General features: G+C 39.2%; 2 protein-coding genes and 1 non-coding gene across 3 annotated transcripts; all 3 read left to right on the top strand.

Moving 5' to 3' along the window:
* Positions 1 to 18,958: 18,958 nt before the first annotated feature.
* Positions 18,959 to 32,580, top strand: MS4A5 (membrane spanning 4-domains A5). Its single transcript, XM_062197856.1, has 5 exons — positions 18,959 to 19,111; positions 22,496 to 22,624; positions 24,086 to 24,142; positions 25,716 to 25,868; positions 32,470 to 32,580. The coding sequence occupies exons 1-5, from the start codon at positions 18,959 to 18,961 to the stop codon at positions 32,578 to 32,580; spliced, it is 603 nt and encodes a 200-aa protein (XP_062053840.1).
* Positions 32,581 to 41,190: 8,610 nt separating this feature from the next.
* LOC133764967 (small nucleolar RNA SNORA2/SNORA34 family) lies at positions 41,191 to 41,327 on the top strand. Its single transcript, XR_009866533.1, has one exon. It is a non-coding gene; the product is annotated as a small nucleolar RNA SNORA2/SNORA34 family (small nucleolar RNA).
* Positions 41,328 to 44,548: 3,221 nt separating this feature from the next.
* MS4A1 (membrane spanning 4-domains A1) lies at positions 44,549 to 49,890 on the top strand. Its single transcript, XM_062197855.1, has 6 exons — positions 44,549 to 44,707; positions 45,114 to 45,236; positions 46,335 to 46,391; positions 47,725 to 47,961; positions 48,851 to 48,952; positions 49,672 to 49,890. The coding sequence occupies exons 1-6, from the start codon at positions 44,549 to 44,551 to the stop codon at positions 49,888 to 49,890; spliced, it is 897 nt and encodes a 298-aa protein (XP_062053839.1).
* The last annotated feature ends 22,199 nt before the right edge of the window (positions 49,891 to 72,089 follow it).

The following is a 72,089-nucleotide window of genomic DNA, read 5'->3' as shown; positions in this document are numbered from 1 at the left end:
AATGTTGTACTTCGAGGGGGGCCAAGCTACCACAAACAAGGAAAGAAAAAACAAGGTGCAAGAAACCAATTTGAGTCATAATTTTTAGTATGCAAATATAAAAATACATATATTGCAAATATTAAGGACTCTTCTCCCTTTTCTCTATCCTGGACACTCCCCTAACCATTGCTATTAAAGCTCTGGCAATCTGCTAATCAGAGAGGCAGTATCTTTTCAGAAATTATACCTTACAACTGTCTCCTTGTCACAAATAAGTAAAGCTTTCCTCTTAGAAAGCCTCCTGCTTGAGGCTCATTATTTGGTGACTTCCCATGTGAATGGAATCCTGTGTCTAATAGCAGTAGTCCCATTTGGAACACTAAATATCTCTAGTGCAGCCATGCAGCAGGCAAATATTTTCAGTGAATGCTCTAAGTGAAAAAAAGAAGTTGTGAAGCACCTGTCTCAGTATGGAAGGTCAAAATTTAACTTACTTTACTCTTTCCAATCCCCAAGCACCACACACATGCATGTTTCTCATCCCCCAATATAGTGACATCTCAATATAGTGACACAATTTTGGTCAGAGAGACACATTTTTTTTATGTCTTCACAACTGTAAACATCACCAGAGTCAAACCACTTCATAGCTTATTATTATTCCTTACCTATGGAATTGTGTCTTATTTTGTTTATTTTCTGTATGGTACTTTACGATCCCAAACTCTGCACCAGTTTTTTCAAAATCTTCTCTTAGCATAGTTTCATTGCACAGATATTACAATGTTTTAAATTAATTTTTATTAATATAAAAACAGATTTTAAGTACTTCATAGTCACAATTCAAAGAATATACTAATACTTCTCTCCCTCTCTCCCTTCTCTTCCTCCTTTCTTAACTTTTGCATATTTGAATTTATTTTATAATTATAGGCTTAATGCTCTACTAAATAAAGAGATCAAGAAATTAAAAGTGGAAAGACCACTGTTCAACAGGAATACAGAAAAGGGCTATAAGCATTAATCATATCCCAAGATGTCAATTTATATATATATATATATATATATATATTCTATATATTACCAACCACAAATCAGAGAAAGCATGTGATATTTGTGTTTTTGGCTCTGGTTTATTTAACTAAGCATAATAGCCTCCAGTTGCATACATTTTGTTGCAAAAAACAGATGTATTTTATCATGTATATATACCAGATTTTTATCTAATTGTCAGTTGATGGACATCTGGGTTGATTCCATATCTTAGCTATTGTGAATTGAGCTGCAATAAACATTGGGAGTACAAATTACTCTTTCATATGATGATTTCACTTCACTTGGGTAAATTCCCAGGAGTGGGATGGCTGGGTCATCTGATAAGTCTATTTTCAGCTTTCTGAGGTATCTTCATACCTCTTTCCACAATGGCTACACTACTTTACATTACCACCAACAGTGTATTAGAGTACTTTTCCTCAGAGCTTCACCAGCATTCATTGTTTATTGATTTCTGTATAAGAGCCATTTTAACTGGGAAGAGGTGAAACATCATTGGGTTTTTATTTGCATTTCCCTGATGGCTAGTGATCCTGAGCAATTTTTCATGTGTCTAATGGCCATTTCAATTTCACTTTTTGAAAATTTCCTGTTCAAGTTCTTTGTTCATTTCTTAACTGGATTGTTTCTTGTTGTTCTGTTCCTTGAGATCTGTATAAATTCTGAATATTAATATTTTATCAGTTGCATAGTTTGCAAATATTTTCTCCCATTCTGTTGGTTGCCTCTTCACTTTGTTGAGTGCTACTTTTCTGTGTAGAAACTTCTTAGATTGATATAATCCCATTTGTCTGGTTTTGCTTTGATTGCTTGTGCTTCTGGGGTTTTTTTCTAATAAAACTTTGCCTATGCCAATGTCTTGCAGAGTTTCTCTGATGTTTTTCTCTAGTAATTTGATGGTATGAAGTTGTAGATTTATATCCTGGAGCCTGTGATAGGTTGAGAGGATGGGAGAGCCTCACAGTCCTAAGTAGCTGCCCAGCCCCTGACGATGCTCCTCAAGTCAGTGGGGAATATGGACTTTACCCTCTGGTAAAATCTTCTGGTCACACACATGTGCAAGAGCAGCCACAGCCTCAAGTATCATCAAGATGGTGCCTTCTCCCTGCTAGTCACTGCATGCCTTTGTGGAGGAATGGGGGAAAGAAATGTGCTTTTCCTCTACTGGATTAGGTGGGTATCCTGCTCCCCACTAGGGCTCCAGGCCAGACTCAAAGTCAGCGTGGTCTGCAAAGCTCTCCCTCAATATCGCCAGTGGCATGGACTGCTGCAGTCTGTTCTCGTCGTGCTCTCAGAAGATAGTAGTATCTCCTCCAGCCCTCAACTGTGGGAGTCATGGTTGGTGACCCCACTCACTGCTGTACATCTTTCCATGCTGCTCCACAGTGTCCCTCTTCTTTCTGTAGAATTTCCACTGCAAATTTCTCTACAACGCTCCCCTGAGAATGCATTGCTCAGCTTTTCTTCTACAGTCGTCTCTGGTCAATATCAGCATATCTTTTTCCTATTCAGCCATTTTGAATCCCCCTCTTTGATGTTTAAATTCACCCTGTGAGACAATTTGATTCTCTTAACTGGTGTACAAGCAGCCTGGATATCAAAATTAACAGAATAATGCTTTAAAATAATTACTGGAAATATATATAAGGAATTATAGATAAATATACTAAAAATGGAATAAAAATTAGACAGTATAAAAGACAACCAGAAATACATTTTAGATCTAATAAAAACTTGCAATTTTAAAAAGTTTGCATTAATTGGGTTTAATGACAAAATAAATAGTGAAGAATAACTGGACTCTAAATATTGAGACTATCAAAAGTTATTATAAATAAAAGAAAAATGTTTAAAAAAATTGAACCTAGCCATCTGTCACTTGTGAGATAATTTTGGAGTCTAAGCATATGTGTAATTAGAGTCCCAGAAGGAGAAAGATAATGTAGCAGAGAAAATCTCAAAATTGCCAGCGCCGCGGCTCACTACGCTAATCCTCTGCCTTGCGGCGCCGGCACACCAGGTTCTAGTCCCGGTCGGGATGCCGGATTCTGTCCCGGTTGCCCCTCTTCCAGGCCAGCTCTCTGCTGTGGCCAGGGAGTGCAGTGGAGGATGGCCCAAGTCCTTGGGCCCTGCACCCCATGGGAGACCAGGATGAGCACCTGGCTCCTGGCTTCGGATCAGCGCGGTGCGCCAGCTACAGTGCACCAGCCGCGGTGGCCATTGGAGGGTGAACCAACGGCAAAAGGAAGACCTTTCTCTCTCTCTCTCTCACTGTCCACTCTGCCTGTCAAAAAAAAATAAAGAAAAAAGAAAATCTCGAAATAATTATTGACAGAAATACCTCTGAAATTTTATGGAAAGCAAAAACATACAACCCCAGGAACTTCAGGGTTGCAATAAATAAATAAATAAATAAATAAATAAAAGGAAACCTTGTGTAAGTGCATTAAACTACTGAGAACAAAAGATAGAAAAAATCCTGAAAGAAACAAGAGGGGAAACGAAGCAAAACAAAACCCTGTTGATCTCTCATCTAAAACCGTGCACAACAGACAATGAAGTGTATCTCCAAGCATCTGTTAGAAAGGAAAATGTTAAGATTAGAATTTTTTTTTTGACAGGCAGAGTGGACAGTAGAGGGAGACAGAGAGAAAGGTCTTCCTTTTTGCCGTTGGTTCACCCTCCAATGGCTGCTGCGGTAGGCGCGCTGCGGCCGGCGCACCACACTGTTCCGATGGCAGGAGCCAGGTGCTTCTCCTGGTCTCCCATGGGGTGCAGGGCCCAAGGACTTGGGCCATCCTCCACTGCACTCCCTGGCCATAGTAGAGAGCTGGCCTGGAAGAGGGGCAACCGGGACAGGATCGGTGCCCCGACTGGGACTAGAACCCGGTGTGCCAGCGCCACAAGGCGGAGGATTAGCCTAGTGAGCCGCGGCACCGGCCAAGATTAGAATTTTAATTTATGGCAGACATGACAGGTTCTAGGATGCACCCCATGATACTCAAATCCTAGTGCTCACCTCTTTGTGATATCCCTCCCCTTAGATTCATGTGCTTCTAATGGGATATGACAAAGGTGATGAAATATAACTCTTGATTATATAATGTGACATAAGACTCCATCTTGCTGGCAGACTCATTTGCTCTTAGTTGGCTTTGAAGAAGTTAGGTGCCGTGAGTCCTACAGCCACAAGGAACTGAATACTAGCAACCACCACAGGAATCACTATTTGAATCTCAGAGAACACAGCTGGCTTAATGCTTTGATTGCAGCCTTGCAAGATACTAAGTCAAGGACCCATTGAAATTATACCTAAACAATATGGAATAATAAAATGTGTACGTTGTTTTATGCCACAAAATTTGTACTAAATGGGCATGCAACAATAGAAAACAAATATAGGTTGTAGTACCAAAAATGGAATGACTAGTGCATCTATCCAGGAATCTTTTTTTTTTTTTTTTGACAGACAGAGTGGACAGTGAGAGAGAGAGACAGAGAGAAAGGTCTTCCTTTTCCGTTGGTTCACCCTCCAATGGCCACTGCGGCTGGCGCACCACACTGATCTGAAGCCAGGAGCCAGGTACTTCTCCTGGTCCCCACATGGGTGCAAGGCCCATGGACTTGGGCCATCATCCACTGCACTCCCAGGCCACAGCAGAGAGCTGGACTGGAAGAGAAGCAACCGGGACAGAATCCTGCACCCATACCGGGACTAGAACCCTATGTGCGGGCGCCGCAGGCAGAGGATTAGCCTATTGAGCTGCGGTGCCGGCCAATAATCCTTTTTGATCCTTTAAGATTGATGGTATGATAAATGTTTTGGAAAAATTCAATGCCACTATAGGTGCACTCAAGAAACATTATGCAAAGTCCTTTACATAAAAATTATACCAGTTGAAAACTCTGACTTATAGGTCAGGTTGCCATGAATAGTACTATGTAAGAAAATACACAAGATTATTTTTATATTCCTGATTTCTTTGAAACACATTTGATTTTTAAAGCAACAATGAATAAACTGAATTGCTGTTTTAAACAGATCACTCTGGCTATAATGTGGAGGATTGACTGATGGAAGGAATATAAAGGCACATGTAGAGTCAATTAGGAAACTCCTAAAATAGTAAAAGAATAGGTGTTGAGGCCGGCGCCGCGGCTCACTAGGCTAATCCTCCGCCTTGCGGCACCAGCACACCGGGTTCTAGTCCCGGTCGGGGCACCGATCCTGTCCCGGTTGCCCCTCTTCCAGGCCAGCTCTCTGCTGTGGCCAGGGAGTGCAGTGGAGGATGGCCCAAGTCCTTGGGCCCTGCACCCCATGGGAGACCAGGAGAAGCACCTGGCTCCTGCCATCGGATCAGCGCGGTGCGCTGGCCGCAGCGCGCTACCGCGGCAGCCATTGGAGGGTGAACCAACGGCAAAGGAAGACCTTTCTCTCTGTCTCTCTCTCACTGTCCACTCTGCCTGTCAAAAAAAAAAAAAAAGAAAGAAAGAAAGAATAGGTGTTGAATGTCTGATCTGGGGAAGTATAGAAGATTGGAGGCTGAAAAATTTAATTTAGGAGTAAAACCCTCAGGGTAGGACAGGAAAGAGGTGTACTTAGACTGTCATGTTATGTTAAGGATGCTGAAGATAAACTGTTCCAGCTTGAGAGATTAGGTGGTTGTGACAATATCATTAACAGAATGAAGAGGCACAGGATGGAGCAAGAAGAGTAAGGGGAGTAGTCAGTTTTTCTAGTCTAGGTGTTAGCCAGGGTTTTCCAGAGAAACAGAACCAATAGGAGAAATATAGATAAATGATAGATAATTGATATATGATATAGAAATAAATAGATAAGTAGACAGACTTATAGGAATTGGTTCATATTGTATAAGGCTAGGCGGTCTTAAGATCTATAAGCTGGAGATCCAGGAGAGTGGATAGTATAGTATTAAGTCTGAGTCCGAAAACCTGAAAACCAGGAGAGCCAGTGGCTTAAGTTCCAGTTCATGTTTGCATCCGAAGGCATGGAAAGACCAAACTCGATGCCTGAAGACTATTACACTAAGGAAGCAAATTCTTTCTTGCTCAACCTTTCATTCTATTTAGGCTTTCAAAGGATTAAATGAAGTTTCCCACATTTAGGACAAATTAGCTCCATCTAGAATCATTTTTAACCAAATATCTGAGCATCTTGTAGCCTAGTAAAGTTCATGTATAAACTTAACCCAAAAAAAATCCACCTCTTGTCAAGCTGGCACCCATATGCATATCCTTAAACCACACTTAACCCCCAACGAAAGACTAACAGGTCATAATTCTGTCAAACATCATAAACTATACTGCGTACAAGAAAAAATGCACTAACTCCTTTTCAGGAAGACAGGGTAAAGTCTATGAATGATGTTGACTCTTCTTGGTGTCTCATAACTTAGTTTCTATGATATAAAATAAATAACACTTAACACTCTGATGTAATGTTAACACATCATATGTTACATTACAAGAGATTAAGAAAGAGAATAAAGATTATATATAGGCCGGCGCCGTGGCTCAACAGGCTAATCCTCCGCCTTGCGGCGCCGGCACACCGGGTTCTAGTCCCGGTCGGGGCGCCGATCCTGTCCCGGTTGCCCCTCTTCCAGGCCAGCTCTCTGCTGTGGCCAGGGAGTGCAGTGGAGGATGGCCCAAGTGTTTGGGCTCTGCACCCCATGGGAGACCAGGAGAAGCACCTGGCTCCTGCCATCGGAACAGCGCGGTGCGCCGGCCGCAGCGCGCTACCGCGGCGGCCATTGGAGGGTGAACCAACGGCAAAAGGAAGACCTTTCTCTCTGTCTCTCTCTCACTGTCCACTCTGCCTGTCAAAAAAAAAAAAAAAAAAAAAAAAAAAAAGATTATATATAATATATAGTTTCTGTAACTTATCTTGTGCTCTAACCAGTATCTCCGTAAGTGATCATATAGTTGTAACTGGCATTTATAACCGCTGTATTTCACTACCTTTGCCTTTAGTAATCACCTTAGCTGGCCATGGTTCTTTACCTAGTAGATTAGCCCAAGCTGTTATTACTGAAAAGCCTGGACAATTAGTAGTCCTTTCTTCATTGGGTTATTGTAGTTTTCTTAATATGGTAATATTGAGACATCTCCTGTATTGGGGATGGTGTTGTGGTGTAGTGGGTGAAGCTGCCACCTGCAGTGCTGGCATCCCATAGGGGTGCCAGTTCAAGTCCCAAATGCTCAACTTCCAATCCATGAATACTCTTATTTCCACTGTTTGGTAGCATTTCAGTTTTTCATTTGTAGTTATGAACAAATCAGCATAGTAACCCCATTCTTTTCCTATTAATTCAGAGGCATGAGGAGTCTAAAGTATCAGTTGGCATTTCTTTTTTATTTTATTTAAGTTATACAAGCTTCATGTGTTACATATATATAGATTTAGGAACATAGTTATGCTCTTCCCAACCTGCTGCCAACCCACATTCCCACCCAAGCTCCAGTATTTCTTACTCCTCCTTCTCACAATCCTACTCTTAATTTTTACAAAGATCTATTTTCAGTTTACTTAATGATAATATAGTTAACCCTGCACTAAGCAAAAGAGTAAAACAAATAGTATGAGGAAAGAAAACATTGTTCCTCAACAGAAAAGAGCTTTAACAATCATCAAATCTGAAAATGTCCATTCGCCCCTAAAAATAACATTTTAGGTACTCTGTTACCTCAGACCAGGGAAAACATATGATATTTGTTTTTTTGGGGCTGGCTTATTTCACTAAGTGTAATGGTATACAGCTGCATCCATCTTATTGCAAAATATGAGATTTCATTTTTTTTACAGCTGTGTATGCAAAGGTTGTTGATTTTTGCGTGTTGATTTTGTACCCTGCTACTTTTACCAAACTTTTCTATGAGCTCTAATAGTCTCTTACTGGAGTCTTTTGGATCCCCTATATATAGAATCATGCCATCTGCAAATAGGGATAGTTTGACTTCCTGCTTCCCAATTTGTATCCCTCTGATTTCTTTTTCTTGCCTAATGGCTCTGGCTAAAGCTTTCAGGAATTTATTAACTAGCAATGGTGAGAATAGCCATCCATGCCTGGTTTGAATCTTAGGGGAAATGCTTCTAGCTTTTCCTCATTCAACAGGATGCTGGCTGTGGGTTTGTCATAAATTGCTTTGATTGTGTTGAGGAATGTTTCTTCTATACTCAATTTACTGAAGGTTTTCATCATGAAAGTATATTGCATTTTATCAATTGCTTTTTCTGCATCTATTGAGATAGCCATATGATTTTTGTTCTTCAGTTTCTTAATGTGATGTATCACATTTATTGATTTGTGAATTCTGAACCATCCCTATATACCAGGGAGAAATCTCACTTGGTCCAGATGAATGATCTTTCTGATGTTATGTTGGATTCGATTAGCTAATATTTTTTGAGGATTTCTGCATCTATGTTCATCAGGAATGTTTTTCTATAGTTCTCTTTCTCTGTTGTATCTTTTTCTGATTTAGGAATTCAGGCGATACAGGCTTCATCAAGGGAGTTCAGGAGGATTCCCAACCTTTCAATTGTTTGAATAGCTTGAGAAGAACTGAAATTAGCTGTTCTTTAAATGTCTGGAGGAATTCAGCAGTAAAGCTGTCCAGCCCTAGGCTTTTCTTTCTTGGGAGGGTCTTTATTATATTACTGATTCAGTTTCCATCTTGGTTATTGGTCTGTTTAGGTTTTCTATGTCTTCATGACTCAATTTTGGTAGATCGTATGTGTCTAGGAATCTATCCATTTCTTCTAGGTTTCCCAATTTGTTGCCATACAGCTCTTTGTAGTAAAATTCTTGATTTTTTTTTATTTCTGTGGTATCTGCTGCTACATTTCCTTTTTCATCTCTGAGTTTATTAATTTGGATCTTCTCCCTCGTTTTTTGGGTTATTTTGGCCAATGTTGATCAATTTTATCATAAAAAAAAAACAGCTCTTCTTTTCACTGATCTTGTTTTTTGTTTCGATTTTGTTTATTTATTCTCTAATTTTAATTAGTTCTTTCCTCCTACCAATTTAGGATTTGGTTTGTTGTTTTTCTGGGTCTTGGAGATGCATTGATAACTCATTTATTTGGTACCTTTCCTCAACTGACTTTTATAACTTCCGGCTGAATGGTGTCACTGTGTCTTCTGAAGGAAGAATTCTTTTCAGTACTAAGGCATATAGTCCTGTAGAGCACAGGCCATGGGAACTTAAAGAAAAAAAAATTCTGGTGGGTTATTATGAGTAATGGTGAATAGTGCCACTGTCATTTCCACTCTTGATTCCTGGACCCATGAGTCCTGGATACTCGAAAAAGAGCAACACATAGCAGATGTGTCAAACAAAGTAAACAAAGCATACAAAGTCATCTGGAGAACTTTGCCACACCCCTGCAAAGTACTACCACCTCGATGGCACTATCTTCAAAAGGCCATTCCAACACTGAATCAACTGCTTCAAGAGGTGGGGGACGTGTCTGAATCCCAGAAACACTGACTCATTTGTTGACTTGTTTTGCTGTGAAATGCATTCATTGACCAGAAACGAGGATGTATGAACACCATAATGGCCGTTCAGGATTCTGTAACTCTATAGATGATAGTTTTGGCAGAAGCACTGCATGTAGGGAATGGAAACTCATATCCAGAGTGTCTATTTCAGGAAAATAGTGCCCCTTTCCATGATAGAAGCAACCCAATGTAATTAACCTGCCACCAGGGTTGCTCACCTTGGGGAATGGTGCCATACTGGGTGAAACTTTGCTGCTGGCAAATTGGGCACTAAGTGGTGGCCATAGACAGACTGATCTCATTAAATAGAAGTCCAAGTGGCTGAGTCCACATATAACCCACATGCCTGCTGTGATGTCAAATGTGTTGATGAGTCCATGGGAAAATGACAAAGGTGGTTGGGGTAAGAAGTTGGCTGGTATTAACAGTACAGATAATCATATCCACCTGGTTAAAGGTCACCTTTTTGTGAAGATTCCTAGGGGACACAAATATATTTGTGTTTTTTGTTCATTCAGAGAGATTCATAGACATATAATCTCCTCAAGTTCCTTATAACCAATTTTAAAATCATGTTCCTTTCAAATCCCTGACCATCCAGCCAAATCTTTGACCACAGATCATAAACAAGTATATAATTGCATACATGGCCACTTCTCTTTGCAAGCTAAGTAGAAAAACAGGAATACTGCATGAAGTCCTGCTTACTGTTACATGAAGTACTGCTTACTGTTGAGAGTTTCCCTTCACCATTGTCCATCAGGATTTCTCAGAAACAGGCTACAGTTCTGGAACTGTTCACTATATGTAGTTCCTGAATATCATGTAGAACTGGCTGTAAATCAGGCTCAAGACCTTAATTCATCTGTCAATTGGCCACAGAGAACTCCCTGAAAGGCCATAGGTGAATGCTGGGAAAGAGAAGGTGGCATTAGAGTGGGGAGCATAGGCGTTTGGATCACATCTCTGTATAACTTACTTGTATCCCCTGATCACCTATTTACCATTTGCCTTTGATGATGCTGTGCTGCTGTGTACACTCAAGTTTACAGCTTTCTGGGAAAAACAGCAGTTTATGAAGGGAAGCTCAGCTCATATGGTAACCTGGTGAAGCATGGTTAAGTCAAGTCTGCAGTCCTTACTAAGATCCAGTAGTAAAGTAAGACATACTATCAAAGAAGAGAGTGGTTATATGAATAAGAATGGCAGAGACTTACCTAAAAATTCTGCACATCTGTAGGAGTCTACCAGAGGCTCCAAAGAGTAGTACAGTATCTCTATATTCCCAACACTTCAAGTATCATCAGATCTCCTGGACCATATGGCTCAAGCAAAATGCATCTTTCTTAGCTACCTGGACCTACTGCAGAGCCTTCTGTTCTTCTGAGACCACTAAAACTAGCTTTTTAAGTCATCAGTAAATGGGCCAGAGTAACACACCAAATCAGGAATATGCTGCCTCTGGGATCCAAACGAGCCCATCAGATGCGGGGCCTCTTTCTTTGGTTCTAAGAGGAGTCAGATGCAACAAATTATGTTTCACCTTAGAAGGAATGCCTCAGCATGTCCCATCCCACTGGACCCTGAGACTGTCAGATTTATTTCACACCCTGTATAATGCAGTTGCCTTACCCATGAGCACAGAGTAGTTATTATTCTTGCTCACTATATTCAGACAACATAATGTCAACAATGTAATTATGACATTTTGTTGACAGGAAAGGTGATCAAGTTCCCTGTGAACTAAAAGTTGACATAGGGCAAGAGTTCACATACCCCTAAAGTGGAATGTATGTCTGTCCTTCCAAGCTGAAAGCAAATTGGTTTTGGTGTTTGTTTGTTTGTTTGTTTTAGCAACACGTATGGAGAAAAAGGTATTTGCCAGATAAATAGCTGCACACAAGGTGTTCATTTTGTTCAATTAATGAAACTATATCTCATACAGCAAATGCTGCTGGAGTCACCACTTTTCTAAGCTTAGGAAAATCCATTGTCATTCACCAATATCCATCTGCCTTCTGCAGAGGTCACTTAGGCAGGTTGAATCGGGTTATGCTGAGAATCCAATCTTTGCCTCTTTCAGGTCACAGATGGTGTCACTAACCTCTGCAATTCCTTAAAAAATGTGGCATTGCTGCTGTTACTATGTTCCTAAGCAAAGACAGTTGTAGTGGATTCCACTTGGACTTTTCTATAACAGCATTATACCACAGTCAGGGAAATAATATCCCCCAATTCTACCAAACGCTGAGTATAGCTATTCCGATTATGTATTCTAGAACAGGGGTCAGTCTGAGAAGGACCTGCGTTAAAATTCCAAGTATAATCTTATGTCTGAAAGCTCCTGACAGGAAAGCCACAGTGAACTTTTGGACCTCCTGGCATTAGTGTCAGCTCTTGGCTTTTGTCCAGTAGTCTCCAAAAGATCTGATTGTTTCCTTTTCCCTCATGCATAGGAATCCTGATAAAAGGCTGAAGATTTCTTTGAGGAAGGCTGGGAGAAGGATTATCATAATAATTTTTGACAATATACCATCGTCCTTCTTCAAGGAGACCTGATCTCTTCTACACTCAAGGGGTCCGGGGACTGATCTGGGAATTCACTGTTAGGTCGTGATATTTTTTTTTCCTGTATGTAATATTTCTTTTATTTTTTAAACTTTTATTTAATGAATATAAACTTCCAAAGTACAGCTTATGGGTTACAATGGCTTTCCCCCTCCCATAACTTCCCTCCCACCCGCAACCCTCCCCTTTCCCACTCCCTCTCCCCTTCCATTCACATCAAGATTCATTTTCAATTCTCTTTATATACAGAAGATCAGTTTAGTATATATTAGGTAAATGTTTCAACAGTTTGCCCCATATAGCAACACAAAGTGAAAAAACTACCATTGGAGTACTAGTTATAGCATTAAATAACAGAGATCCTACATAATATTTTTTTAAAATTAATTAATTTTCTATGCCATTTCCAATTTAACACCAGGTTGTTTTTTTTTTTCATTTCCAATTATCTTTATATACAGAAGATCAATTCAGTATATAATTAGTAAAGACCTCATCAGTTTGTACCCACACAGAAACACAAAGTATAAAAATACTGTTTCAGTACTAGTTATGGCATCACTTCACATTAGACAACACATTAGGGACAGATCCCACATGGGATATAAATACACAGTGACTCCTGTTGCTGACTTAACAATTTGACACTCCTGTTCATGGCGTCAGTAATCTCCCTAGGCTCTAGTCATGAGTTGTCAGGGCTATGGAAGCCTTTAGAGTTCGCTGACTTTGATCTTATTCCGATAGGTTCATAGTCAAAGTGGAAGTTCTCTCCTCCCTTCGGAGAAAGGTACCTCCTTCTTTGATGGCCCCGTTCTTTCCACTGGGATCTCACTCACAGAGATCTTTCATTTAGGTCTTTTTTTTTCCATAGTATATTGGCTTTCCATGCCTACAATTCTCTCATGGGCTCTTCAGCCAGATCCGAATGCCTTAAGGGCTATTTTGTTTTTATGATTCAATTTAGACTTCAGTTCACTTGACCTAGAACCTTTCTGCTTATAAAAATCAATTATTAACTTAGTAGGATTTTTATCTATTCCATTTCTTTTAATTAATTAATTTATTTGAAAGGCTGATTTATAGAGAGCTAGAGGTAGAGAGAGCGAGAGAGGTCTTCCACCTGCTGGTTTACTCCCTAGATAGCTGCAATGGCTAGAGCTGTGCCTTTCTGAAGCCAGGAGCCAGGAGCTTCTTCCAGGTCTCTCACGCTAGTGCAGGGGCCCAAGGACTTGGGCCATCTTCTACTGCATTCCCAGATCATAGCAGAGAGCTGGATTGGAAGTGGAGCAGCTAGGGCTCAAACCATTACCCATATAGGATGCTGGTACTGCTGGTGGCGGCTTTACCTGCTACACCGCAGTGCCCGTCCCATCTTCCATTTCTAAAAACACCATGATCAACTAGCTAGCACCATAAGGACTGCATGTCAGTCGATTGACTGCTACCTTGACTCTGCTATCCATTATGGTAACCATGCCCATTTTGCATTTAATGGCTGAGTCCTACTGTTTGGCTTTGCCATGCTGGAAATCCAATTACTCCTATTTAGGCTTCCCAATTCAGTGACTATAATTCCTGTTGTCAGGTCTGGCCCACACAGAAAAACAACCACAAAGCTCAGGAATGCCAGTGCTCTCATCACAAATTTGTCACCATAATGGTGAAAAGTGGGTCTTTAGGATCCTTCAGTGTGGTCAAACAGGTCTTGAAAAATCCATGCCGACAATACATTCTCCTAAACCTGTGACTCTTGCTACATAAAATCCAGGTGGTTCCAGCACCTCCAGTGCACTCACATGATATATCTTTTAGTCCATATTTTAGCTAACTAACTAAAATGTCAGGGAGGGTCTCCTTACTTGCAATGCTCAAATATTAAACGCAGAATTTCTTCTTTGTAAAGCCCATACTAATGAATTCAGTATGATTCAATATTGTATTTTTCCCACCATTATTTCCCGACCCTGAATATGCATGTCCACTCATGGTCTCTCTCTGGATTTCTGTCTATATAAATCAGAACACTCAGGAGTTCTCTTGCATTATAGTGTACTTCTTCAATGGATACATTTTGTACCTTAACTTTGGGGATCTTGAGTCATTTTACAGGTCTAGAAGCAAAGAGGAGTGGCTGGAAGGTCAATGCAGGATTAATACCCACTGATGAAGGTGGACAGGCTGCTCCTACTGGAGGGTACAGAGGCCCATTTCATGGGAAAAGAAGACTCATCAGAATTTAGGGACTCATTGCTGTCAGCTTTATCAAAGTCTCATCAAGTGTCCCTATTTCAACTTTTAGTATCCCATTTTCTCCAATCTACCCCCATGTTAACAGAGAATACCCTGCAAAGCAGAGTTCACCTTCCCTTGTAATTCAGCTAGTTTCTAGACAATATTCTGTATTTGATTTTAAGCAATGTTGGCCCCGTGGCTACAGAAGATGAGTCTCCTTCAGGACACACACAGAAGTTTCCAGATTATTTATGCTATGCTTAAGCTGGGAATTCAAATCCCTAAGGTCATCATTTTCTCTCACTAGCTTGTTTTTCAATAATGGGAGCAACCTATCATATTATATTTGTTATGCTCAAAATGGCTAAAAGAAGATTTTAAATGTTCTCATCCTGAAGAAATAGTACGTGAGGTGATGGATATGCTAACTAATTTACCTCGATTATTGCACATATATACTCCATAAATATATTCAATTAGTATTTGCCAACTAAAAATAAAACTAAGAAAAGAAAAATGTTTGAAAAATACTGTTTATACCATGGCTCATCCTTACTAAAGGGGGCTTGAATAGGAGTATTCAGTGGAGATATTTTGCATATTTCTGTTTCCAGATCATGCCATTGAGAATCAGGGTTCTCTTTATCACTGGAAATAGTAATTATTATCTTTAAATTGAATCACAGTGGACAATCATTTTAGACACCCCAGAGTAGTTATAAAACTAGAAGATCTTAAAATTCTGTTTCTCTAGAACCACTCATTACCAATATCTGGAGAAATAGATTATTATCTGGAGACATGGATTATTATATTAATGAGAGGAGATAGATGATAAATGATATATAGACAGATCAATAGATAAGAATGTTAGATGTGAGAGATAGAGATAACTGATTATAAGATATTTTCTTATGTTTCTGTAGGCTGAGAAATTTTAATATCTGCAAGCCAGAGATTCAGGAATCCAAAGGCTTGAGAATAAGGAAAGTAAATGCTATACGTTCCAGTTTAAATATGAGTCTGAAAGTAGGAGAAGATAAATATCCCAGCTTAAAGACCACAGGCTGAGGAAGCCAGTTGTTTCTTGCTCAACTTTTTTTTCTCTTCAGGCAATCAACCGATTGAGGCCCATCCACACAAGGAAGACCAATTTGGCTTACTCACACTGCTGATTCAAATATTAATCTCATCCAGACACACACTCACAGACACAGTCAGAATAATGTTTAATCAAATACTTGAACACACAGTGGCTCAATCAAATTGGCACATAAAGTTAATCACCACATCTAGTTTATTCTTATTTTCTTGAGTCATAGTCCTGGAAAGGCCTTAGTTGAAATCACCTGTGTAGATCAAGGGAGTTGCTAAGACAGAAATATAGCCAGCAAGCCCTCACTGAGATATCACTAATAAGGAACAAAAATTTCATTTTCAAAACATAGTGCAGGGATACTAAGAAAGGAGCACTGTATCTATGAAACCCCTACTTGTACTTATAATGCCTAGGAAGACAGGAAGGTCTATTACATTTCTAAAAAAGCTAATCTCACTGTTGGTAAATAAGAAGCCCAAGGATGGTGTAGATCTCCTTTTCATCCTATAGATTTTCCATCAATTCATGAGGTCCTCTTTGGACATTTTGGAATCCTCACCTCACATGGCTCCCTCAACTAACACATACGCATATCTATCTTTCTTTCCCTGCAGCTACTCTGCTATTTTTCCACTGCTTTGGCTCCGATGGGATCCACATATAAAGTTGTTTGTCAGAGACTTTAAGTTTTTATGCATCACCAAAGAAAGCTAAATTTAGACAGTTAAGGCAAAGCTCTGAAGCATCAACTGAATCTATGGGAGCTAAAGCTAAACCAAGAGTCAAAATTTTGACTCAGACGTATTACTAGCTGGTATACACTGGAGAAGTTTCTTAAAATCCCCATGCCTCAGTTTCCTCATTTATAAAAGATGGACAGGAATAGTACCCAGAACAGAGTTTTTGTGAAGACTGAATAATTTTACAGGTATAGTATTTAAAAGAATATCTGGAAAAAGTAGTCCCTCTTTTTTCTTCTATTTTGAAATGTCTATAAAAGTAATTCTTTCACAAGTAGTTATTTCTTCTCATGGCACACAGTTGATATGCTTTATGCTAACAAAATCTCTCTTGCCCTCCCTTTTTATCCTGAATTTTACAAATTATCTCTTTGCTATGCACTTAACTATCCCCTCAAATTTCAGCTGTTGAAACCTTAACTTCCAATGTGATGACATGTGGAGATAAGGTCTTTAAAAGTATTAGGTTTGGATCAAGATATAAATGGGGTCTTCAAATTGGATTTAGTCTCCTTCTAAGAAGAGACACCAGAGAGCCGGTTTTCTGAATCTCAATCTCTCTCTCTCTCTCTCTCTCTCTCTCTCTTTCTGTGTGTGTGTGTGTGTACATAGCAAGAGAATAACCATTTTCAAGCAAGGAACACAAGATATAGACTGACACCTTGATCTTAGATTTTTCATCTCCAGAACTGTGAGAAATAAATTTCTATTGTTTAAACCCCTTAGTCTATAGTACTTTCTTACAAAACCCTGAGCAGACAAATACATACTCTTTTTTTTCTTAGAGGGTGGGAGTGAACGAGTGCACAAAAAGCCTACCTGATTACATGCAGCGAGGCATGCCCCTTTTCTCAAGCTAAATCCCTGGCTAATCACAAAGGGAATATCTCATATCTCTGTATGAATCAAATAGTAAGAATTAGAGAGTTTATGTCAGAAGACAGATCCAGTGGGAAATCCTCAGATCTGCCCTTGTAAGCACCATAGAAGTATTTGCCATTATTTTTTAAGTATGCTGTACATGTATTATTGTATTTGGGCATCATTGTATTTAGGGTAGTGCGGAATGACAACTAGAAGAACAATTCAGAAAGGAAGAGTCATCGTACATAGAAGCCCAAACATTCGCAGAAAACTAAGAATTCCAGAGAAGCAGGAAATCAAAGGCAGAGGCCACTAAGCAAAACAGAAGCCTCAGTAAACAGATTTGAAGATTCCTAAGCAAGTGACATCTGGTCACACCAATTGGCTGCTACTATTGCACTCTCTAGAGTCTGAATATGGGTATTTTAGAAGGGAGGGACTTGCAACAGAGAGCAATGAAAAACTGGAAAACATAGAAAAATGAACTTCACCTGCAGTAAGAAAAGAATGAAACCCACAAATCCTTTCTTGGAACTATTCTTGCAAGGACGTGAGAAAGAGGCCTAATCCCATTGACTGGGAATCACAGCGCTTTGTACGAACACTTGGATCATCGTAACTTCTTAGGAATAGCTAGCAACAAGGAGCCTGAACTAAATGTTTGAATCTGGAGCACTGAGGACTACAAGATATATAATACAATAAACCACCTTAAAAGTAGAGCAATTCCCATAATATAGGCTTAAGTAGATTGGAAATTAAGGAATCTAAGAATAGGGAATAAAGTAATGAACAAGTACATGCCATCCATGTAAGAATGGGTTAGCAAGTGGATAGTTCTAGTTACCTTGAAGTAAATAAACAGGGTAAAATGACTTGTGGACTGACTCAGGGTGATACTTCCAAGCCATAGAAATACATTTAATGGCAAAGATCCAAGCAAAATGAACTTTAGAAACAATGCAATGTAAAGCAACACAAAGCATCTGGACACCATGATTAGAATGACAATAAGAGAAATATACTCATTGCTACTGTTTTATTATTTCTACAATTTAGTTAGCATGTGCTATACGCTAGGTACCTTATAATCCACTCAAAATAATTGTGCATAATAACTACTATTCTCATATAAGAAATGCAATGTTCTAATGAATATGTAAGTCATATAAATATGTAAGTTAATAGATAATTTCACATAGATCTTATAACTAGAAAATTAAACGGTTTGGAATTGATTCTAGGTTGTTATGCTCCAAAAGATTCATTTTTCACTGTATCAACATAACTAGCTTGCATGAATTAAAGCATAATAACAAATTAATGTGATCTTTTTTGAATATGTCAGATAGCTATGAGATGCCATTCTAGTCACTGAGTAAAAGAGAGAAAAAAGAAAAGAGAGCAAAGCTGGCCAATGAGTAATGAGTATGAAAAGGGATACTGTAAAGTACATTGAAATAGAGATTGCTTGTCTCAGGGAGCACTAACCCAACACCAAATGGTGTGCATGAAGGATGACTGCCAGTTAGATTCCAGAGTCGTGGAAACTGAATGAAACTAGAGCAATTTCAGAGAAAGAAAAAAAAACTGTAAGGGAAAATTTCTAACTGAAAAGTAAATAGAGACCAAGATTACAGTATGTTCCAGACCAGTAGTCAGGTCCTTAGATCCCCAGCTCTGGTCCTTTTACTTATTAACCTTCTAGGGATCTTGATCACTCCTAGGATTCTATGACTCTGTGACTCTATGGTTCTGTAATTCTAAGACAAAGCACAGAAAAATGCCAGTGTTCCAGACAGCCTCTGGACAGTAAAAGAACATGATCTAGACTGAAGAACCGGACAAGTCATTTTCCTCCAGTTAAAAATATCAACTATACCATCATGAACTCAAGAGATGCCCACAGTCCTGTGTTTTTGATATTTCCTCCAGAGATCAATGTTCCAGATTATCAATCAACAGTCATTACAGCTACAACCTATGAGTCTCAAAGCCCCTTGGAGAAATTACTTGTTGGAAGAATGAAAATCTCAGGGGTAAGAATTATTCCGAGTAAATTCTATTAAGGGTGGGAAAAGGATAGGAAAAGATATCTGATGACACATGTTTTAAGGTAGGAGCAATTCTGACTTATCCTCACTCAACTCAGGAAATATGGATTATATTTCTATACTAATTAAGAATAAGCTAAGGTTTCTGGGCTCTTTAAAGTCAGTCTCCTAAGTATCTGTGATATTTTTCTTTCAAAGAAAGGAAACTGAAAATCAAGCAGAAGGCAACAGTCCAGATTCTATATCCTGGGTTATTATATACTACAACTTTATAGTTGTTCAATCGAAAACCAGAATTCACAATTTGATGACATGACAACTATGTATATTTTTATATATGGGGCTTTTGCAGAATGTCCTCTTAATACCATAAGCCTTCTGCTCTCTATCCATCCATCTATTTACTCCATAAACAGCAATTTACTTTTATTTACCAAATTGTAACCAAGATAATAAGGGGAGGTTGTAATGTGGCCCTTATCTTTTAAAACATCTTCCCTTTCAATCCTCAGCCTCCAAGAATTGAAAACTCAAAGAAATTAGTCTTTTTCAGAAATAAAAGTAGAGAAAACATAGCTCACTGACATAGAGAGGGCTATATACCCATCTGCTTGAGCATCTATTCTTATTTAAGAGAATCTTAACCTCTGCTAAAGAGCTCAAGTTATTTTAACAAATAGTTATTGAACTTTGTGCAAAGAACTGTGTTAGACACCATAGGGCATGCAAAAATAAACACAATCTAGTTTCTTTCATTGAGGAGGAGAAATATATAACTTTGAAGTAATAATAAAATGAAAACATTAAAAACTACATTTCAGTGGAGCATCTAGTAAGAGCCATAAATGGTGGTAGTGATGGGAGGATCCAGAAAGAGAGAGAGAGAGAGAGAGAGAGAGAGAGAGAGAGAAACTATCAGCCAAGAGATGAGACAATTTCACCAAATATTTGGCATTGAATCTGGGCTCTGAAGAAGCGCTGTGATTTCAGCCAGTGAAAACAAAAGGAGAGGAGGGGAGCAGAATATTCTCAATGGAGAAAGCATCATTCATAAATGTATGGAATAGTAGAGGTTGGAAATGACAAAAGAAAGCTAGGATAAATCAATCTGGGATGAACAGATGTGAGAGGATCGAAAATATAGGAAATAAGAAACAATTAGAATGGGAAAAACAAACCATGGTAGATCATACAATGGAGTATTATTCAGTGCCTAAAGAAATGTAGCATCCAGTCACTAAGAGATATAGAGGAGTCTTAAACACACGCTGCTGCATGAAAAAAGGTCAGCTTTAAAATGCGACATACTACATGATTCCAGCTATATGGCGTTCTGAAAAAGATAAAAGTATGGAGACAATAAAAAGATCAGTGACTACCAAGAACCTGGAAGAGGCCGGTAGTAACGAACAGGCAGAGCGCAGAGGACTTTAGGGCCAGGAAAAGTATGACACTGACACTATTGTAGTAGATCCATGTCAAAACTCAGACAATGTGCAGTACAATGAACTAAGCCTAATGTAAACTGTATGCTTTGGTTGACTATGTGTCATCAACTGTAACAAAAATACTCCACTGCCATGAGATGTTGCTCATAGCAGGAATGGCTGAGTGGAGTAAGCAGCAGGGTAACTTTCTGTGCTTTATCCTCTATTTTGCTGTGAATCTACAACTGCTCCAAAATATAGCATTCATTAATTTGAACAAAATGGTAAGTATGGCAAATTCTATGTTGTGTATCTTACCATGTCAAAAAGAAACACACACACACACACACACAATGAGGCCAGCATTATACTGTAGTGGGTAAAGTGGCCACCTGCAATGCCGGCATCCCATATGGGCACCAGTTTAAGTCCCAGCTGCTCTACTCCCAATCCAGCTCCCTACTAATTGTCTGGAAAAAGCACTGGAAGATGGTCCAGGTGTTTGGGCTCTGCCACTCACATGGAGATCCGGATGAAGCTCCAGGCTCCTAGCGTCAGCCTGGTCCAGCTCTTTCCATTGTGTAGCCATTTGGGGAGTGAACCAGTGGATGAAAGATCTTTCTCACTCTGTCACTCTGATCTTCAAATAAATCTTTTCTTCTTTTTAAAGATGTATTTATTTATTTTAAAGGTGCAGTTCACGAGAGAGGGGGCAGGAGAGAAAGAGATACTCTGCTTGTTCACTACCAGTCCTCCAAGCCTGTTGAAGCATCATCACATTCCTGGGCCCAGAGCACTCCCACATCTTTAACTTATTTGCCTTTCTCCCTGCCACTCAAATCTTGTGGTGAAAAAAATTCATTCAGGAAAGAGTTTTAAAGAATACACATTTCAGCCAGCACCGCGGCTCAATAGGCTAATCCTCCACCTGCAGTGCTGGCACACCGGGTTCTAGTCCCGGTCGGGGCGCCGGATTCTGTCCCGTTGACCCTCTTCCAGGCCAGCTCTCTGCTGTGGCCCGGGAGTGCAGTGGAGGATGGCCCAAGTGTTTGGACCCTGCACCCACATGGGAGACCAGGAGAAGCTCCTGGCTCCTGGCTTCGGATCAGCGCGGTGTGCCGGCCGCGGCGCGCCAGCCGCAGCGGCCATTGGAGGGTGAACCAACAGTAAAGGAAGACCTTTCTCTCTGTCTCTCTCTCTCTCTCTCACTGTCCACTCTGCATGTCAAAAAAAAATTAAAATTAAAAAAAAAGAATACACATTTCCAGCTTCTAACTCTCTCAAAATTGTGGTTCAGCAGCTTAGGTTTGAGGCCTTGGAACTTGGTGTATATTTCCTACAGCTTGTTTGATTAATAATTATATGGATTGGTAATTAATTATCTCACTTTATAACATTTGTAAGAATGGGATATAGAAGTTTCCTTCTTGGCAATTGGGTTTCTGGTTTTCCTGTTCATATTTCTGGTTGTTTTCTTAGTTTCTAAATATTTATTTTATATGTGTGTCTGTGTATTTTAAAAGATATACTTGAGTGGCTGCTGTTGTGGCACGGTGGGTCAAGGTAGAGACTACATGCCCACATCCCACATGGGTGCTGGTTTGAGTCCCAGCTGCTTGATTTCTGATCTGCTAATGTCCTGGGAAGGCATTGGAAGATGGCCCAGCTACTTTCTGATTGTCTACTTCTGCTTGAGTCAGGCCCATATGGTGATTTAGAATTCAGCGTTTCTCAGATGTTCATAATAATTTAGGTCATTTCACAAACCTCTAAATATCAGATGCAGGGATTAATAAAAGGCCCAGGAGCATTGCCAATGGAATTCTACTGTCCTTCCCTAACTTACAAAAAAAAGGTAACTGCATTTTTACCAAAAGATATTCTACATGGAAGAGAACCCACCACTTTGCTTTTCCCTCACCGTGACTTCTTTTATTCACAGACTCTCCAGATCCTGCTTGGAATTATGAACTTTTCTTTTGGAATGATTTTCCTTTTCACTTTGGTACAACCATACCCAAGGTTCCCCTTTATATTTATTTCAGGATATCCATTCTGGGGCTCTGTTTTGGTGAGTATAATCAACCAAGGATGTTAGGGAATTCTTAGTTACAAAATAAACCAGATTTGGCTATATGAGAAGCTTTGAAAAGAGGGAGGGGGAGCCCAAACATTACCTTCATTGAAATCATTTCCCCATTAATTCAACAGAGTTAGTAATATACCATCACTGGGTCTTGAAGTTTCTTTGGGAATATTCTTTTATGTCTTGAAGGTGTTCATTTCTCTGTTCACCCATTCAGAATTACTTATTACCCATTATCAGCCAGATATAAAAAGAAAGGTAATGAGGATCCAAAGGTTAGTACATAATCCCTTCCTTCAAAGGGCTCTCAGTCTAGCAAGAAAGAAAACTTGCAAAGGCAATGTGATAAATGATTGTTATGCATGCTCAGAAAGCAAGCAAAGATGAAAATGCAATTTATTCTTTAAAGAAGTTGGGACGTCACTTCTCAGATATGCCTTTTTTTGCACAGAGGCATTTAATTTAGCACATTTAGTAACATTCCATAATCATTAATTTAGCACCCAAATCAGTGCCAGAGAATGGACAGGCTAAGGGCATGGACAGAATGGACAGAAAAGGTCAGTCCTTTGTCCTTCCCCTTTAAGTGGGAAGTCAGATATTTTCCACAGTGTATGATGAGTAATCATAGACAGAGGGGCTGCCTCTACAGGAAAAACACCTAAATAGGGAGGAGACTGCCCAGAAATATTTCCAGCTTGACTGAGTTTTAAAGGATGAGTGATGAGTCAAGTGAGGACTCACACAAAAGAAGGGAATAAGGGGTGCCTGGGTGTAAAGGCTGGGGATGCGTTGCAGCCCACCAAGGGAGAAGCAGGAGCAAGAGGATGGACATATGGCAAAGTGTTTTCTTATTCTGTGAACGATACTGATTCAGCACAAAGAGTAAGGGTTGAATTGATGACCTACCAAAATATTACCAAATTTAAATGTGGGTTATTATCATCATATTTGAAGTTTCCATTAGATAAAATGCTCTGCATTTGACTTACCTCCATGGAAAGTCTTGGGACTCTTTTTCAGAATTACTAGTATATTAGTTGCATTACCACTTTACGTCCCTGTCCAATCAAACTCATTAGATGCAATAAGACAGAATCGACCTTATTGGCTATAAACTGATTTGACGAATGTCTGATATTATCAAGGCTGAGTCAACAATGGCTACAAAAGGAAGATGGATGACAGAACTAAAACCCATTGAAGTTTTAAAACTTCTCATGTTCACACGAATTATTTTAGCTAAATAATTGACTTCTAATCCAATGTTTAGTTTACCATTCACTGTGAACAGTCATACAAGGCAGCTTACCCTTCTCACTGCCTTGAGGACTGTGATCTCACAGAGGAGAGCATAGAAAGGCAATGTGCAGAGGTCTATTCTGTAAAAACTCCTTAACTTTAGCTAAAGATGTTCATCACTAAGATATTTATTCTTTTTAACAGTTCATTAATTCTGGAGCTTTTCTAATTACATTGAAGAGAAAAATGACAAAAACCCTGGTGAGTTATATATATTTCTATCTCATTAAAAATGTAGGATCTCTGTCCTTAATGTGTTGTACTATGTGAATTAACGGTACAACTAGTACTCAAACAGTACTGTATACTTTGTGTATCTGTGTTGGGTGTAAACTGTTGAAATCTTTACTTAGTATATATTAAGTTGATCTTCTGTATATAAAGATAATTGAAAATTAATCTTGATGAAGAATGGGATGAGAGAGGGAGTAGAAGATGGGATGGTGAGGGTGGGAGGGAGGTTATGGGGGGAAAAGCCGCTATAATTCAAAAGTTGTACTTTAGAAATTTATATTTATTAAATAAATGTTGGAAAAAAGTATAACTTTAAAATAACTTATTCTAGCCTTGAAAGTTAATTTGGAAAGTCATTAGGCCACTAATAATTCCATAAGCTGCTAATGATACTAATCAATGGCTTCCTGCCTTCCTAGAAGCATAAATTAGTGCCAAAAGAGCATTTTCTAGGTTATCCAGTTGATTTCTTATGTATGAAGACACTGAGGTATAAAGTAATTCAATGATTTATCCAGTTGGGCCAGTCAGTTAATGACAGAATAGGCATCAATATTCCAAGTATCACATTAATTCATTCTTTCTGAAAGTATTTGTAATACCTATTGCATTATGGACATTTCGACAGGCACTAGTTTGTTTGCCTCATATGAAAGACACACTATAGACAACCTAATTAGATCCTATGCCAAATTTGGAAATAAAGAATACACTAGGAAATAAAGAATACACTGCTATGTTAACTAGGTTTAGCCTAGTGGTTGAGATATCCATATCCCACATCAGAGTACCTGGGTTTGTTACCTGGTTTTGGCTCCTGACTCCAGCTTCCTACCAGTGTAGACCCTGGGAGGCAGCAGTGATAGCAGAAGTAATTGTATAGGTAGTCACATCAGAGACCTGAATTGCATTTCTGGCTCCTGACTTCCCCAGCTGTTACAGGCATTTGTAGAGTGAACCAGCAAATGGGAGCAAGCATTCTCTCTCTCTCTGAATTAAATAAACCAATAATTTTTAAAAGGGCTAAACTATTAATGAGTGTAAAATTATAACTTGTAGATAAATTATAAGCAAATATTTTATTAACTCAAAGAATCAAAGTAAATTAATAAGTTAATAAATTATTTTTGGCAAAAAAAATCTCCTGAAAGTTTGTAGTCACAGGAAGAAATAACAATGGCAAAGAAACTCAACTGTTAAACACAACAGTTCTTAAAACCATAGATAAGCCATGACTTTCACTAGAGCATCAAAATGCAATGCAACACATCCTATACCTCTTTTGTTCTGTGTGTTCTCCTGTCCCCAACTGGGTGGGGAGGTAACTTAGGCAGAGAATGGGATGGAAAAAGTTGTTACAAGTTCACTGGATCCCCTTATTCTGTAGAAAAGGTCCTGAAGTCCAAAGAAACGAGAGATTTGCACACATTCACGCAGCTGGTCTGTGGCACTCTAAGGCCCGTAAGCCTGCCCTCTGGGCTCCCCAGTCCATCACTTTGTCTATGGTGAGTCACTGTGTTATGTTCTTATTCTATTTCAGATGAAAGCAACTCAAATAATGAATTCTCTTAGTGTTCTGGGAGCATTGGCTGGAATCATTCTCCTCATATTTGGTTTCCTTCTAGACCAAAACTACATTTGTGGTTATTCTCAAGAAAGTGAAGAGTGTGATGCTATTACTGTGATATTCACTGTAAGTATTTTTGATTGAGGAGTAAATGGTTTATTCATAAAGATTTATAAGTACCATCAAGATAATGTTGTGGGCATACATTTAGTTTTTTTTTTTAATTTCACCAACACATGAAACCCGTAACACTTGATAAATGTTATACCAAGCATTTTAAAATAAAAAAGCACATTGTAATACCAACCTTGAGGAATTCACATAAGTATAAGACACAAAATATGTACACAAATGATTATAAGTATAAGGTGATGTACTAAAAGTTAAATATAACAGTGTGGTGGTTCATAATCCTAGAGGTACATTAGAATCTCAAATGGAATGTTCCTATGGGTTTTTATTTGGTCTTGTTATTTAGGCTGGTCTTATGAAAAAGTATAGTGGGCTTAAAACAAACATTTATGTTTGCTTATTAAAATTAAGATAAAGGAATGTAAAAAATACATAGCCACATAGAACAAGAAATAGAAGACATATCAAAAGTTCCTGAGAAAACTAAAAAGTACCTAATGGAAGTAATATATTAAGTAATATAGTTCATATGGCAGAATCTAAGAAACACTAGTATTTTAATGTGCTAGGACCACAGAAAGTAAAGGTGGAAACGAGAAACCCTGAACCCATGTGGTAGACCCGGAGGAAGCTCCTGGCTCCTGGCTTTGGATCAACTCAGCTCCAGCCATTGTGGCCATTTCAGGAATGAACCAGCAGATAAAAGACCTTCTCTCTATTTCTCTATCTCTCTCTGTAACACTGTCTTTCAAATAAATAAAAATAAAATTTAGAATAGATCTCTTTAAAAATAATACTAGAAATACTAGATTATTTTTTAGATGAAAGCCCATTATCTCAAATTTATAAATGAAATGCTGAAGAGTGAGAAAGCGGCTTATGCTTTAAAGCCATTTTGGCAATGTTTGCCATTTGGGATCCTATCCACGTGAAATGAAAGAGAAAGAAGTCAAAGCTCAGAGTCTACTCAAGACAGGAAGACTTAGAAGATACCTTCTACAAATGACCTAGATCATTGATACTACTACATTCCTCATGTAAGGACAGAAAGACACACAAATACCTGCCCAATAACAACAAAAAAAGCATTTCTGAATAAAGTAAAAGTATTTGAGAAATTTTAGCCACAAACCAAGTCCGCTGACAAATTCATCCTATCTTGCCCTCAACAGACAGAAGTAACAAAGTCTTGTGTTCCACAGCATAGTGGGGATGACTAAAGTTCGTAATAATTTATTATATGATATGGAAACAACTGGAAGAGAGGAGCTGAGTCCAAACACAAAAGGTTCTAAACATGAAAGTAAGGAAATGGAAAAGCAAGTTGCCTGGTTTGATCATTTTATGGTATATATTTGTGTTGAAATACTATGTTGAGGGGCTGCCGCTGGGTAAAGCTGCTGTCTGCAGCGCCGGCATCCCATATGGGTGATGATTCGAGTCCTAGCAACTCCACTTCCAATACAGCTCTCTTCTATGGCCTGGAAAAACAGTGGAAGATGACCCAAATCCTTGGGCTCCTGCACCCATGTGGGAGACTCAGAAGAAACTCCTGGCTCCTGGCTTCAAATGCATCCAGCTCTGCCCATTGTGGCTATTTGGGGAATGAACCAGTGTATGGAACACTGATTCTCTCTCTGTCTCTCTCTCTTTCTCTTTCTCTGCCTCTGCCTGTCTGTAACTCTGACTTTCAAATAAATAAACTTAAAAAAAAAGAAATATTGTGTTGCACTCCCTAAAATGTACAAGTATTATATGTTAGTCAAAAGCGTTATAAAATAATAAAGGAGAGGGTGAGGTAAATAATGAAGAACAAATAAAAATTACCACAAAAGAAGTAAGGTTTTTAACATGAGGTATTTTCAGCTCTACAAAAGAGCTGTTTTCTCATAATTTTTTTTCCATCACCATATTTATTCAGTTATATCTATCTTTTTATTTAAATATATCTCAATAAAGTTTACCTTAAAGAAAAAAGAATTAAATCATATTTCATGGAGATAGGAAATACAGAAAAAAGGGCAGAGGTATTAGTGAAAAGGTCTAATATAAATTAGAACAAGACAGTCAAAGTTGGAGAAAATAGAGTAGCTTTTCAAGTCATTGTTTCTGTCTCATTCCTCAATTCTTGGCCATCTTACCTAAAACCAAAAGGATTAAACTTTAAAAAAATGATACCAAAAAAGGTACAAAAAGGCAAAAGGAAAAGTTACTACACTGAGAGATAACTTCTCCAAAGCAGCAACAGTAAGAAGACAACTGGATATTTCCATGTGCTGGAAAAAGTTACTGCCAACAAATGATCTAGCGTTGTCCATTAAAATGTCCCACAAGGAAGAAGGAGAAATGAAGAATTTCAGAGATAAAAAACTGAGTTTGCATCCTGAAGGCCCCTTTCAGCATAAAAGGCATAAGAAAGGGTAAACTCTGAATGGAAAGACAATTACAACACAAAATGGAAGAAGAAACTAAGAACAAAGACTATGATAAAAATGTAAGCAGATACAAATGAATATCACTTGAATATACATATGGATTTTAAAGATAAACATGCAAAATAGCAGAAAACATTCATATATAAGGGCAGATGGAGGAAAACTGTTATTTTTGTTTTTATATTTGCTATGTTTCATAAACTTTAGATATTGGTAATTTAAGTATGTTTTAATGCTTATAGCACTTTCAAAAACAAGAATCTATATATAGTAGATATATTTAGTCTACTATATCCCAAAACAACAGAATATACATTTCTGTAGTGCATACTAAGAAAAAATAAGCAGGCATTGAAAATAAAACACTTCCAGATTAAAACCAAAGAATGAAGTCCTACAGTATATGTGCTATGCAATAAAACCATACACAACCATGAAATAATTTCAAACCCCTTACATGGTCATATGTTAAGCTATATACTTCCAAGTTTCATTTGTGAAGGGATAATATACTCTAGAATTAGAGAAAAAGGAAATAAACCAGCCTTTTAAAATTGAAATTCATCCCTGAATTATGTTGATCAACATAAACTTGCCCTAACTTAACTATTAGATGGAAGAAAAATAATTTCTAGAGAAAAAGAGCATCATTTAGAATGTCTACCATTTTCACACATAAGGTTTGATTAAAAATAATACCAGCCATGCCAGAAACAGTACGAAGTGTAAAGTACAAATAAAAATTATAGAAATGGAATACATATGTCAGAGTTATCAGACATAAACTTAAAAACAGCCATGGCTATTATGTTCAAGAAAGGGGGGCTGGCAGCGGCTCACTAGGCTAATCCTTCTCCTGTGGCACCGGCACACCAGGTTCTAGTCCCAGTTGGGACGCCGGATTCTGTCCTGGTTGCTCCTCTTCCAGTCCAGCTCTCTGCTGTGGCCCGGGAAGGCAGTGGAGGATGGCCCAAGTGCTTGGGCCCTGCACCCGCATGGGAGACCAGGAGGAAGCACCTGGCTCCTGTCTTCGGATCGGTGTAGCTCAGGCCATAGCGGTCATTTGGGGGATAAACCAATGGAAGGAAGACCTTTCTCTCTGTCTTTTCTCTCTCACTGTCTAACTCTGCCTGTCAAAAAAAAAAGGGGGGGGGGACAAATTGGATAATATTGCAAAAATACTGATATTAATAAGAAAGAATCAAAATGAATTTTAGAACTGAAATTTTTGAAATCTGATGTTAGGGGTTCAACAAATAGTGTCAACAGCATTCAGTGAGCATGTAAAAATGTGCTCAGTATTATTAGTCATCAGGGAAATGTAAATAAAATCACTATAAGACACCATTGCGGGCCGGTGCGATGGCTCACTTGGTTAACCCTCCACCTGCGGTGCTGGCATCCCATATGGGCCCCGGGTTCTAGTCCCGGTTGCTCCTCTTCCAGTCCAGCTCTCTGATGTGGCCTGGGAAGGCAGTGGAGGATGGCCTAAGTGCTTGGGACCCTGCACCCTCATGGGAGACCAGGAGAAGCACCTGGCTCCTGGCTTCAGATCAGCTTAGCTCTGGCCGTAGCTGCCATTAGGGGAATGAACCAGCAGAAAGAAGACCTTTCTCTCTGTCTCTCTGTCTCTCACTATCTATATATCTACCTGTCAAATAATAATTTAAAAAAATGACACCACCACATCAGAATGACTTCAATGAAAATGACTGGCAGTACCGAGTGTTGGCAGGAACATGATGCAACTGAAAATCAGTTTTTCTGTGGGAGTGCAAAATGGTTCAACCACCTTGGAAAACTATTTGGAAGTTTTTTAACAAGGTAAAGCATATACATTATAACTCATAATATATTTAAGTATGTTCACAGTAGCTCTATTTATCCTAGGTACAATCTGGACTAAATCAAATGTCTATCAACAGCAGATTGGCTAAACAAATGATAATTATTCAAATGATAGAATACACAGCAATTAAAAAAGAAAAAAAAATCCCTACAAATACATGGAACAACATGGGTGGCTTTCTATTCATCACATTGAGCAAACAACTTTTTTTTTTTTTTTTTGACAGGTAGAGTGGACAGTAGAGGGAGACAGAGAGAAAGGTCTTCCTTTTTGCCGTTGGTTCACCCTCCAATGGCTGCCGCGGTAGGCGCGCTGCGGCCGGCACACCGCGCTGTTCCGATGGCAGGAGCCAGGTGCTTCTCCTGGTCTCCCATGGGATGCAGGGCCCAAGCACTTGGGCCATCCTCCACTGCACTCCCTGGCCACAGCAGAGAGCTGGCCTGGAAGAGAGGCAACCGGGACAGGATCGGTGCCCCGACCGGGACTAGAATCCGGTGTGCTGGCGCCACAAGGCGGAGGATTAGCCTGTTAAGCCACGGCGCCGGCTGAGCAAACAACTTTTGATACAAAATTTAATAAATGGTATTAGGAGTCAGAAGAGTGGTTACCTCTATGTGGGGCAGGAGGATTGACTGGGAGGGAACACAAACAACATAATGGAATGATGGAAGTGTGCTTTATCTTGATGTGGAAAGCAAAACAAAACAAACATTTTAAAAAGGAGGATATAGCACATTTCTTTACATATAAATTTTGTTATGTAAAAACTGGAAAATAACTAATGCAGATAACACAAAATTTTAATACTTTTATACACAAAGTGCATATAACTGATAAGAAAAAGTCAAGAGCACAACTTATAAGAGAAAGAATTTACAAAAAAAAAGCAAATCTAAGCCAAACTTGTTAATGCACACGTTACTAGCAGGGAAATGCCAGTTAACAATGGGTTAAAAATTGCATTCATTACACTGGTAAAAATTAAAGAGCTATCAAAGTTATCACTGATCACTGGCAAGGACATGGTGAAAAGGGTACTATTACATCTGTATTTATCGGCGGTAGAAATGTGCAATGATACATTTTGGAAAGCAAGGAGATGTGGAATTAAATGAAAGACATATATGCTCTGTAAACCAGATTTTTAGCTCCACAGCAATTAAACCACCTATATATAAGGGTATATGTATAAGAATGATAGTATCCACAGTGCTCTAACAAACAACAACCACAGAAAAGAGAAGGAAGAGGAAATAAATTAGTTTCTGTTATTAAAGAATAAATGAATTGTGGCACACTATACCATCAATGTGGCCATGAAAAACCGTATCACTCTAAAGCGAGTACTTACTCAACCTATGGTTACATGGTAGACAAAAATGGCTATAGACAGAATGTTAACCATACTGACCCCTGAAATTAATATATGAAATATAAAATTTACATCCAAGGGGCTGGTATCATGGCACAGCAAGATAAGCCACCACTTGCGACCCCAGCACCCTATATTGGAGCATCAGTTTGAGTCTCTGCTCCTTCTCTTCCAATCCAGCTACTGCTAATGTGCCTGGGAAAGCAGCAGAAAATGACCTAAGCACTTGGGCCCCTGCCACCCATGTGAGAGACCCAGGTGGAGTTCTGGGCTCCTGGTTTCAGCCTGGCCCAGCACTGACCTTCATGGCCATTTGGAGAATGAACCAACAGGATGAAGGATTTGATTTTCAATCTCTCTCTCTCTCTCTCTCACCCCTGTAATTTGGCCTTTCAAATAAAATAAATAAATCTTTTGAAAATGAGTTCCCAGAAGATTACAAGCCTTAATGACATAGTGTTAGTGTCCAGCTTCTGGACTACTGACTACAAGGTGATAAAATAGAAAACATTTTAAAAGTCCCTGAGGTGATAAAAAGAACACAAGGTGGTACTCATAGCCCATGTTTCTTTTTATGTCTTTCCTTTCCCTGTTTGTTCCTCTTTTTCTGGGTCTATAAATTTTCATTTTTTCCTTCTTTTTCTTTCTTGTTCGGTTTTTGCCTCTTTTTCTACCACCTTTGTTATCACCGACCACTCTTTTCACATGGATTTCTTTATATCTTGATTTATTCATGAAGTGTTTCTTATAAATTTAGAAAATATATTATTTGACACAGCTTTCTCTAAGAAAATAACATGATATTCTATGCTAGACAGGGCTAGGCTAGGAGTCCTTCACTCATTTGATTCCCAAGCAACAGAAACATTTGAGAGGCTTGCAGGAGACTTGACTTTGCCAACCCAATGACTCTGTATTTTTTTCCTTCTTCTGTTACAGGGAATTTTGATTATGTTGATGGTCTTAACCATTATCGAATTATTCGTTTCCCTGTCTTTCTCGATTTTGGTGTTCCACTCAGAGGACGATACTTGTGAGGAATGTTGTTGAAGAGCACTGTGAGAATAAAGATGTGTTATGACCATATTTAAAAAGGAATTCTGCTTGTGAGGAAAAGCTGAGAGGAACAGACTCCTGAGAATGGCAACTCTTCGGAGTAAACGGGAGTGTCTCTGTAGCTGATGAAGCATATCCTGCCCCTCGGTGGTGCCACCTCCCTTGTCCCCAAGTGGAATAGTCCACCTGTATGTCACTGCCTCCGTGAGTCATGAATTCTTTAAAGAGCAGCAGTGATGTGTTGATTCTGTGCAGAGATTAAAGCCCAGAATCTGGGGTGACCAAGTCACCCAACTTCAGCGGCTTCCAACATTTCCTGCTGACTTGCACCAAGAGACTACATACAGCCTGTGGCTCCTCCTCTGTTGTGGTGTGGAAAGATGAGCTGGGTGGAAGAATGATTTCTTCCACAGATTGTACATTGGTGCTGCAAGATCATCAGATAAGGAGTGCTCAACTAGATGCACAACAATGGTGAAAAACATGAGGGCAAATATTGGAGTTATTACCACGTTCCAGGCATCACACTGAGTGGTATGCATGTTCTCACTTAACCTCACAAAAATCCCAAGAGGCAAATTGTGTTGTTATATTCATCTTAGGTATAAGCAAGCAGAAGCACAGAGAAGGTCAAGGTCACAAAGGTTGCAATGGCAAGGTTGTAATAGTAACAGGTAGAGATCTTAATCCCTGTGCCAACATTTCTTAAAATGGTTTGGTCTTAGAATCCATTCACACCTTTAAACATTATTTGGGACTCAACACAAATAATGCTTTACTGAAATAACCATAGTTTCCAAAAGAAAATAATTAGTATAGAGAATGGCATTGATTTGTATTTTCACAAATCTCCTAAATGCCCTGGTTCCTAAATTTTACTGTACATTCAAATCATCTGAGGAAATTTTATAAGCACCAGTGCACCACATACCAATTAAATCAGAGTGCAGTGAGAGGCATGCTTCAGTAGTTTTTAAGGCCTTCCAGGTGATTCCAAAATGAAGTTTGAGCTACTAATTTATTCTGGCTTTATGGAAGACAACTGGATTCTCCTATTGGCTTTTGCATTCAGTCTGTTATGGTATCTCATGTTCTGTAGCCTGCGGGGTACACCACTTCACCTTGTATAAAGGAGATGTAAGGGTTTAATATTAATGTGAAAAGTTTTGAGCTCACAAAGTCCCTAAAGGGTCTCAAGGACCCCAGGAAACTCCCAGACCACATTTTGAGAACTGCTCTCCTCCATTGTCTCCCACTGACTAAGCATTAGAGATCTTACCTGTACCACCTCGTTGTCACAGCTCTCCAAAGTAGGCTTGCCTTTTTGTCACAGACATGAACACCGAAGCTCAAAGTGCTTAACTTTTCTGAGACTACAAAGGGAGACTGACTTAGAATCAAATTGAATCAAGATCCCTAACTCCAAATCCCATTACCTGATGCTGATTTAACAGAAAATAAACCAGCCTACTCACAGACATAAAGCAGGTTTTCACCTCTACTGTAAGCTACAAGGAGCCTGTGTCTGTAAGCACTTAGCCACATGTGTGAAGGTAAAGGATAGCAGGAGAAAAAAATGCTAATTTTTCATTTCCAGTGAAATAAGTTTCTGATGAAAAATATGTTTCAATTTAGTGATGTTAAGGTTTGCAATATATTTAAGGGGGTTGGAATCCCTGACATATAATGGTAAGGGGCTTTAAGTCAGACCTCGATTTAATTGTCATTTGGCCATGTAAAACTGAATTATTTTAACAAACTCGTTAACTTCTGTGGGCTTTAAATCCAGAGACTAAATGCAACAATAATAATAATAATATACACCTAACAGACTTACTGTGAATGTTGAATATATGCAGTGATTTTTATCAGTGCCTGGAACTTAAACACTATTTAGTAAATGGTACATTTTAAATATATATATATATATATATACATATATATATGAGAGATTGTTTTACTTTCTAAACATAACTTATTTTATCACTTACTAGTTGTGTGATTTGGGGTACATTTCCCTCAGTTCCAGAACTTAGTTTCCACAATTATCAAACAATCAATGCTGTATGTATTACAAGATTTTTATACAGATTGTGCTTATCATAGAAAAAGGTATTTGTTTATAGAAGGAATTGGACCTCCTGGTAAATGTTTTCTTAAGTTGTTATCTAATGGTTGAAACGGTTTGCTAAGTATTCTTTGGCTAACATTACTTTCCTAACCTTTAAACATGTAACGTGGTGCCTCAGAACAGAAAGAAGATCTCAAAAATGCATCACTCTTAAACACACAAATTTACATTGTTCTTAGTATTATTTATTTCTAAGTGAAACATTGGGATCTTCTGACCAGCAACCAAATTTTATTTGCAACTGGATGTTTAGTCTCACTTCTGAGGGACTCATTCCTCCTTGCCACATCCCTGAAACCAAAACCCCCTGATAGCAGATAATTCTGGGTGTCAGGACCCTGTTAAGCAGCTGGGAACATGCCATAACTTTACTTCCTAATACATACCAATCTGGTGACGATTACTCTGAGGGGAGAAAGAACCAAAGCAGAATCATTTCTCATGGCACTACAGAGGACAGAGCAATCAGAAAAGCCAGTCTTGCTTTCAAGTGGCATGAAGGCTGCCAAAGGCTGAGGGAGAAAATGACACCAATCAACACAATGCAATATGTAGTTTTCATATGAGAGACAAACATTGCAAGAATTCATATTTGGAAAAAAAATTATACCAGGAAAATAATAACTAAATAAAAGTTGGCATAATTTTATGCAGACTTTAAGAAAGAGATTGTCTTTTGGAAGCCAGAAGGCCACTAAATAAGAGGTTTAATTTAAAGAGAAATATTTGAAGTGTGCAATAGGCCTAAGCAAATATCCCCAAGACATGAGAGAAGGTGGAAGAATGACGGAGCACAGAAGGTGCTGTTGACAAATCCAATGTACTGAGGATTTCAACGCAGTCAAGCACTAAAAGGACAATCATCCCAAGTCAGCAAAGACAACACAAAAGTTCACTTAGCCATATTAATCTAACTCAAGTTTATTTAGAAAGAACTACAAGTAGGGCCACCTAAGTAATCTCACTAACCACAAACACCAGAGTAGCAAACAGCCTGCATTGACTGGGGAGAAACAGGGCTTAAACAGAGCAAAGGATGGAAAAGACCAAGCTATGCAAGTCCCACTCAAGTCTCTGAGGCTATACAAGTGCCAAGTCCTGACTCTGCTCTCGTGCCCACTAGAAAGAAGACACATACCCTGAAGACCCTATCAGTTTAGACTCCAACCTTAGCCTTCACAAGCAGACCCTATGTAGTATGGTTTGGATGTGCCCCACCCCCCAAAGTTCATATGATCGAAACATAATCCCCAGTGCAGCAGTGTTGAAATATAGGACCCTTAAGAGATAATTAGGGGGCTGGTGCTGTGGTGTAGCGGGTAAAGCCGCCACCTGCAAGTGCCGGCATCCATATGGGCACGGGTTCAAGTTCCAGCTGCTCCACTTCTGATCTAGCTCTCTGCTTTGGCCTGGGAAAACAGTAGAAGATGGCCCAGGTCCTTGGTCCCCTGCATCCACGTGGGAGACCCAGAAGAATCTCCTGGCTCCTGGCTTCAGATCGGCTCATTTCTGGCCATTGAGGCCATCTGGGGAGTGAACCAGTGGATGGAAGACTGACTCTCTCTCTCTCTCTCTCTCTCTCTCTCGTTCTCTCTGCCTCTGCCTCCCTGTAACTCTGCCTTTCAAATAAACAAACATTTTTTTTTAAAAAGAGGCAATTAGGTAATGTGGTCTTTGCAGTTATCACAAGAATAAACTAGTTATTACAAGTGTTTCTGATAAAAATAGGAGTCTGAGCCCCCTCCACACTGTGTCTCACACACACATGCACACAAGCACCCTCTCTCACCTTTCTGCCTTCCCCCATGGGATGATATAGCAGAAAGGCCCTCACCAGATACAGGTCCCTTAATCTTGAATTTCCCAGCTACCAGAGTTGTAAGAAATAAACCTCTCTTCTTATAAGCTACTTAGCTTCAGGTATTCTGTTACAGCAGCACAAAAATAACTAAGATACTATGTAATGAAAATCCTGGTAACCAATCATTTAAGCATTTTAGCAAATATGAATAGACCCAAACTAGAGTCTTAAATGGATGGTGGACCTTATGTTTCTACTCCCCTTCTCTTTCTGGCATTTCTAACAGGTGACTGCATGGCTTTTACTTGAGTATTCTTGATGGCATACATTCTCTATTCAAATAGTAGCGTGTTCTACTCATGAACCGCTTCAGAGTTCCAGCAGCTCTGCTTCTGATCTAGCTCTCTGCTTCACTGGTGGGGAGATGGCATTTTTATGTTACACACAAATCAGCCTCCCCATGTCTACTCACTGGTTCAAATCCTGTTGTTACAAACCACCTTAATGAGAAAGAGAGGCAGAGGGAGAAAGAGATAAGAAAAACATATTCAATTAAGATTAAAGAGAATTGAAAATGAATCTTGATGTGAATGGAAGGGGAGAGAGAGTGGGAAAGGGGAGCGTTGCGGGTGGGAGGGAAGTTATGGGGGTGGGGAAGCCATTGTAATCCATAAGCTGTACTTTGGAAATTTATATTCATTAAATAAAAGCTTTAAAAAAAAGATTGCTTTCCTAATGTTATATTCATGGTGATTAGGAAATAAACCGCCACATTTCAATCCCTTAGATTAAATGAATATTTGTTGTTTAACTATACTCCCGTGTCTCCAATAAAGTGATGGGCAAGGAAATTAGCAATTTTAAAAATCCAACATATGGACCAAAAAAGTTACCTATGGAAGGGGGAGTTTGACAAAGTCTTTGGGCAAAACTTTTCATCTTCTTTAGACTCTTCTGGTGCCACCAATTCTTTCAGTTTGCCCACTTGATCTAGCATTGGGTTTGATGGCCACGCAGTTCCAGCCTAGGCTGAGAAAAGATGGGACAAAGGAACTAGACAGCAGGGAAAAAAGTGCTTCTTAGGTAAAACACAATTTCAATTTATATCGAGGCTAACTTTTGCATCAAACATCCGGGTACATGTCTTGTGGCATCAAAGTACAGTTTTAGGTCATTTCTGCTAAACCTGACACAAGTCATACATGGTCTGATAAAACCCAAAGCACCAACCAATGAAGATGGGAGGGATGGATAAGTACAACTCCCTCAAGCGTATGGGCTCACTGATCCTTGAGTCTCTGCATGGATGCCTTGTCCCCACCTACTCACTCCTAAAAGTGAAGAAGGTAAAAGTCAGTCCTATCTTTGGAGATTTTCTAGAGGCCCTCAGGGACCCACCATCCACACCTGCTTGCAGGGTGGGGGCTACAGAAGTTCTTCTAATTAAGGTAGCATGAAGTGCACCAGGCAGTCCCCTGGGGTCTTTTTCAAGAAGTGAAACCGCCTGGTAAGGCAGAAACTTTTTTGTATCTCATTCGGCTCTGGTAAGTGTATATCAGACCAGAGTAACTGGAGCAAAGCCCAAGGTAGCAGAAGCGAGTTATTTCCTGTCACCTGGTATCTATCAGAAATCCCAGCCCCAGGCCTCACCTATCTCACTCACCCTCCCAGTGTGCTTGAGAAACCAGCGGCATCGGACTCAACTCCACTGCCTGCATAGCATCGAAGTCAGCTGTTGAACTTGGAGACTCAGGTAAGGAATTATTTGTTTTCTTTCAACTGGCTTTAAAAACATGACGGATAGGGCCCAAGATGGTTTTAGAGACCAGAGTGTCTCAGTTTTAATTCTAGGGCTTCCCCAGACTTTGCAGTTGTGTCATGATTTGACAAGGTGTGAGATCAAAGATTCTTGCCCACCCACCCCCTTCAGCATTCTCCCTCTAAAGAACTAACCTTGGCAGTCAACATTCTCCGAAGTTAGTAGACTACAGCATGTAGCTTAAAACATGATTCAAGTTGGAGCTCTAGCATTGACAAGCCATGTAACCACGGGCAAACTACTAAATCTCAATGAGCCTCAGCTTGCTCATCTATAAAATGGGGGCAATAGTAGTACCCACTGCATTACAAAGAGTAAATGAACTAAAATCCTGAAGTCCTTAGGACTGCTGTAGACCAAGTAAGAAAACAGTTATGGGCAGGCCAGTGCCGTGGGTCACTAGGCTAATCCTCCGCCTGCAGCGCCGGCACCCCGGGTTCTAGTCCCGGTCGGGGCGCCGGATTCTGTCCCAGTTGCCCCTCTTCCAGGCCAGCTCTCTGTTGTGGCCCAGGAGTGCAGTGGAGGATGGCCCAAGTGCTTGGGCCCTGCACCCACATGGGAGACCAGGAGAAGCACCTGGCTCCTGGCTTTGGATCAGCGCGATGAGCCAGCCGCAGCGCGCCGGCCGCAGCGGGCATTGGAGGGTGAATCAACAGCAAAGGAAGACCTCTCTCTCTCTCTCTCTCTCTCTCACTGTCCACTCCGCCTGTCAAAAAACAAACAAAAAAAAAACCCCACAACTGTTATGGGGCATAATGAAAAAAACTCCCTTCCTTGTGATTTAAAGGCTTTTCTCTCCAAGGATGTCCTGTTAAATGTAAATACATCTGAATGATGTTAAGCCTCACTGACTAACCTTATCTGGAGGGGATTGGCAGATACCAGACCAGCACAAAATCTTGCCTCAGATCCACCACATAAGAATCACAGAGTAAGAGTAGGCCCTGGAAAGTATGCTCTAATGAGGACAAAACACATTAATGTTTAACCATGCCAAATTTTTTCCTAAAACTTGTATGTATATATGCATCATTCCTGTGTGTGTGTATGATTTCATTTTCTTGTTTCTCATAAAATGACTTAATCTCACTGATCAGATGAACTGAAATGATCACCGTTTAGACTGGCATCCTAAGCACTTGTAAAAACATTTCTGAGGATGTAATAATGTTGTATGTTCAGTTTAATGTTTACACTGTGTAGGGAACAGGTTCCCAATATTATCTCAATAGGACAAACAATTCCCTTGAGAAATTTAAACTCCCTTGTATGCACTGCCATTTAACCTGGAAAGAAAGTAGCGGCAAATGAGGAAGGCGAAGAAATGTGAGCTTTGAGAAGAAGCCCCTGTGATCATGAGAACAAGACCAGCCCCAGGTGCTGTGACTGTCTTAGCAGAGAGTTTGGAAGTGAAGAGGAAGGGAGAGAGGGAGCATTTCAAAGTGGAACGGACTCAAAGAAGAAAACAGAAGACACCTCCAGACCAGTGGCTCTGGTGGGGAGTAATGGGAAACAAACTTTGAAAGTCATGGACTGAAGTGTGAACGCTGTGAAGAACCAGATGGCAGGTTTCTGTTTCTCCAGGAGGCAGTGACAGGGAAAGAGCTCCAGCTCAGGAGCAGCCTGAACTGAGCCATGATATAGGGAACCTGATCTAGCAGTCTTGTGGAGGAGAGATTAGGAAAGAGAAAGATCGTGAGCAGATGCACAGATTTTTGTGCTAACAGCCCAGGAAAAGAAATGAGTCCCAAATTCATGGGGGTGACACAGAATGGAGGAGAGGGGCCACGTCGGGGAAACATCACAGAGGGAGAAGTGGTGTGATTTGGTCACATGGGCTGAGCTGTGGCTTCGATTTCTGAGGCAGGGGTGACAGAAATAAAGCCATCTGAGGCGTGATGCCTCAGAAAAGGTCCCTGATTTGCTAGCGCAGTCTCCATGTAGCAGTTCCAGTTGAATGACTCTGACAGGAACTAACTGCAAAGCAGTGAGGAGTGAGTGGGTCTGAGGAAGTGGGGAGAGAGGAAGGCAGAGCTATGAAGAAGCTGGATGCAGGAAAGGCGCCGTTGGCGGTGACTAGGGACATGGCCCGATTAAAGGAAGGGGAATCTGGGATTGGGAGTCAAGAGCACACTTTAGTCAAAAACGGGGCCCAGTAATAATGATTATTATTATCACTTGAAAATTATCTGATGTTGGTGAAAAAACAGAATGCCATGGGTGAGGTAAATAAAACCCCACCTTATAAAGAGATCCAAAAGTAGCAAAGCAACAGAGCTGGGACTAACTCTTTCTGCTACCTAATGCCACACACAGAGAAAGAGGCTGTGGATACAAGGGGAACACCTACTGAAGACTTAACATTTTCATGGAAGGAAATGGGCTACAGAGCAAGGAGTGAAAGGAAATAGTTTCTTCCTCTGAGACAAGTGCTCAGGAGGCAGGAAAGCATAAACATGCAAAGCTTTCTGAGTGGCAAAGGAGGAAGTTGACATAACTAAAGCACCTCTGAATCTCAGTAGATGATGGGCTCATTGGGCCAAAATGTTATTATTCAAGCCAAAATCAATGAAAGTTCTGGACTCCTTTTCAGTGGATGGGCACAGAAACAGTTGTACCTTTAAAAGTCAAAAGCGATTTGCAGAAATTGCTGTGTGCAATACAATGGAATAGTGCATGATAAAAACTGAAATAAAATACCATTTTCACATCTTTACTAATGTGGTAAATAATCGCTACTAAGCTACCAACTCATCTTTGATCATAACTGTGTTGTCATTGTTTTAAGTCATTGAGAAATTTTTTTGTAAATGACAAGGCAATGTTTCAGCAGTCTTTAATATCCATTTTATATTGGCCCTGAATCAAGGCCAGTAGTTTGCTGAAGCTGTTGGTTTCAAGCAGGAGTCTAAAGAAATGTCTTTCCGTGGTCTGTTGACCATTTCAGAGCTTCAGAAATATAATGGTCACTTCATTTGGAAGAAACGCCAGAGTTGTTTTATTAAAAAAAATCCATTTTATGTATTTCCATGGGCTGAAAATTTATTACATAGTCAACCTACAGTGCCCTGGCACCAAAACAAACAAACAAACAAACAAACAAAACACAAATATTTTAGAGAGACTGATTCCAGAAAAAAAAAATGGAGTATTATGTAAAAACTGTCATGTTTTTGCTTATAAACCACTGTAGTGTAGTAATATTCATTGAAGGCTTTGTGCAAATATGATTGCCCCCCCCCCCAGATTATCACTGCCTTTAGTGACTACAGACACAGCCAGAGTAGAATTTGCTTGCATAAAAGATTTCACTCACCAATAGTATAGACAAAGCCCAAATATAGCCGTTGATAACGTGAAATTAAAACAATGGTACTACAGTCATCTCTTTACAGTACAAAAACTGATGACTTTTGCACTTTCTTAATACAATTTTATTTATATAAGGTGAACATATTTCATGCATTTCATACATAGAGATTTAGGAGTGTAGTGGTGGCTTTTGTACCTTATCTTCACTAAAATTACTGTTCTGGGGAGGAGAATGATGACATCCAGAGCATTCCGTACTTGCCAATGGACCTTGGTAAAGTTAATTAGCCTTTCTAAAGTCACATCGTTATGCAGGTGACGAAAATGCCTACTTAGTGAAAAAGGTGTCAAGAGAGTTGGAAATAACACACACAATGTCCCTGGTACATAGTGGGTGCTCAAGCACACAACTATAACTCTGGTCTTGCCGGTGATACTGCAGAAAGATCATCAACATGGCCTGGCATTGTGGCACAGGGGGTAAAAGCCCCCTCATGCAATGCCAGTAACCCATATGGGCATCGTTTCCTGTCCCAGCTCCACTTCTGATAGAGAGCTCTCTCTCAGTCTCTCCTCCTCTCTTTCTTTGTAATCCTGCTTTGCAAATAAATAAATAAACAAATCTTAAGGAAAAAGAATAAAAAAATAGACCATCAACATCAGAGCCCTGGTGACTGCTATCCATTTTGGCTCTGTTACTAAATGAGTAATTTAGCAAGGTACCTCCCTTCCCTAAGCTGTAGCTTCCTCATTCGTGAAATCAACAGAATGGTTTTTGAAGTTTTGCCAGCTCTAGAAATTCTGCCTGTTGACCAAATCAGTATACAAACTCCTTAGTGGGCTAAATTAATGTATTCCTTTTTATCAGTGGTCTTGTAGGGGTGGTTTGTGGTATAATGCAGATCACCAGGAAACATGACAGCTCGTAATCTAGGGCAGGGAGAAAAAAATCAAATGAGAAACATTCAGTCACAGCCTCTTCTCTCCCTGTCTGGCCTGTGCCCCAGACAAATAATATTTTTCAGTTGATTTGTAGTCATAAAAATGAGATATAATGGAAAGGGAGTCACGAGAGAAAGACTGGAGTCCTCTTCCACATAAGAGAGAAACATCCTGGTCCCATGGATACTTCATTTGATCAATCTGGATCCTCGTTCTTAATCTTTAGTAACTGTAACTGTGAAAAAGTCACCGAACTTTTCTCCGCCCTTGTTTCCTCTTTTACAAAACAGAAGCCATGATTCAGCCACTATCTACTTTATGAGGCTCAAATGAGATGCCCTGTGTGAAATTTCATTTTGACTATAGAGTACAAACGTGGCAGATACCCAACAACCTGCCATAGAGCACACCTGCAGTACCCAGTTCTGTGTACCTTTATTAAGATATGTATTAAATCATACACACAGTCTGATTTTTAACTCCATGTATGTGAGTCATAATTCATAAACACAAGGTCAAGGACACATCCCCCAAATAGGGCTTTCCAGGGTCCACGAAAGTTCCGAAAGAATTCACCTAATTGACTGATTTATGATTGCCAAAAGGAAGCAGAAAATATCAGGACTGAACAGAATATTAAAATGTTAAAGCTGGAATTGCCACCTTACTTCAAAAACAAATATATCAAGAATACCAACAAAAAACATTTACCGCATTCTTTCTGGGTACATTCACATATGATAGCACATTTATTTTCTATAACATCTCCATCAGAGAGGTATTGTGGTTTTTACTTTATAGATGGACAAAATAGAAACTAATGCTTAGAAATGTAAGAAAAACAAGAACACCGACAGCATAAAATAGTATATATTCAGAAATGGTGATTGGTATACATTTATTTCTTCAATAATATTTATCATGAAGTTACTAAACTATTATTTTAGATACTTAAAAAAATCTGTGTTTTGATGGAATTAACATTCTGTAGAAAGAGACATAAGCAATTAAATAAATTAGATAATTTCTCATAGTGATAATAGCTATGATGCAAATATTTTCTTTAATTTCAGGACATTATAAGAGGGAGGGAGGGAGGGAGGGGGAGAGGAAGGGAGGGAGAGAAAAAGGGAGAGAGAAAGGGAGGGAGGGAGGGAGAAAGGGAGAGAGAAAAATATAAATAGGAATATGTGCTATATATTCAAAGTCCAGAAAAGCTTCTCTGAGGAGCTGACACTGGAGCTACAAATTAATGAAAAGACATCAGCCATGCACAAACCATTGGCTCATTTAAATACTCTAACAACCTATGAGATTAGAATTACTATATTCACATTTCACTTTACAGTTGAAGAACTCGAGGCCCAGCGGCTTTAAAGCATTTACCCAAAGTCTCACAGCAAATAGAAGAACCACTATTAAAACCCAGGCAATCTGGTTTAAGAGGCCATGATCTCACATGACATTAAAGTGCCTTCTCCACATGAATTGCAGAATTAGAGGCAGGCAGAGGCCCACGGTCAGCTCCTCGTGTAAAGGACTGTACTCACCATACTCTGTCTTGATGCCTCTGGCCACCACAATAGACAGGGTAGATAAGAAAAAGCGCAAAAACATGTCAATAGAGAAGACATCTTCCAATAATAAAGCATAAGAAAAGCATCAAGGATGAGAAACAAGGCATGTGGACACAGAGGTGAACTGTGCCCCCAGCATGGCTGTCACGATGTCCTGGCCTAAGACCACCCCTCCAGAGCTCTTCTCAGAACCTGGCAGTAAGCCTTGCTTCAGGTCTAAGGTCACCAAAAGAAGCCAAGGCTGTCTACCCTCAATGACACCCACAGGGGAGGGAATATTGAGAGAAGCATTCAGATGCAACACCCTAGATACAATTGAAAAAATTGTGTTCCCTCTCTCCTCATTTTATTGCTTCACTTTTAGGAGTCTTGCAAGTGAAATGACAACACCTAGAAATTCAGTGAGTGGAAACTGCCCTGGAGAGCCCATGAAGGGCCCAATTGGCATGCAGCCTGTTCCAAAAGTAGTCTTCAGGAAGACACCTTCAGTGGTGGGCCCCACACAAAGCTTCTTCCTGAGGGAATCCAAGGCTTTGGGGGTAAGTCACTTCCCTGTATTCCATATCCTAGGGTTTCAATGGTCTCCAGAAGCTGATGCTGTAAACCCATGTACAGAATTCAGTCCCTGACCCAGTGGGACAACACAGGGTGGTATCAGAAAAGTTATCACCTGGATCACCTCAAGGTGATCTTATACACCTTTTTGTTTGAAGTCTTGTGTGGTTAGGGATTTCCCAGTCCATTGCTAGAATCCCAGGTCTTCCTGCTTCTCTCATAGGGTGAGGAATACAGATCTAAATAACAAAAGGGCAAAATTCTCAGCACCTCCTCTCCTTCTTTCACATACATCGCACAACCCAAGTCAGGAGCCAGGGCTGCCAACCTTACCTTTGCCTTCCAATGATGATTTCAGTTCACTCATTGGCACCCATGTTCTTTCTCCAGGCTGTCCAGATTATGAATGGGTTCTTCCACATTGCTCTGGGGGGCCTTCTGATGATCCCTATTGGGGGAGTCTATGCACCCATCTGTGTGGCAGTGTGGTACCCTCTCTGGGGAGGCGTTATGGTGAGTGAAAACTTAACAACCATTTGGGGATTGGTGCAGTACAATGTCTAAAGGCTTCATGAGGCTATGCCAGATTATTTGTGTTTAGGAAAATGGATGAGTAGGAAATAGGTTATTCAGTTAAAATAATTAGGTGGGAAGAGAATGATTAAATTGTAAATCCCATAGTTGAGAGTTGGTGGTCATACTTCACGTGAATTCAGTGAAATAAGCCCTGTGAGAGTCTACAAAGGAAAGAAATATTGCTCAAAATAGGACCTGTCCACAGTGAATCTTGATGGGGAAGACAGTAAATATCTGGACCATTCAGCAGTGTTTGGGAAAGCAGAAGGGAGCGAGGACATCATATTCCCCCACCTGCTCCTTTACTACGGTTCTGTTGTTTCTATGTCACCTGATGAAATTAGTCCTAGCCCAGATAAACTTCCTTTTGCTTATTAGTAGAGCAGCACTCCCTTGAGCTGTTTCATGTCTATGTTCTTAAAATTTGTTATCCTGCCCAGATGTGGCATGGGTCAATGCTGTTTACATCTCTGTGACACTATAAAGGCTGTCACTATAAAGGTGAGACCAGGATGGATATTTTTAGAACAAATTTCCAATCTTTTACAACTTGAACACTAGAAGAGGAAAATGAGAAATAATCATCATTTCCTGTAGCAGCCAACATTTTAATAGAGTGGCTATCACATTCAGGCCAGGTATTTCCTACTATATTGACTGGCATTAAAATCACTTAAAAGTGTTGTGAACTCAAAGATCATCTCCATAAATAAAAGAAAAACTAAAAATAAAGCTCTTAACTTCATGTTACTATGAATTGAGAAGGAAATATGAGTTATTTTCTCTTTTGTCTTATGGACCTACTCACTGATCCCCAGATGGTTAAACTGAATGTGGCTGAGGCTGAATAAAGGAAAAAATACAACTGCTATAAAGTGAATGAACCAGATGAAAAATGGGTGCAGTTTAGTAAAGTGGTTAGAAGTACGGGTGAATTTTTTATGACCAGTTCTTAATGTGGAAATGTTATCTCCCTGTGTCTCCACTTTTTCTCTTTCTCCCACTTCCCCTCACACCTCATGTCTCTTTTTACAGTATATTCTTTCTGGATCACTCCTGGTGGCAGCAGAGAAAAATCCCAGGAACAATTTGGCAAGTAACCATATGTCCTTCTAGAATCCTCTAGAATGAATTGTGATTTTACTTATGGAAAACTTGGAAGTGAGATCTACCTGAAATACATCTGTGGAAACAGAACTAAAGGCAGAGTGAGGAAGCCTGTATTCACAGTTCTGTGAATGTTACCTGTTGGGTGGAAATAATAGACTTTTTTGAAAGTTATGTCATTTCTCCCAGACTACTACTTGGGAAAATTATCAATGTGATTGATTCAACATCTAGCTAAGTTATAGCCTTAACCTTAAGTACTGCTATGCACTACTAAATTTTCACCTGTAAGATAGAGGTAGAGCCCTTGTTGCCATAGGAAATCAGCATGTTTCAGAGGCTCTAAAGAGCAACAGTGTGATGCCACTCATATAATTCCTGGGGACAATTCTGAATGTGTGAGGAAGAGTTTAGCAGCAAGTTTTCTCCCAAGAAAACCCTTCCCCAACACTTTTTTATTGATTAAGTTGAGTCAATTTTAAAGTCACTGATGGACTGGGTATATTGAGATGATTCTCCTCTAGAAGTGATCTAACAAACTCAATGTTGGGTGGGTAAAATGCTTAGCAAGACCAAATTATTCTATTCCCCAAAATAGTTACACCTACTGTCTCACCATCTGTAGGTCACATAGCCAGGCATGAAATATGTGTGTCATGAAATGATCATCAGTAACTCCATACCTTTAAAGTACTTGTCACATGTATCTTTCCATTTCAACCTCTCATCAGCACTGCAAGGTAGAACATTCACAGTCTCTTACCTATGCTACCCAAAGCCATCAGTCCTAGCTGTATTTTTAAAGATTGTAGGCTGGGACTGATCACAACCTATCTCCATAGAAAGTAAGTAGTAGTATTGTTGTTGCTTTTTACTCCCATTTGATGATACATATTTTCTTAACTTACTACTCCCACTTATGTGGGCTGTGAAAACCTCTATTTTTGTATTCAGAGAATAATCTAGATAATATTTTTTTAATTCATGCAAGAAACATTTAATGAATGCCTGCTAAGATAATGGCAGTGGTAGAAGTGCAAGAATACAAGATAAAATTATTATGGATCATTGATAGAATCTTGGTTTGACAAACTGAATGGACAGTGGTAGTATAAAATGAGACTGACAAAGGAAGAGGAAGGGGGAAAATATTATTTTATAGATACAAAAAGAGACTAAAAACAATGGTGAGAAGAACTTTAGTCCAATTTAGGTTCAGTGACTTTGTGAATTGGGAACGGCATCTGGAATTTCTTCCTAGCTTGTATTTTCCAAATGGAAATCAAAACTAATTCATGAATTTGTGTCTCAATTTCAGGTCAAAGGAAAAGTGATAATGAATTCATTGAGCCTCTTCGCTGCAATTTCTGGAATAATTCTTTTGATCATGGACATACTTAATATTACAATGTCCCATTTTTTAAAAATGGAGAGTCTGAATCTTATTAAAGCTCCCACCCCACTTATTAATATATACAGCTGTGAACCAACTAGCCCCTCTGAGAAAAACTCTCCATCTATACAATATTGTTACAGTGTACAATCTGTGTTCTTGGTAAGTGTGAAACTGATGTTTTTTCCAGGGAAAAATTAGGGAATCCTTACAAGGAGCATAAACTCTGGATCCATACTGACTAGGCCTGCTACTTACCACCCATATAACTTTGAGCTAGAATTTTAACCATACTCTGTCCCAATGTCTTCAAGTACTAAATGTATATGGCAACACTATTTAGAGAGTTGTTTTGAGGAATTAATGAGTTTATATTTACAAAACACTAAGAATAGTGTCTGCTACAAATGAAGTGCTTTGCATTTGCTTTAATGTTACTTATTAATTACTACTAACATTATTATTCATTTATCATTCTTATTGACTAAGATAAGCATAAAAGAAATGCCTAAGATATAATGAACGTCTTTTACCTCAAGAGTTTTTGGTGTGGTTTTGGGGGTGTGGTGCTAAAAACAAGCATTTCCAAAGTATGGAGCAATCTCCTTGGAATGACACCATATCATAACCTATAGCTGGAACTATTTTTTTAAAGATGTATTTATTTATTTGAAGATCAGAGTTACAGAGAGAGAGAGAGGGATCTTCCATTCACTGGTTCAGTTCCCAAACAGCCACAATGGCCAGGTCTGGGCCAGGCCAAATGCCAGGAGCCAGGAATTTCAGCCAGGTCTCCCAAGTAGATGCAGGAACCCAACTACCTGGACCATCTTCCACTGCTTTCCCAGATGCTTCAGTAGGGAGCTGGCTCAGAAATGGAGCTGCCAGGATTCAAAGTTGTGCCATATGGGATACCAAAATCTAAGGCGGTGGCTTTACCTGATATGCCACAACGCCGGCCCCTGGAAACAATGTGATTTGAGACTAAGTACCAACCACATGCTTTGTGCTATTACTGCATTTTTACCTTCATCCTTCTGTTGTTTTTCAGGGCATCTTGTCAGTGATGCTGATCTTTGCCTTCCTCCAGAAACTTGTGACAGCTGGTATTGTTGAGAATGAGTGGAAAAGAATGTGCTCCAGACCCAAAGCTGTAAGTCATGTTCCCTGTGTCCATGAACTTCCTCCAGAAAATTCACATTCACAAAGGGGATCATTTATGGAACAAAATCTGATGACACTTTGAAACTAGAAACTTCAGGAAAAATTATTTGGCATGTTTCTTGAAAGCAGATAAATAATAGAGAAATGTCTTGAAATTATAAATCCATAGTTAGATAGTGAGTAGAGTTTTACGTTTTATGCACTCTCTCACTAACCATCCCTTCAATTCTGCTTTCATGATTCCACAGTTAATGTGTAAAAGCAGGATGATTGAAGGTTGAATAAAGGCGGATTAGAGGCACCAGTTCTATCACATCGTACCCCATAAATATGTATAATCTTTGTATGTAAAATTTCTGAAATCTAATTATTCAATTTTATTTATGTTCATTTCAATAACTCCTAGCCGCAGAGCCATCTTTCAGACTGTTATAAATATTCTTAATTCAATAGTTCATTATGGCACTTGTGTTCATTTTCATAAATGATAGACCTTGTTGCCTTTTATATGAATAGAGCATGCAACTGAGTTTGGATAAGTTAGTTATCTGATCAGGACTTGAGCACCTGGGAAATCAACCTTGGTATCTGGAAGCATACAGTAAGTAACATATGTAGCATAATAATTAGGAAGTACTTGATAAATATTTGTAGAGACTGTTGAAAAAGATAGTAATGGTAAAGTCAAGAAATTTTTGTTTTTTCTAGAATGTGGTTCTCCTGTCAGCTGAAGAAAAGAAGGAACAAACAGTTGAGATGAAAGAAGAAACAGTTGAGCTAACTGAAGTATCTTCCCAACCAAAGAATGAAGAAGACATTGAAATTATTCCCATCCAAGAAGAGGAGGAGGAGGAGCCAGGAGTGAATTTAGCAGAACCTCCCCAAGATGAGGAATCCCCTCCAGTAGAAAATGACGACTCTCCTTGAACCATTTCTTCCGCTTTCTGTTTCTTTTCCTTAAGCATTAGTACTCAAGCTTCCAAGAGACCAAGTTACCCCCATTTCTTGAGGTGCTCTACATGTATCCTCAACATTTTCAACCAGTCTTTGCATGGACTGACCACTGCTCCTTCTCTCTCACACTCAGAGAATGTAGCCATTGTGGTAGATCGTATCGTAATGTTTCATGCTTGGGACAACTTTCTTATATTGAAAAAGGGAGTAAGTACTGTAGAATGTGATCTCTCACTAACCTTTTCATTGCATAAACATTTTAGCAGAGTAGTAGTAGTATTTTTTTCATTTCTTCTCTCAGGAACAGAGAAACTGGAAAGACATACAACTGCTGCATGCTACTCCTAACCTCTTTACTTCCTTCCATATCTATGTGTTTGGTTGAATACCTTTAACACCATTGTTTTAAAGAAAGTAAAAAGTAATAATAATGAGAAGCAGTAAGGACCCTAATCCATACATCTTTGTATAGAGCTGACACTGACATATTCTTAGAGATTCCACATCTCATTAGAGAAGCTCTAAGCGGCCATACCCAGCCCTTTATGTGTGCCAACAGTATAACTTAGACATATCTTTCTGAACCCATGCTCTAGGTTTATGACTGCATTGTCTACTTGTAGTTTTGAGGCAGAAGAATGACTTTAAAAGGTCATAATGAGGGCCGGCGCCGCGGCTCACTAGGCTAATCCTCCACCTTGCGGCGCCGGCACACCAGGTTCTAGTCCCAGTTGGGGCACCGATCCTGTCCCGGTTGCCCCTCTTCCAGGCCAGCTCTCTGCTGTGGCCAGGGAGTGCAGTGGAGGATGGCCCAAGTGCTTGGGCCCTGCAGCCCATGGGAGACCAGGAGAAGCACCTGGCTCCTGCCATCGGATCAGCGCGGTGTGCTGGCCGCAGTGCGCCTACCGCGGAGGCCATTGGAGGGTGAACCAACGGCAAAAGGAAGACCTTTCTCTCTGTCTCTCTTTCACTGTCCACTCTGCCTGTCAAAAAAAAAAAAAAAAAAAAAAAAAAAAAAAAAAAAAAAAAAGGTCATAATGAGCACCCAACTCTCAAATAATCATCAACACTTATATTTACAGAATGGTTTCCAGATGTTAAAGTATTTTATCAAATAATCTCATTTGATCTTCCCCAATCAAGATTATTGTCTCTATTTTACAAGTGAATCAAAGAAGTAAAGTAACTGGTAAACAAGAAAAGGTAACTTGTCAACAGTTATGTTTAGGAATTGTGAGGATTGTATCATACCAAGGTCATCTTCTTCAAGTCCTGTGATGTTTGAAATAATCAATTATCTACCCAATGTCTACATAACCTACTAAATCCTAGTTAGCAGGTTTTTTTAAGAACATACTTTCTGATCAGCACTAAACAGGTATTGAGAAAAACACAGAGTTAGAAATCAGCTTATCTTTTGGGGATAAAAATGATAAATATTCACAATATTTGGAAAACTAAAGTATCAATTAGCTGGTAGATTGTATAATGAAGATACTAAATACTGTAGATATTCTCAGAAGGAAGGTCATGTTTGGTAATTAACATAATCTGAGGCCATAGCTATCCTCATTTTTGATTCCTGTTCATATTATCTTACCTACAAAGAGTGTTAACCTAGGAACACTTTACCATAAACTATCAACCATCTTTGAGCATCTACTACATGTGGATGTACTGTGGATCTGCCACAGTAAGACTGTGGCAGATAAAGAGACAATGTAATACCTGCTTTGACAGGGATGCTCAATGGAAGATATTCCCCATAATTAGAAAAAGGAGAATGATTCCTCATAATTGGGAAAACAAAAGAACAGTTTTATGTCTGTGTAAAGTTCTAAAAATCAACTCTAAACAAATAAAAAAAGGGAGTTCTTCTGTGCAAGAGATGACTTCAACATTAGTGTTTTCACATTCTTTAGTCTTACAATATCAGATGATGGGAGGGTCCCCTAGCCTTGAGTTCATATTCATAAAACCCTGATCTGGATCTGAGCTATGAGATGTCAGGTCACTGAATATTTTTGTCATGTGTTCTTGTATATTCTCAAGGAAGATTTTCAAGGAGTAGGTCATTGACAACATATTCCTCACTCTCAGGACTGCAGAATATGACTGAAATAGATAGCAGGTGTTCCTGTTTGAAGTAGAGATGAAGGAAAGATGATGACAATGGGAAAATTTTTTTTCAAGGGAAAAAATCAGAAACCCTTAAAAAACACAAGATTGTATTCCTAATTTTCTCCATTTCTGAAATGGAAAAAAATGCATATGCAAATTGATGGCTTCTTTTATTTCATTCATTTCTACTATCTCAATTAGTTTTTACTGATGCCCCATAACTCCTTTTGAGACAGCTGGAATAGCCACTATTAAAGAAGGAAGGGGCTGGCATTATGGTGCAGTATATTTAGCCACTGTTTATAATACCAGCATCCCATATTAGAATGCTGGTTCAAGTCCAAGTCCTGGCTGCTCCTCTTCCAATCCAGGTCCCTTCTAATGCACTAGGAAGGCAGCAGAGGAGAGGCACCCCTGTGGGAGACCAGGATGTATTTTCTGGCTTCTGGCTTTCCCCAGACCCAGCCCTAGACATTGCTGCCATTTTGGAGTATAAATCAGCAAATGGAAGAAATAGCTTGCTTGCTCATTCTCTTTTCCCCCTCCCCCTCCCTTCTTTCTCTCCTCCTCCACGCTCTGCCTTTCACATGAATAAATAAATAAGTCCTTAAAGAAAGAAGGAAATTCTTGCTATATATTCTTCCCTAATTATCCCTTTGGCAATATACAATCAAATAATATTGGCCAATAGCAAACATGTTTTGCCCTGAAGTGGCAGATACATTCTTTAGTCTCAAGTTCATTTTTCCTCTTAATTTTTATATATTATAAAAACAGATTTATAGCCATAAAGGAAATAAACTTTAAAAAGTCAAGTGTACCCACTGGGAGGTTAACATAACTTCTCATTTTTCCTGATTTTTAAAATAATCCTCATTCATGTAGGATGACTGGATATCTTAATTTGCTCTGTTCTGAGAAACTTCCTGGGATATAGAATTTTTAGTGTTAACCAAGATAGTCACAGAGTGTTCAGAGCAAAGCATAACTTTAGCCAGTTACAATCATTGTATAATGTAATCTTTTTGTAAGTAACAATATATCATGCCTTTTTCCCTATTGATAATTTTCATAAACAACATTTTATCTGTAATTTAGCATTTATTATGTTAGATAAATTCAATATTCTTTGATAACTGGGTGCTTAGGGTATTTTCTTAAATCACTTTTGGAGCTGCAGAAACCATAAATAATATACGTATGTCCTCTTCTCATTATTCAAGATGCAGTGTCACACTTCAAGCCTTGTCCAAATCTAAAAAGAAACAGGAAATTATTTTTTGATATTTTGCTTGGACAAGTGAAATTGTGAATGATCCAATATAGAAATGGTAACTTTGGACAGAGTTAGCATGAATTCACTTATGGAATTGATTTGTTTAAAAATTCTTGGCACATAACCTAAAATACCACTGGGCATGGAGTTCAAATATGAAATTTTCTTAGATGGTATCTGCAGTCCTTAATGGGATTTCCTTTAACTCAGACCTGGTTGTGTGTAGCGTTTTTTTTTTTTTCCTTCTTACTATTCTTTGAATTCTTAATGTAGAGTTAATAAGTATAAAATAAACTGAAAGCAGATAATTGTAAAAATTCAAAGAATAAGAAAGGAAGGGAGAAGGAGGCTGGGAAGTACCACTATGCTCCTAAATCTGTACATATAAAATATATAAATTCATTCATCTAAACATTAAAAACTAGCAAGAAATATAAAATGAATATGGTAGAATCACATGGTGGCAAAATTAAAGGATTCTCCTATGCAATCGTGTTTGTCCTTCATTCACCTCACCCCTTGTCCCTCGTGACTTAGGATTAAAAACACTTACCCTAGACCTGTATGATTTTGCTGCAAGACAGAACAAAATCCTAAAGGAAAAATCTAATCACTGAAAAACTCATTAATTCATTCATCCCAAAATATTTATTAGTCCCAGCCTATTCTGCAGCACAAACTGGTGCATTAAGATTGGCAAATTGCCTCCTCATGGAGATTACTGTCTGGCTCGAGAGACATTAGTAAAATATCCAAGACATTGGTTATGGGAAAGGCTACTGTTAAATATAGAGGATATACCTAAAGAGAAGCCCTCTGCCATAAAAAAAGAAAAAGATGACCAAAAAATGCATGTTAAAAGATAACCAGTAGGAGTAAAAAGAAACCTCAGTGAGAAAATAATCTTTTCAACAAACACTGGTAGGACAACTGGATAACCACTTATAAAGAAACAAATTGGATATCTACCTCACACAATAAACAAAAAAGGAATTCAAAATGGATCACAGGTATACATGCAGGAGGTAAAACTATAAAACTCTTAAGGGGGGAGAGGTGGGCAGTGCTGTGGCACAGATTAATCCTTTGCCTAAGGCGCTGGCATCCCATATGGGCACCAGTTCTAATCTGGCTGTTCCACTCCCAATCCTGCTCTCTGCTATGGCCTGGGAAAGCAGTAGAATATGGCCCAAGTCCTTGGGCCTCTGTACCTGTGTGATAGGCTCAGAAGAAGTTCCTGGCTCCTGGTTTCAGATTGGCCCAGCTCCAGTCATTCCAACGATTTGGGGAGTGAACCAGTGGATGGAAGGCCTTTCTCTCTGTCTCTCCCTCTCATTGTCTGTAATTCTACCTCTCAAATAAATAAATAAATCTTTAAAAGAAAGAAAAAAGCTTTTAAGGGAAAACACAGATATAAACTGCATGACTTTGAATTAGGCAATGGTTTCCTAAATATAGCACCAAAAGCATTTGCAACCAAATGAAAAAATAAATTGGCCATCATCAAAATTTAAAACTTCTGTGTTTCAAAGGGCACTATAAAGAAAATACAAATATGATCTCTAGAAAGGGAAAAATATTTGCAAATCACAAATCTGGTGGAGGTTTACTGTCCTGAATGTATAGAGAAAACTTAAACTTCAACATTAAAAAGTTAATTTAATTTCACAACCGGCAAAGGATTAGAATATGTATTTATCCAAAGAAAATGTACAAACTGGGGCTGGCATTGTGGCACAGGGGGTTAAACCACCACTTGCAATGTCAGCATCCTACACTGGAGCGAGTGTTAGTTCAACTCCCAGCTGCTCCACTTTTGATCCAGCTCCTTGATAATGTGCCTGGGAAAGCAGCAGAAGCTGGGTCAAGTTCTTGGGCCCCAGCCACCCACATGGGAGACCTGCATGGAGTTTCAGGATTCTGGCTTTGGCCTGGCCCAGCCTTTCAAATAAAAAAATAAATCTTAAAAAAAAATGTACAAATGTCCAATATGTACATGAAAAGATGCTGAACATCATCAGACACAAGAGAAAGGGAAATCAAAACCACAATGAAATACTCTTTCACATTCACAAGGATGGATAGTATCAAAAACAAAGTAATGGGGTAGGCATTTAGCCTAGTAGTTAAAACATCAGTTAAGATAACCACATCCCACACCAGAGTTCCTAGGTGCAAAATCTTGCTCTGGCTCCTGACTCCAGCTTCCTGCTAATGCAAATCCTAGGAGGCAGTGATGATAATTCAAATAGTTAAGTCCCTGCTACCTACATGGGAGACCTGGTTGTGTTCCCTGTTCCCAGAATCAGCCCAGTCCCAGCTGTTACTGGCATTTGGGGAGTAAACCAGCAGATGACCTTGCCCTCTCTCCATCTCCTACTCTCTCTCTCCCATCTCTCTCTGAATCCAAAATTATTTTTAAAGTAACAAGTGTTGGTGAGAATTTCGAAAAATTGGAAGCCACATATAACTCCAGTGGGAATGTAAAAAATTTTTTAAATAACTGCTATTTCTTTTTTATTTATTTGACCGATAGAGTTAGACAGTGAGAGAAAGAGACAGAAAGGTCTTCCTTCCATTGGTTCACTCCCCAAATGGCTGCTGCGGCTGGCACCGTGCCGATCCGAAGCCAGGAGCAAGGTGCTTCCTCCTGGTCTCCCATGCGGGTGCAGGGGCCCAAGCACTTGGGCCATCCTCCACTGCCTTCCTGGGCCACAGCAGAGAGCTGGACTGGAAGAGGAGCAACCAGGACTAGAACTCGGCACCCATATGGGATGCCAGCGCTGCAGGCGGAGGATTAACCAAGTGAGCCACAGCGCTGGTTCCAGGAATGTAAAATATTATAGCTTATTTGAAAAATTGTTTGGCAATTCCTCAAAGACCTTAATGTAAAGTTACTACTGTTTGATCCAGTAAGTACATTATTAGGTATATACTCAAGAGAATTGAAAACATATTATCACAAAAAACTCATAGGCAAATGTTCATAGCCAAATAAGCAAAAAGTACAAACTCAAATACCTGTCAACTCATGAGTGGATATAGAAAAAAATGATACATCCATATAATTAAACATTTTCCAGCCATCAAATGAATGAAATACAGGTACATGTCACAACATGAATGGACCTTGAAAACATGTTAAGTGCAAGAAGACAGACACTAATAGCTATATATTCTTTAATTCCATTTATATGAAATGTCCAGAATAGGCAAATCCATAGAGACAGGTAGTTGCCAGATGCTGGGGAACAGGTTGGAAAACGGGGAGTGACTAATAATAAATTCAGGTTTCTTTCAGGAGTAATCAAAATACTCTGCAATTCGTGGTGATGATTACACAATATTGTGAAACTATAAAAGCACCTTAACAGTGTAAAATTTGATGGTGTTTGAATCATATTCTAATTTTCAAAAATTCTAAAATATAACCAGTGCCATGCAAGACAGACAGAAAGAAAGAACTAAATAATAGAGAAATGCCCAGCTCCTAGCCCAAAATAATTAGTCAATAACATAACAAAGGACAAAGAGAGGGAGCGCAATGAACTAACTGATGGAATAGGAAGGATTTGAGTTGCATGTTGAGAGTGTAAACTACATAGTAAGAGGAAAAAGAGAGATGAATATTCCAGGTAGGGGAAGCAATATCTACTCAGGATAAAAACAAGTATTCTAATGGTATTTAGGGGTAATGACTGAATAACTAGTTTGCACTGTGACTACATTAGGGCATAGTTAAAATTCAACCAGTAGAGAAAGGCTGGAGCTACATCATGCAGGGTCTCAATGTTAATATTTTTAATATTTTTCTTTTTGCTCATTCTAAAGTATCTAATTATAACTATTAAAAAGATCCTTAAATTAAAAAAAATTATAGCATCTGTACTTTAGCTGGCAAGCATTTAAGAATGCTTTGAGGGGCCAGCACTGTGGCCTAGATAGTTAAGCCTCTGCCTGCAGTGTTGGCATCCCGTAAAGGCGCTGGTTTGAGTCCCAGCTACTCCACTTCCAATCCAGCTCCTTGCTAATGTGCCTGGGAAAGAAAAAGATGACGACTCAAATGCTTGGACTCCTGAACTCATGTGGGAGACCCAGAAGAAACTCCTGGCTCCTGGCTTTGGCCTGGCCTAGCCCCAGCTATTGCAACCATACTGGTAGTGAATCAGGAGATGGAAGATTCTTTCTCTCTCTCTCTCTCTCTGTAACTCTACCTTTCAAATAAATAAATAAATCTTTTAAAAAGAACCATTTTATGGAGGTCCAGCACTGTGGCACAGCTGGTTGGGCCATAGTCTGCAGTGCTGGCATCCCATATGGGTGCCAATTCAAGTCTCACCTGCTCCACTTCTGATCCAGCTCCCGGCTAATGTGCCTGGAAAAGCAGAAGATGGCCCAAGTGCTTGGGCCCCTGCACCCATGTGGGAGACCCTGAAGAAGCTCATGGCTACTGGCTTCCACCTGGCCCAGCCCCAGTCATTGCAGCCATATGGGGAATGAATCAGCAGATGGAAGATCTATCTGTCTCTCCTTCTATTAACTGTACCTTTCAAATAGATACATAAATCTTTTTTTTAAAGAATCATTTCATGCGTTTGACTAGGGAAGTAACAAATTCCAATGAACTGTCCAGAAAATAAGTGAGACAGCAGGCTAGCTCAGTCGGTAGAGCATGGGACTCTTAATCCCAGGGTCGTGGGTTCGAGCCCCACGTTGGGCGGCATGGGGTTTCTAGAGCTTAGGGAGATTACTGACGCCATGAACAGGAGTGTCAAATTGTTAAATCAGCAACAGGAGTCACTGTGTACTTACACCCCATGTGGGATCTGTCCCTAATGTGTCGTCTAAAGCGAAGTGATGCTATAACTAGTACTGAAACAGTATTTTTATACTTTGTGTTTCTGTGTGGGCACAAACTGATGAGGTCTTTACTAATTATATACTGAATTGATCTTCTGTATATAAAGAGAATTGGAAATGAAAAAAAAAAACAACCTGGTGTTAAAATGGAAATGGCATAGAAAATTAATTAATTTGAAAAAAAAATTATGTAGGATCTCTGTCTTTAATGTGCTGTACATTGCTATTTAATGCTATAATTAGTAATCCAATGGTAGTTTTTTCACTTTGTGTTGCTATATGGGCAAAATGTTGAAATCTTTACCTAATATATACTAAACTGATCTTCTGTATACAAAGAGAATTGAAAATGAATCTTTACATGAATGGAAGGGGAAAGGGAGCGGGAAGGGGGAGGATTGCGGGCGGGAGGGAAGTTATGGGAGGGGGGAAGCCATTGTAACCCATGGGCTATACTTTGGAAATTTATATTCATTAAATAAAAGTTAAAAAAAAAAAAGAAAGTAGATCTAATTAAAGACTAGATGAGTAGAGGTTAGATTTCAGAAATATTTGGGAGTGGACACGTCTTAAATGATATGGAAGACTTCATTAGATACAAAGGAGTGAAAGAGGAAGTTACTCTCTCAGCTCTGAGTTGTGTTTGTGGGGAGGACAGAAAGGGGGTCAGACTGGTAATGACGCTCAGGAAGAGAAATGGGGAGTTGAAAAGGGAAGTGGATCATGAGTGCAGAATGGACTGGTTCTATATACAGTTTCTCATTGTAGACGAGAGATTCATTATGAAATAATTTGCAAATACTTATATATGCAAGCTTGGAAATCAGATAAAGAACAAGACTGAAAATGGAATTACATGAATTAGTCACCTAAAACTGATGGACTGACTTATGAGACTACAGTTCCCTGGGGAAGTTGACAAGGTAACAGATGTCCACATTTAGCTGTCAGAGAAAATTACAGTACAGAAGACAAAAAGTAAGGATGTCAAAGAAAGCAGGAGAGGGACTTCAAAGAGTGTCCTATCTTGGAACCTAAGAAAGGGCGAGTGTTTCAAAATGCAGAGAGGCAGGAGAGCAGTGTTGTTGAGAAAGCTTAAATGATGAGAATTAAGTGAAGGCCACAGAATTTGGCCACTAGGAGGTCATTGTCAGCACCGGAGTGGGGGGCAAACATTTTAGGAATTTTTTTAGGAGAGAAGACAGATGTGATTGTGATGTGATGTGATAAGATTCAAACTGAAAGAACAGATTCTGCTTTGGAGAGGCTTTGTTATGCAGAAAAGGAGAAAGACCATTCATGGGATGCAGAGAATCAGGGCAAACAATTACCTCAAAATGACAGGTGGCCTAAATTCTGCAGCCACAGAGAGGTATGAGGGGTTACCTCCATTTAGCAAATTCAATACTTATTTATAGAGCACCTATAATGTGCTTGGTACATAATAATAGGGGTAGAGAAAAAATTCCTGCCCTGATGAAGTTTAGAATTCAGATGCATTAATCTGTATGTGATGACTGTGTGGTCAAGAGGATGATACAACATTTATCAGTTAGCGCTGTTATAATCATATCACTTACAACTTAATATTCTTATACTAGACAATTAATGATTGCTTTTCCAATGTCCTTGATCTTAAAGCCAACATTTTATCGGCCTTCATATTAGAACCACAACAGCCAATACATTAGACATAAGGTTATGGTCTGCAGTATCAATGAAAAAGGTGAGATGACTCCATGGACCTGATGAAATCAAGGAAAAGAGAGATCTCTGGCCCAAAGCGTCAGAAACTTCTCATTGCTTAAATACTCCGGCACCATTTTTACATCAGCTTCTACAATCAAAGACTTGCCCAGAGATCTGCCCACAACTCTGTACTCCTGTCTTTATAGGAAATGAAACTTATTAAAGTTTGATTTTTGCGTCTTGCAGGAAACAGATGCTGCAGTGATTCTAAGTTAATTACAGGAACAACATGTGCAACTGGATGACAAAAAATTTATTAAAATGTACTAAATCAGAGACGCAATCTTTCTCTTTTAAATAAACTTAAATTCTTGTCAAAATATTAAGCTAAGCTATCTATGATACATTATGTATAGGGCTTTTGTTTGCCACTGTGGAACTATAAGAAATTCTTTCAGATACTTTCTTTTTTGAGTCCTCTTGAAAATTTTATAAGTAGGAAGGATCATAGACAATTTTGAAAAAAGCTATAAATAATAATTGAATGGGAATGTATGGCTGTAGTTTGGAGTCACCTGGGGACTCCAAACTTAGACCAAACTGGGGACCAAACTTAGAAACACCTGTGGCTGAATGCTAGCCCAGAGTTTGAATAAACACATCTGGGCTTATCTTGGGCAAAAGGGTTTTAAAACATTTCCACATGACTGTACTGTAATATTGGTTTGAGAAACATAATTATAAACTCTTTCAGTGGAATCCAAGAACGATAAACCCAGTATGGAGCATTTTCTTTTTCTTTTCCTTTGCTTCTTCTTTTCCTTCTCCTCCTCACCCCTCTCCCACCCGCTCTATTTTCTTCTGTCTCCCCTCCCCTCCCCACCCCTCCCCCACCCTTTCTCTCTCCCTCCCTCCCTCGTGTTACTCTTTATTTTTATTTATTTATTTATTTATTTGGCAGGCAGAGTGGACAGTGAGAAAGACAGAAAGAAAGGTCTTCCTTTGCCGTTGGTTCACCCTCCAGTGGCCACTGCGGCTGGCGCACCGCGCTGATCCAAAGCCAGGAGCCAGGTGCTTCCTCCTGATCTCCCTTGTGGGTGCAGGGCCCAAGGACCTGGGCCATCCTCCACTGCACTCCCGGGCCACAGCAGAGAGCTGGACTGGAAGAGGAGCAACCGGGACAGAATCCGGTGCCTCGACCGGGACTAGAACCTGGGGTGCCAGCGCCGTAGGCGGAGGATTAGCCTAGTGAGCCGCGGCACCGGCCATGTGTTGTTACCCTTTATAGTCAGAACCCCATCCCTAACTTCTGGCAACTGTTAGTTTATCATCATATATTTTTTCACTTTAAGAATTTTCTACAGATAGAATCATATGGTTGCAACCTTTTGAGACTGGATTTTATTCACTTCACTCAACACTCTTTGAGATCCATCAGTTGTTAGATGTGTAAAGAGCTTATTACTTTTCTCTCTGAGTAGTGAACTACTCAGAGTATGTGGAGAGTTTCCTCAGCTATCACTTACGGTTTTTCTTCTCCCAGACTCCTTTGGTTTTTTGATCAGAATAATTTAGCAATTCTCAAAATGCAGCAGGAGGCCTTCCTTCAATTAAGCATGAATGTTAAGATTGCAGAATTCTTGACCCCATTCCACATACACTCAATCCTAACATCTGTGAATAAGGGCTAGTGCTATAATAACTGTAGCTCAGGTACTTTACACATTAAAGTTGGCTGTTTTAAGTTGCATTAAACTCTTTAGGTAGCTATGACTTAGGATAGTGATAGTTAACTGGCATTCTGCTCACAAAATTAATTTTCCAAGGCAATTAGTGGTATTGGTCATCTTCAGGCCCTTTTCTAATTAGAACAATAAATGTCATTTTTAAATGTGTGGCTTATTATATAGCATATTAGAAATAAATACTCACGGATAGAAAGTAAAGGTATTAATATTTTAGAGACATCCCCTACCCCCACATGAATAAAAGTATCTAACAATGTCTGTAGCCATTACTCTTATATCCTAAACTTACATTAGATCTTCTGCCCATCCATGAACTTGGATTAATCTCATGATAGGATTGCATCTTAGGAAACTTGAATCATTTACCTAATAGAACTTTTCAAGTAGAATAATCTGAATGGAACATTTAAAGTATTCAGATCCTAGGAGGGTGACAAGTATTTTCTGATATGATAACTTACCACAGCAAAGTATAGCAGCTAACACATAGCTGGCTCGCAATACATGTTTGGTGTATTTAAATTAAATTTTAATTTTAGTTAAAAGTAATTAAATGATTAAAATGTGCTTTTTTGTTTTACAGCTTCTTAAGGCCATCCAGAATCACAGAATCAGTTAACATATAACTGAAAGAATTCAGGTCTTAAGTAGACATATTTCCTTTAAGTTCAAAACACTTGATCCAAATAAACATACTGAGAGAGCCATATTAGCAGATCACAGTCATTTGTCCCTTTCTGGTGTTGTGTGGCATCAGGACAGAAGAAAAGAGACTCATTTTCTCATCTTTCCAAGGTTACAGGGTAACTTCTTGATACCTTAGGGAAAAAAATGTAATTGTCCAAAACAAAGAAATTTTGAAATGACAAATATTAACCAAGAAGGACACCTGGTGGTAAAATTGTCACCCTGCTGTCACAATTGTTCCTCTACCACACTTGCTACTTGAGGCCACCATTCAAGCTCAGATACCCACAGACTTCCAACACCTGTGAAGAGTCATGCCATGGAAGCTCATCTGTGAGTGTGTGCCACTTGAGTCCCACTCTACTCTTCCTAGCTGACTCGTGCTTACCTACAGACTCAGCCAGGAGCTGCTCTCTGCAGGTGTCATGTTTTAGTAAAATAAAAGTACCTGGACATAAGCCTTCTGCCATTTCTGAATGATGTGACCTTAATTGGACTGCTCACCATGTTAAGACTCAGGTTTTCCTATATATAAAATGGCAAGTAAATCTTTTACAGGACTGTTGTGACAATTAAAGAAGACTTATATAAAACCAACGTCCAAAAAATGGCACATGACTATTTCTTAGCCAATCCTAACCTGATACTGAATATACTACTGTCCTTTGCCCACCAGCAATTGAGGTTTAGAATTCTGATTTCCATACACTTTCTAGGAGCCCCAATCATGCTGCCTTTCTTCCTCCTGCCTCAATTGCGACACAGTTTATTGGACTCTCATTTCTTTACTGAGCTTTCCAGGCTGAGTGATCCAGCTCTCACCTTCTCCTTCCTAGAAGAAAAGATCTGATTCTAGTAACTCTAAGTACAGGAGAGTCAGGCAAACATGACCAATGCTGGAATGCTTTCCTCTCACAGTCAGTCTCTCTCTCTCTCTCTCTCTCTCTCTCGCTCTCTCTCCTCACACACACTCTCTCATCAATTCATGTGAATGTAAACACAGAAAATTAGATTAAAACATTCAGTGACTTCCAACTCATTTCATAGACCATTTTGGCTATTGTAACTTGTATTACATATGACGTAATCTTCGTATCAGTCAAACGTGACAACATGGACCATGTTAAAGTTAGTTTGCTGACTGTAACCCTCCAAAACGTATAAGAAAATGTAAGTATTTGAAGTTAAACTGTACATGATTGAAACTGATTTATTTTCTTTTTTTTTTCACACAACTGTTTTATTTATTTGAAAGACAGAGTTACAGAGAGAGGTAGAGCCAGATAGAGACGTCTTCCATTCCGCTGGTTCACTCCCAAAATGACCACAACGGACAGAGCTGAGCTGCTCCGAAGCCAGGAGCCAGGAGCTTCCTCTGGGTCTTCCATGTGGGTGCAGGAGCCCAAGGAGTTGTACCATATTCTATTGCTTTCCCAGGCCATAGCTGAGAGCTGGATCGGAAGAGGAGCAGCTGGGACTTCAACCAGCGCCCATATGGGATGCCGGCATTGCAGACTGGGGCTTTAACCCGCTGTGCCACAGCGCTGGCCCCCTGATATCTTTTCATTTGACTATTGTTTATAGCCTTTGCCTACATTTCTTCGTTTTTACTTGTTGAGCTCTTTATTTAGTGGAGCATTAAGCCTTTGACTATAAATTTAAAATAGTATTTCAAAAATTAAAAATGAAAATGAAAAAATAAAATATTTAACAGAAAAGGCGACTGTGGAAGTGCTTCTATTGTATTTAAACCGTAATAACGGATGTGTTGGTTATAAAATAGAGTATTAAGAAGTGCATGCACATGCACACACACACACAGATTCTACTGCCTAAGAGAGCAAATCATTTGCTCACCTATTTTTCTCATGTAAGTTCACTCAGTCATTTATATATAAGTCTTAGAAGACTAGGATATAGGTATTTTAATAAGAAGAATGGCATTATATTGATTAATTCATGACAAGTTATCTTTGCACAAGTCGGAGGGAACATAAAACAGCTAAAGTCTTTGTAGTTCAAGGTCACCTTGGTGGCTAGCCTGCGCTTCTCAGATGCTACACCAGAAAAACATCACACTGTTTCTTATTGTTCCAGTTTTTGAGCAATCAAAGTGACAGATAAATGTACTTCTGAAATGATAGTTCAGTGACAATATAAAGCCAGTGAGATCAGCTACCCATTTTTAAGAATGACCCAGCTAGCAAAATTAAATATGACACTATTCATTTTCCTGAGAAATGGAGTAGAGGAATATATTTTGGAGTTTATCAACAATTCAAGAAAGTTGGTTGAAATTGCACAAGAATCCTGCTGAAAACTGATTAAAAACTACACTACAGGTTTTTCTTATTCATAAAAGGAGAGTAACTTTAAAAGAAGTTGGGCTTTGATTCAAGAATTAATAAAATGATAATTATGCATCACCATCTTATTTTCTTTCTATTAAACCAAAGGATGTGGTCAAGAAAGCAACAAAGGAAATTTGAATTATGACATAGCACGGTATGAACTTGTTGAGAGATTTCCATCCAGAAATGTTGAAGAGCAAATATGTGAGTGCTTAAAAGGTTGTGCTGACTTTTCTGCAGAATTCATTATGGTCAGAGAACAATCCAATTTTCTAGAAAAGAAATGAAAGCCAGGTATTACAATATATGTAAAATAAAGTGGTACTTAACAGGCCCTTGCACCTACTTGGTACTAACACCCTAGGAAAGTGACTTAACTCTTTGTGACTTCACTTTAGAAAATTAATCTATGAGAACTTTTTGTCTCAGAACTAGGCCTGTTAAGAAGTTTTTAATAGTCACAAGATTTTGGCGCAGTGGTTAAAGTGCTATTCGGAGGCCAGCGCTGCGGCTCAACAGGCTAATCCTCCACCTGTGGAGCTGGCACATCGGGTTCTAGTCCCAGTAGGGGCGCTGGATTCTGTCTCAGTTGCCCCTCTTCCAGTCTAGCTCTCTGCTGTGGCCCAGGAGTGCAGTGGAGGATGGCCTAAGTTCTTGGGCCCTGCACCCTCGTGGGAGACCAGGGGAAGCACCTGGCTCCTGGCTTTGGATCAGTGTGGTGCGCTGGCCTCAGCAGCCGTTGGAGGGTGAACCAGCGGTAAAGGAAGACCTTTCTCTCTGTCTCTTTCTCTCTCTCAATGTCCACTCTGCCTGTCAAAAAAAAAAAAGTGCTGTTTGGGACAACTGTGTCACAAACTAGAATGCCAGTGTTCCAGTCCTATCTCTGCTCCTGATTCTAGCATCCTGCTAACAAACACCTTGGAAGGCAGTATGTGATGTTTCAAGCAGTTGGATACCTGCTACTCGTGGTGAGACCTGGGTAAGGTTCTTAGATCCTGCATTGAGCTGGCCCAGCCCCAGCTGTTCTTGCAAGCATTTGAGGAGAGAGCCAGCAGAAGGAAGATCTCTGTTCTCTTTCTCTCTCCCTCTCTCTCCCTCTCACCACTTTCTGCTTTTCAAATAAAATAAATAAAAATTTTTAAGTTACTAATAAATGTTACCTGTTATAATAATAATAATAATAATAATAATAATAGCAGTTACTATTAAATATATCTTTAGTTGGAAATTCATTATCTACTGGTATAACTTTCACAACTACCTCTTGGAATGCTTCCAGGCATACAATTCCAATTCCACAGGTTACCACTTTGGATATAACTTTAAACTCAGCTACTTGGAAAGATCACTAGGGAAACATTTGCAATCATACCTATATATCCTAGAACCTCAGTTTCAGAACTCTGAATAGTGAACCCCATACTTATTTAAAAGAAAATTTTATCTTCTTTTCTAAAAAGGAAGCAAACATTTCAAAATTGTTTCATGGCATAAGCTACCTTTCATTAATATTTAACTCCGTTTTACAACATGTGTCTAAGCTAGAGATACAACAGATTACGAAATCATGCTGTATCCTACCCTTATAGAGAGTTGTTGAAAAAATAAGCAATAGGACAATGCATAGGAAAATAATATCTGATGGTATCACTTCCACAGTTATATATAAGACCAGGAAAGATGGGGCCAGCACCATGGCTCACTGGGTCAATCTTCTGCCTGTGGTGCTGGCATCCCATATGGGTGCTGGGTTCTAGTCCTGGTTGCTCCTCTTCCAGTCCAACTCTCTGCTATGGCCCAGGAGGGCAGTGGAGGATGGCCCAAGTGCTTGGGCCCCTGCACCCGCATGGGAGACCAGGAGGAAGCACCTGGCTCCTGGCTTCGGATCGGTGCAGCTATTTGGGGAGTGAACCAACGGAAGGAAGACCTTTCTATCTTTCTCTCTCACTGTCTATAACTCTACCTATCAAATAAACAAAAAGGACCAGGAAAGAGAGAATAGTACAGAAGTCTTATGAATAGAGATTTGCTGCATAGATGTGAGCCTGAAGGCCACTAGGGGAAGGCAGGGGGTTCTGAACTTAAAGAATACCATGCATGTTCAACTTTCTCTTCTTGTTGCCTTGATAATATGAATCAGGTCAACCACATGATGCCTTATGAACAATCACAATTCTATGATCTTTCTAAGATAATGGTGAGTTCTTGTCCTACAATTATCTTTAAACTTTGAGTAATATCACTGACTGAAATAATCATTTTGTTAATCTCATAGCATTAATAAATCTTTATCACATTTTCCTTTTAAAATAAAATAAAATAAAGTCTGGGAGATGTGAAAGGAATAAAAGGAGTTTAGATTAAAAATTGGGGAAGCTTGGTGTGGCTCATTAATTGTAACAAATACAAAAGTTAGTGGTAATAATGAAAGTGGGACAAAGGCATACAGGATCACTGTATTACTACCTCATAATTTTCATTTTATAAATTTTAAACTATTCTAAAATAAAATGTTACAAATATTAAAACCACAGAGAAAAGATAACCTTTGATGACACACAAGGGGAAAAAACAAGGAAAAAGAATCTGCATCCATGCCACTGATTCACTCAATATACGTGTCATGAGTCACACCACGAGAAACACACGCAGCTGAAGGTGGGTAGACATTGTCCTCTGCCCCATGGATCTCTGGTTCCAGGTTACTCATTTGAACTGTGAGGACTGAAAATAAATAATTGGAATGTAATAGATCACTTCCAAAAAGTGAAATAGTACAATACTATTATGAATTACAATAGGACCAACCATTTGTGGTAGTGGTTAAGACACCACTTGGGATACTCACATCAAATCTTGGAGTGCCTGGATTCGAGTTCCAGCTCTATTTCTGACTCTACTTCCTTCAAATGTGCACCCTGGCTCAAGTAGTTAGGTCTCTGCCACCAATGTGAGAGACCCAGACTGAATTTCCTGCTGCTAGCCCAAGCCTGGCCCACACCAAGCTATTGTGGGCATTTTGGAGTGAACCAGAGGATGAGTTATGTCTTTGTCTGTCTCTCGCTCTTTCAAATAAATAAGTAAATAAATAACAATTATAATAATGTTTACTGACAAGAAAAGGAATTTATAAAACATTAAACTGAAAGGCATATTATAAAATACATAAACAATATAATCCTAAACTGATGATTTTATGAAATCATATGTGTTCATTTATAAAATGAACTTTTACATGTAAAAGTGTACAAATCTAAATGGAAATATTATCATTAATTATGTCTTGGTGGTAGGATTTATGGGTCATTCTATTATTAGCATTTTCTAATCTTTCTTTACCTAATTTAAAAGACATGGAAACACAATCTGATATTGCAGTGATGAGCATCATGAGGTACAAAAATGCTGAAGAAAACACTAAAGGTTGGGTGTGTCCAACAGGCTTCCTGACAGAAATGAGTATGAAAGTGCTCGAAAATCTGCAAAGGGCCTATGTAGTTACTCGGGATGGAATACGGTCAACTATAAAGGGACTTTGGAATTATAAAAAGGTGGGAGATAGGTTGGTTTGAAGCAAGGAACTAAAAGATACTTATAAAATCGAGGTAAGTATCTGAGACTGGCAGAGAGCTTTGGACAGAGAAAGAAAACACAAAAGTGACAAGGAAACTGAGTAAGTCCACTGAAACATCTCTGCCTATCTCTTCATTCAAACTGATGGGCATAAAGGGGGGCTGATGTATCTTTGTGGGTTCTATGCTGTGTTTTATTCTCTATGCTGGAAAGATGAAAAGCAATTTATGTTGAGTCAGGTAGATGAATGAGGGAAAATGAAACCATGAGAGGAATGAAAAGGAGATGAATGAAAAAGTCAATCAAGTGCTATAGCACAGGTAAAAGGCATTCCAAGGGAAAAATATAAAGAGCTAATGCTAAAAAGGGTGACATAGGACGTTCAAAGGTATGCAATTCCATGAACACTAATCAACACGGAGCAGGCAATCCCCACTGTGAGCATTTGATGGTAATGTGGTTGCCATAAGACTACCTGGCAAGGTAGAAACATGGTAGCAGTTGGTGTTGCACATATATTTTAGTCAGGGTGTCTCTTTCTGGTAAAAAAAAATGGGAAAATCAATAACTTTCACTAGGCTAGCAGTTTTATTTGTGGAAGGTTGTATTAGTACATGCTTCCGTGGAAACGATTCAGTATTATGTTTAATATATGCTGTCAGGTATTAAAGATGGCTGCTGTCTTCACTCTGTTAAAAGTACAAGATGAGGAGAAGGGAATCATACAAAAGAATTTTTCCAATTTTTATTTTTTTTCTCTTTTTCCATTTTTTTCTCATATACTTTTTTTTTCATTTATTAAACTTTTATTTAATGAATATAAATTTCCAAAGTACAGCTTATGGGTTACAATGGCTTCCCCCTCCCATAACTTACCTCCCACCCGCAACCGTCCACTTTCCCGCTCCCTCTCCCCTTCCATTTACATCAAGATTCATTTTCAATTCTCTTTATATACAGAAGATCAGTTTAGTATATATTAGGTAAAGATTTCAACAGTTTGCCCCATATAGCAACACAAAGTGAAAAAACTACTGTTGGGGTACTAGTTATAGCATTCAATAACAGTGTACAGCACATTAAAGACAGAGATCCTACATAATATTTTTTTAAAATTAATTAATTTTCTATGCCATTTCCAATTTAACACCAGGTTTTTTTTTTTCATTTCCAATTATCTTTATATACAGAAGATCAATTCAGTATATAATTAGTAAAGACCTCATCAGTTTGTACCCACACAGAAACACAAAGTGTAAAAATACTGTTTCAGTACTAGTTATAGCATCACTTCACATTAGACAACACATTAAGAACAGAGCCCACATGGGATGTAAGTACACAGTGACTCCTGTTGCTGACTTAACAATTTGACACTCCTGTTCATGGCATCAGTAATCTCCCTAGGCTCTAGTCATGAGTTGTCAGGGCTATGGAAGCCTTTAGAGTTCGCTGACTTTGATCTTATTCTGATAGGGTCATAGTCAAAGTGGAAGTTCTCTCCTCCCTTCAGAGAAAGGTACCTCCTTCTTTGATGGCCCCGTGCTTTCCACTGGGATCTCACTCACAGAGATCTTTCATTTAGGTCTTTTTTTTTTCCCATGGTATCTTGGCTTTCCATGCCTACAATACTCTCACATGGGCTCTTCAGCCAGATCCAAATGCCTTAAGGGCTGATTCTGAGGCCAGAGTGTTGTTTAGGACATCTGCCATTCTATGAGTCTGCTGTGTATCCCGCTTCCCATGTTGGATCCTTCTCTCCCTTTTTGATTCTATCAGTTAGTATTAGCAGACACTTGTCTTGTTTGTGTGATCCCTTTGACTCTTAGACCTATCAGAGCCATCAATTGTGAGCTGAAATTGATCACTTGGAATAGTGAGATGGCATTGGTACATGCCACCTTGATGGGATTGTGTTGGAATCCCCTGGCACATTTCTAACTCCACCATTTGCAGCAAGTCCGATTGAGCATGTCCCAAATTGTACATCTCCTCCCTCTCTTTTTCCACTCTTAAATTTAACAGGGATCACCTTTCAGTTAAAATTTAAACACCTAAGAATAATTGTGTGTTAATTACAGAGTACTAGAACAACAACAACAACAACAACAACAACAACAAATACTAAAAAGGATAAAGTATTAATGTACATCTAGAGTCAGGACAAGAGCTGATCAGGTCATTGTTTCTTATAGTGTCCATTTCACTTAACAGGTTTCCCCTTTGGTGCTCAGTTGTCGCCGATCAGGGAAAACAAATGATATTTTTCTCTTTGGGACTGGCTTAATTCACTCAGCATGATGTTTTCCAGATTGCTCCATCTTGTTGCAAATGACCGGGTTTCATTGTTCCTTACTGCTGTATAGTATTCTCTGGAGTACATGTCCCATAATTTCTTTATCCAGTTTATTGTTGATGGGCATTTGGGTTGGTTCCAGGTCTTAGCTATTGTGAATTGAGCTGCAATAAACATTAATGTGCAGATGGCTTTTTTATTAGCCAAATTAATTTCCTTTGGGTAAATTCCAAGGAGTGGGATGGCTGGGTTGTATGGTAGGGTTATGTTCAGGTTTCTGAGGAATCTCCAGACAGACTTCCATAGTGGCTTAACCAGTTTGCATTCCCACCAACAATGGGTTAGTATCCCTTTTTCCCCACATTCTCTCCAGCATCTGTTGTTGGTAGATTTCTGAATGTGAGCCATTCTCACCGGGGTGAGGTGGAACCTCATTGTGGTTTTGATTTGCACTTCTCTGATTGCTAGTGATCTTGAACATTTTTTCATGTGTCTGTTGGCCATGTCTATTCTCCCAAAAGCAATTTATACATTCAATGCAATACCAATCAAGATACCAAAGACATTCTTCTCAGATCTGGAAAAAATGATGCTGAAATTCATATGGAGACACAGAAGACCTCGAATAGCCAAAGCAATCTTCTACAGCAAAAACAAAGCCAGAGGCATCACAATACAAGATTTCAGGACATACTACAGGGCAGTTGTTATCAAAACAGCATGGTACTGGTACAGAAACAGATGGATAGACCAATGGAACAGAATAGAAACACCAGAAATCAATCCAAACATCTACAGCCAACTTATATTTGATCAAAGATCCAAATCTAATCCCTGGAATAAGGACAGTCTATTCAATAAATGGTGCTGGGAAAATTGGATTTCCACGTGCAGAAGCTTGAAGCAAGACCCATACCTTTCACCTTACACAAAAATTCACTCAACATGGATTAAAGAATTAAATCTACGACCTGAAACCATCAAATTATTAGAGAGCATTGGAGAAACCCTGCAAGATATAGGCACAGGCAAAGACTTCTTGGAAAAGACCCCAGGAGCACAGGCAGTCAAAACCAAAATTAACATTTGGGATTGCATCAAATTGAGAAGTTTCTGTACTTCAAAAGAAACAGTCAGGAAAGTGAAGAGGCAACCGACAGAATGGGAAAAAATATTTGCAAACTATACTACAGATAAAGGGTTGATAACCAGAATCTACAAAGAAATCAAGAAAATCCACAACAACAAAACAAACAACCCACTTAAGAGATGGGCCAAGGACCTCAATAGACATTTTTCAAAAGAGGAAATCTAAATGGCCAATTTTTATTTTAAATTATCTAATATCTTATTAGGTGAAGTATGAAGCCATTTTATTATAATGTAAATTTCAAATATGTTTTCTCAAAACTAAAAGAAAAAAAGAATAGGAAAAGAAAGAGGGGTGGAAAAGAGAAGGGGGAGGGAGGGAGGAAGGGAATATCATTATGTTTTTAGAATTGTATATACAAAGCACATTGAATCTAAAAACTAATTAAAATTTAAATTTAAAAAATTTAAAAGAAATTACC

The sequence above is a fragment of the Lepus europaeus genome, chromosome 7, assembly GCF_033115175.1.
Source record: "Lepus europaeus isolate LE1 chromosome 7, mLepTim1.pri, whole genome shotgun sequence".
NCBI classification, from domain to species: domain Eukaryota; kingdom Metazoa; phylum Chordata; class Mammalia; order Lagomorpha; family Leporidae; genus Lepus; species Lepus europaeus.
Note: the sequence above shows the minus strand (reverse complement) of the source record. Positions and strands in the feature narration are given on the sequence as shown.

Coding starts and splice junctions, on each gene's coding strand:
- MS4A5 (XM_062197856.1), top strand. CDS start 18,959: ATGAACTCAAGAGATGCCCACAGTCCTGTGTTTTTGATATTTCCTCCA. Junction 22,625..24,085: donor CATTCTGGGGCTCTGTTTTG/GTGAGTATAATC, acceptor TCTTTTTAACAG/TTCATTAATTCTGGAGCTTT. Junction 25,869..32,469: donor CTATTACTGTGATATTCACT/GTAAGTATTTTT, acceptor CTTCTGTTACAG/GGAATTTTGATTATGTTGAT.
- MS4A1 (XM_062197855.1), top strand. CDS start 44,549: ATGACAACACCTAGAAATTCAGTGAGTGGAAACTGCCCTGGAGAGCCC. Junction 44,708..45,113: donor GGGAATCCAAGGCTTTGGGG/GTAAGTCACTTC, acceptor TTCTTTCTCCAG/GCTGTCCAGATTATGAATGG. Junction 45,237..46,334: donor CTCTCTGGGGAGGCGTTATG/GTGAGTGAAAAC, acceptor CTCTTTTTACAG/TATATTCTTTCTGGATCACT.